This window comes from Macrosteles quadrilineatus, unplaced genomic scaffold (assembly GCF_028750875.1).
Source record: "Macrosteles quadrilineatus isolate MER2022 unplaced genomic scaffold, UCM_ALF_1.0 Scaffold_1__1_contigs__length_201487025, whole genome shotgun sequence".
In the NCBI taxonomy this organism is placed as follows: Eukaryota; Metazoa; Arthropoda; class Insecta; order Hemiptera; family Cicadellidae; genus Macrosteles; species Macrosteles quadrilineatus.
The window spans coordinates 63,241,616-63,313,704 of NW_026542594.1; the positions used below are offsets into that span (position 1 = coordinate 63,241,616).

The window sequence follows — 72,089 nt, forward strand, 5'->3', positions numbered from 1 at the left end:
ATTTTAAAATATAGAATATTTACAGTCACAAGAAAGTGTTCATTGTTAGCTGACATAAGTAAACTACCAATGACAACGAAAAGTTTAAAATTTAATTTAACCAAATGCAGAATAGTATGCAGGCCGTTGGACCTCTCAACTAATTACAAAATGGTCAACTTAAATTTTAAAATATAGAATATTTACAGTCACAAGAAAGTGTTCATTGTTAGCTGACATAAGTAAACTACCAATGACAACGAAAAGTTTAAAATTTAATTTAACCAAATGCAGAATAGTATGCAGGCCGTTGGACCTCTCAACTAATTACAAAATGGTCAACTTAAATTTTAAAATATAGAATATTTACAGTCACAAGAAAGTGTTCATTGTTAGCTGACATAAGTAAACTACCAATGACAACGAAAAGTTTAAAATTTAATTTAACCAAATGCAGAATAGTATGCAGGCCGTTGGACCTCTCAACTAATTACAATATGGTCAACTTAAATTTTAAAATATAGAATATTTACAGTCACAAGAAAGTGTTCATTGTTAGCTGACATAAGTAAACTACCAATGACAACAAAAGTTTAAAATTTAATTTAACCAAATGCAGAATAGTATGCAGGCCGTTGGACCTCTCAACTAATTACAAAATGGTCAACTTAAATTTTAAATATAGAATATTTACAGTCACAAAAGATTGTTCATTTTAATGGGGGACTTCTTTATCCTTTGTTAGCTGAAATATCACATGATTAGAAAAATACAACACTCTGCGCAATTCAAGTACTAAAGACACGATGCACTCCATAAAGTAAAACCATCTAAGATACAAGCTAAAAAAACAACATGCAGCACATGCTATTGACTAAAACATTAAGTTAGATTGGCCAAATCTAACGAAAGGTTTTAATCAAAAGTCAGTCAGTCTACACTCAACCAGTCAGCTGTGCCAGTTGGGTGAGACTGACTACAGTCCGTTCGCTGCCGCTACTTTTATCCGCGAGCCAGTTGGGAGGGGGTCGGTTGGGAGGTTTACCCTGCTTCGCGGGTAAATTTCCCTACTGTCGGGTAATTCTACCTACCAAGTAAGGAAGTCTCCAAACCTCCAACATCACATCATTCAGTGTCGAACCTTCAACGAAGACTGTTCACATATGCTAGCTCTGTTCTGATGTTAACTATGGATAAGCCAAGTACAATCACACAAGATAAACTAAAGAGAATAAAAGAAGATTTAAAGAAATCTACTACTACTAAAACTAGCAATTTTCGCAAGTCAATGTCACTACGTCTAAAGTTTCAGAAGCAAATTAAATTACCACTACATTGGAATGCATCAGGATCAAATTATTCTAATCAATTATCACCCGAAGCCATATGTCAAGAAATGAAGCTTCCTCAACTAGTAAGTCCAATAGAAACAGAAAAAGTAACATTTAAATATGTGTTACAAAACAAACATTATCAATTAGTAGAACAAAGACAAAACGAAAATGGTAAAACGTTTATTTTCTTTTATGACAACAAGTTTTTAGAGGTTTGCTTTCCGACACGATTAAATGTGCCAAAGCCTCCTGACGTTGAAGATGGCAAACTAATTTATTTGATTCGCACAAGTCAGGACACATGGAATTGGGTATAATTCACTTAAAAAAAAAAACAGTCTTTCTAAAGACTCCATTATATAAACATATTTTGACCACAAAGTCTGATCTGTCAAACTGTTTAACAAAATATAAACGATATTTAATTTTACTTAATTTTTTACGTCACGGTCTCCAGTACCCGTAATACACCACTACTTAAGGTTTTTTTTAAGACCAACAAATATTTACTAACATGGGGAAAATATATCTACTTTTTGGAACGTATTTCTGTATAAACATCTTTTAACCACAAACAGCTAACCTGCGACTATCTAACATAAGATATAAATTAAAATTGGTTTTTACAATACCTTGTGTTGTTGAGTCAATCGAGGTGTAGTATTACGATGGCATCAACGATGCAAACGATAGACCCAGGACCGTACAACACTCCGCCGCTATGTCCGAAAGCAAACTGTAGAACTGTGGATACAAATCCACATGGAGGTTGAGTAGGGGCATTTGACCTTGTTCCACTGCCCACTCACTTTCCCTTCGCGGCCTCAGCCTAATTCACGGCGGCCGGTGACACAACGACACAACCTTGCACCACGCCGCCGCGGGCACTAGTACAATACTGTAGGCTACTGTTAAATGTTACCGTCGACAATATGATTTTAACTCAATTTATTGTCTACATATAAGCTGTGTTTTGGTTTAAAACCTTGGTGTAGCTGTTGGTTGATATTCCCAATACATTTAAGACAATTGCAAACGAACAAGTATTAGCTATTTAAACACACTACTGTACAGACAGCTGTTTCATCCCCTATCCATTACCACCAGCTCCTACCACCTGTATCCTGTTACCATTACACATCACCTATGACGTCACAAAGTGACGTAGCACCGGAAGCAACCATTTCCGCCTGATGGGCTTTAAACTCAATTAATTCACCCCACCTGCCCTGACAGGTGGTGCGATAGGAGTGACCTTAGGCTACTACTACCCCTTACTCCGACTAAGGTCAACAACCAATTGAGTATGTGAAATAAAATCCGCTCCCAGGATGCAATCCACTCCCAATTTTTCAGAGACCAGAAAAGTCCATAGCCATGAAAATCCTTCTATTTTGACATTACAAAGAATCTGAGTTTTAATAGGTAATATTGCCTTTGAAGCCGTTAAACATTGTAGATTGATGGTCTCAGTTGATTTTATTTTATTTTGATTTAATAACTGATTATAAAGTTCCAGTGATAATAGACTTCGAGCGGATCCAGAGTCCAGAAGTGCTCCACAACGGTATTCACCAAAATTAACCAGAACATAAGGACAGTGACCAGGTGACACTCTAATACCTTGCTTAGCAAGTTGAGTAACGAAACAACTGCTTTTACTTTCTCCGAGGCTTTTGCGGAGGGCGGTTTTATTTCTCCTTCTCCCCCCCGCTCTGTTCGTTTTTTGAAACTTCACGGGGTTCCTGTCGAGGCTGCATAAACCTGCTGTTTTGAGTGGCTCTACAATATCTTCGGGTGTGACCCTTCCTGCCACATCCGTAACAAGTAAAAACAGTACGTGGCCTATCTGTATTGTGTGAAGGATTTGCTTCCATACTCATAAGTGGTAAACTTTTCAAATTTTCTCGGACCCGCATATCTGAACCGCCCGGGGCACAAGAACTTCTCAACCCGTCAGTATAGGCAACGTTTCGTGATGTGATGCTCAACTCATCCAGTTCAATGAAGGATGACGGTCGCCTCGAAAAAACCAAACGAGAACGTTCTTCGGCTGTTAAACCTCCCAGAATGACTTCAACTATTCCCGTCTCTCCCAATTTAACCCGAAGCAGTCGAGCAACATGTTTAAGATCAGCAGCAAAACTAGCCAGACTCTCCCTTGGACGTTGTAATCGGTAAAATTTCTCCTGTATCAATTGTTGAAGTAGCCTACCCGGCACAAAATAATCCAAAACTTCTTGGTGGAAATCATCAAACGATCGGGTAGCTTCGATACATGACAGTACTCTCTCAGTCAAAGGGCTGCGACAATAGGGGTACACCAGTTTTAGCAGTGTGGAGTCATCCACACCAGGGAATTCTCTCAGACGGAGTAGGGAACTAAGGAAATTCAACAGTTGCGGTACTTCGAGTCCATCGGTAACGGGGAGCTTCTCCATAACCTGGCTGACTGGGTTCGGAAGCCTAGAATATTGTGGCGCTATCATGGTTCCAGGGAGTTTGGAAGTAGCCTGCACAGTTTGTGATGATGGCTGTGAATTTCCAGATACAGCACTGTGAATTTTATTACAAGGACTGGAAGTATTAGTTACATTCGTAGCAGGAGTTTGCGACTCATCCTTCTCGTTAATCACTATTTCGTCTGGAGTCTGGATCTCCTGACTACCGCCACTAGCAACATTGACAGTAGGTTGTTCCAACTCCTTGTTCCCGGTGGCAGTTCTGGGCTTGGGATTTAATAAAAAGCACAAGTGCTCACGGACTTGTTGAAGCACAAGAGTTACAGTAACTTCGCTATCCTCTCCAACAGCCTGAACAGGATCTATTGCATTTAGCCGTCTTTCAAGATGTTCAAGACGAACTCTCAAGCGCTGAACAGCATTGGAACCCAGATCAGGATAATCGCCCAAGTCCTTCACACCTAAAGTTAATTCCTCAGCAAGCTCCTTACAAAATTCCCATTCTTCACCGGGATCATTCTTCACAGCAGAGGTAGGGGGCTTGTTGGCTTTTATGAGTCCCCTGAGTTGACGTCTCAAATCAGCTACCTTCAAAGCTGGGGTCTCACCTCGCAAGGCAACTTCAAACTGGAGTTCCTTTTTCAGCAGAAAATCGGGGTTTAAATTACTCATCTCGACAAAATTTGAATACAAACAACAAACACGACAGCAAATTTTTTTTTTTTTTTACAATTAACAATTCACCAAAAAACACCATTGCCAGGGCTCCTAACCAAAACGCGAACAAAACGGGACAATCAATGACGGGCCTACGTGAAAACAACTCGAAACATTTTTTTTTAATCTACACAAGGAAATACAAAACACAATGAAATGACAAAACAACAAATGAGACAAATTCCAACAAGTTTTTCATGTTGATACCCAGGAACACACAGTTCAGAAAATTTCAAAATCCAACGGCCATGACCTGAAAACAATTTGAATCACCTTCAGACCCCCAAGAACACAGAAATATTAAAATGCTAACAAACACTCTAAATTACTGAGCCATTTGAAAAAAAAAAACACCGCTCTGCTACCAAATGAAACATGACTGAGTTCCCAGACCCCAAAATGGTACGTGGAACTTTTACCAAGATTCTGTGCTCATGAGAGATCTGCAGGTGTTCAAAAAATACAACTGAAAAGTGATTAACATCTTTTATTACCAACTCAATTAAAATATTAACAAATATGCGCCCTTAAACAACAGCGAAATAATATATACAAATTGGTACAAGGCTTAGAATGTAAATCAATACCAGTGTTAGGCCTAAATCATTTACCAAAACATTTAAAACATTTATGTATATATAAACTTTACCAAAAGTTGAAGTTCAAGTTTAAGTTTAAGGACCAAGCTGGTAACTAGAAGAAAATCCTTACTTTAAGTTAGGTTAGGCCTACTCGGAAAAGGTTTAGGACAATGATAAATTTAAAAATATGAATCTTAAAAGGCAAGAAATTGAAAATATTACATAAAACAGACGTTGAATTGAAATGACCTTACAATGAAATCATTTAAAAATAGTATTTGACCAAAATATCAATAACAAGTTGCGTTTAAAGAAAAACGTTCGAACAACCTTACAGTTCAAAATTACACTCAACATTGACATGAAAATATTTAAATAGCAACATAAGACAATTATACACAAATATACACTAACATCAGAATAGAATTTTAATTTAAACAGTAAGAAATAGAATTTTTAAAATGGCAAAAATTGTGGGGAAGAATTTAGTACTGGCGTGAACCGAAATGAAATTTAGAACAATTGGGCCGAAAGTTTCCCCGTTAGAACAGAAATTTTTAGCCTATTACTAACATAACATGGTACATACACAAAATAATGAAATAACAAGGAAATGTGACACCCTACTAAATACATGAATTCTTGTAGCTTTTAAAAAAAAAACTCGTAGACCCGTGATATAAATAATGTATTCTTGTTGACTTTTGTTAGTTCCAGTTCCACAACTCAACTCGCAGCGATAGAGAAATAAAATCATTTAATTTGAAACAGTAAAAAACACAAGGGGATTTATAGTCTGTAGTTTAGTCCAGAAATAAGAAGTAGGCCTAGTTAGGGAAACACTAAGCTCAATTTGCTAGGCTACAGAGTTTAAGAAATTGAAACGGTAAAAGTTTAAATTGGGGAAAAACTTGATATAAATGAACTGTTCTTGAAGGTAGGCTGAATGCAAACGTTGGAATAATAATGATAACATGGAGTAGATAGCACCTGGTTTGTAGAGGTGAAGAAGGCCAAAGTTCTCGTAGAATGTTTCTGGGTGAAGTCCTTCCGCTGCGAGTTGGTTGTGGTTAGGCCTGGTTTAGTCCGGGGGCGAAGCCCTCGTCTTGCTCCGAACTAGGTCAGGATCAGGAGGCATGATGTGTCCGCTGCTGTCGGTCCAGTACAGGAGCCCTTTAAAATTACACAGGCCTACTTAAAAGTTGAAAATAATCAGTATTTCAGAATATTATCAAACCTAACCCTTTCAAGGAATATAGACTTGGTCTTTCGGGAGTTTACGGCAGAGCTAAATTTACATAACACTTTAAGTAAAAATTTAAATCTCTGTTAGTCATGGTTAAACAAATAATCTCTATTGCTTTTCTTGGCTTAACAAAACAATACATATTTTCATTCAGTTTTCTGTTACTAATACTAATACAATTTCCAGCCTAGGCCTAGCCTGTGGATTTTGTTAAAAGGAAAAACTAACTCTTTCACTTTACTTTAGTTTGGAAAACCTGTAAACACAAACAAATGACGACTCAGAACAACACAAATAATTAAAAACAACAAATTTACCAAAGTCGAACACGTGTGTCCTGAACACCAACATGAAATTTTCCTGTCTGTGACCAGACAAAAACTAACTTTAAGCACAAAATTTTTGACAACTACAATTTTAAACATTTGACAAAACAAGTTAAACAATTTAAACAACTTTAAAAGACCTTATAAACATCATTTTACACAAATATAGAGAAAAAGGACAAATCTCTTGTGAACGCTTTCAAGAACAGACAAAATGTTTGAGGGAAAAAATGGCTAAGTTTAAAAATGAAAAAACGGACAATTAATCTAATACAATGATTTGACATACCTGGCTTGGTGTCAAAAAACAAATTTAAAATTGCATTTTATGAAGGTCGAACAAAATGAACTTGGAAAATCTTCTTTCTTGAGTCTCCATAGTGCCGGTAAAATTTGGAACGTCAATCTTGGTGGACGATTTCAAAGAGAGAGAACGTCTCCAAGCAAATCGGAGAAGAAGGGGAGTAAAGACAAAGTGGACTCGCCCACGGCCTTTGGCGAGCGTCGGCGTACAGTGCTTCTGCCGCAATATGTACTATAAGAAATACTCTCCTTTCTCAAACTGAGCCGACTGACACGGCTCACACCACTCAAATTGTTGTCTATTTTTACTACCTGCATCCTGTCTTTGCAAAATGGCATAAGCCATTCCAAAGCTTTCCCACCTATACCATACTTGCTAAACTTATGAAATAAAATGTTAAGATCTAGAACATCAAATGTCCAAACAAATAATAAGTCCAAATACAGTGACAGTGTGTACTTATTTCTATCCATTGATTCGGTGATGCAGCTAATGTGCCTCTCTATAGCCAAGTCCGTTCCCTTGCCTGGTAAAATTCCATATTGATGATTCGAAAATAATGATTTTCTTTCAAAGTATTCAAATATTTTTTTCTTAATGAGAGATTCAAAGATTTTAGCTATTGTATTTATAACTGAGATTGGACGATATGAAACGATTTCAGAGGGGTCACCTGACTTGTAAATGGGGACAACAGTGGCTACTTTAAGTTTGTCAGGAAAAACACCCTGTGTCAACGACAACTGATAAATTTTACACAGGAGAGGGGCAAAAATATCTAAGTTTTCCTTGATTACAAAAATATTAATTCCATCAATAACTACACTAAACTTTTTTTTCATGCACTTAATAGTATTAACCACTCCTCATCTCTAAAAGTAAAATCACTAAGAAACACTTCATACTCATCTACATCTTCCATAAACGTATCATTCCCAAAGTTTTCCTGTTTTAACCTAGAGACAACATTAGCAAAAAATTTATTAAACTCATTTGCAATATTATCCTCATTTCCTTTACGCTGTAACAGCACATTGTTCACTCTTATGTTGTTAAAAGACTTTTTGCTTTTTTTAATAATTTTTCTGATAACTTTCCAATACTCTCTTGAGTCACCATTTGATCTCTCTATAAGATTTTAATAGTAATTCAATTTAGCTTGTTTGATGCGTTTCGTTACATTTTTCGAAAAAGCTTTATATTCTAACTTTAACTTACCATTGTCTCTATTCTTTGAGTACAATTTATACAGATTATTTTTACGGTTGTTGTTGGCTGTGCAGGTTGTTGTTTTGTGTCCATACAGTGCACACACAGTGCCGCCTTACACAGCTCACTAACCCCTGCCCCTGCTGTGCAGGTTGTTGTTTTGTGTCCATACAGAGCACACACAGTGCCGCCTTACACAACACACTAACCCCTGCCCCTGCTATGCAGGATGTTGTTTTGTGTCCATACAGTGCACACACAGTGCCACCTTACACAGCACACCAACCCCTGCCCCTGCTGTGCAGGTTGTTGTTTTGTGTCCATACAGTGCACACACAGTGCCGCCTTACACAGCACACTTACCCCTGCCCCTGCTGTGCAGGTTGTTGTTTTGTGTCCATACAGTGCACACACAGTGCCACCTTACACAGCACACTAACCCCTACCCTGCTGTGCAGGTTGTTGTTTTGTGTCCATACAGTGCACACACAGTGCCACCTTACACAGCACACTAACCCCTGCCCCTGCTGTGCAGGATGTTGTTTTGTGTCCATCAGTGCACCCACAGTGCCACCTTACACAGCACACTAACCCCTGCCCCTGCTGTGCAGGATGTTGTTTTGTGTCCATACAGTGCACACTTAGTGCCACCTTACATAGCACACTAACCCCTGCCCCTGCTGTGCAGGATGTTGTTTTGTGTCCATACAGTGCACACTATGTAAATCGTAAGTTTTAAATCAAAATAATTTCAAGTGTTAATCAAAATAATCATTATCACTGCTAATAACATAGCAAATATACTAACCAAGCAAACATTCCTTGCAATTAATATGATAAGTGTCATATTTAGGTGCACGAAAGTTTATCTGCAATAGAAAATAATAATATGATGGTTTTAGTGGTAATTAGTTGAAAAGTAAAACGATGACCACATTCGGACTATGTATAACAAGATTTGTGAAATAAGGGGCTGGATTTCAATAAAAAGTCCAATAACTCTATTCCCCCCTCCTCCCGTTTAGCACTGTTTGCAAAAAATGAAGTAATATGTTTGTGATATGTTTGAGACTGTATCTCCAGGATCCGGAAATGCCGGGAGGAGTGTCGCTGACAAGCCGCAATATTGGAGTTGTACTTGGTCTTAACATTGATCAATATTTCTAAAATAATAGTTATATAAATTGGATTACGAGCAACTTACATTTTCCTCATACATACATATTTTGATTACATCGACGAAAACTGAACAGTGGCAAATAATTTTTTGTATTAAACTCTTAATGGTTTACTGATAAAGATTTAACAATCTAATATAGGGATGTTTCTTGTTGTATTTTTACATGTTATTTAGTTATTTATGTAAATTAAGTAGTTTTTAAAATGTTTTAATTTACAGCACCCAGTACAATACTTAAAATGTCACATAATAGTGATGCTTGCATATATTATTACAAGGATATTTTATTTAGTGTATCTAAAGTCCAACCTATTTTTAATAACAAATTAAAATTACACCATTAAGGACAATTAACGGTACAGATTCAATACAATTTCTCACCAACCGTTTGTTGTTAAACGTAAAAAATAGTGTTAAGGTTTAACATATTCTCAAACATATTCTCAAGTTGACTTAAAAAATATTTTTACAATAATCATTATTATCAACACATTCTAGATCATTAATGAGAAAAAAATGTCGTACAACTCATATTAAATAGCCTGTATGATATGTTTAATCAAACCTAGTGCTTGATCAACGATTATTTGAGAAATATGTGCTTGTTATAATTACAACGTACTGTAGTAATATTGACGCATTTTATATGCTTTTTGTTTCATAAAAATCACTCTATATAATGCTCTATAACAGTATTTGGTAAAATGTTTGAAACAACAATATTGATTCAATATAATATAATGTTTGTGTAAATGTGAATGTGTACAAAACATGATACTATACTTGTGAAACACTAGTAACCAACAACTATTTTTAATCCCTTAAGAGTAGAGGAAGGGAGAGATGACGGCTAGATTACCTATGAGTGTTGTCTTTGAAGTTTTCTTAAAAGCATTTGTTTGTACTGCATACCACAATAGTTTGTTGTACATAGAAAAACTTAATATAAAATGAAACTCTTGTGTTTTACCCTTTTCAAAAAATTATTTTATGGTGAAAGAAAAACATGAATGTCTTACACATCCACTTTAGTCCTTTTAATGTGTATTTGAAACTGAATGTTCTGATTCCCTCACTAGTTACATTATCAAACAATGAGCTGTAATGGTGAATTGCATATGTGTCTCTCGTGTAACGAATGCCAGTTCCAAAGCCACGGATTACTGGATATTGCTGATTTATTAGATTTATATAGCTTATTTAATTGTTATTTTTATAAGATTAGCCTGTGTATATACATATATATTTTATATATTTCACCATTGTGTAACAGGTAGTAATTCACTTTAGAATCACTGAAACAATTTTTATCATTCTCAGGATCAAAAGGGCATCCTACTGCCTACCAAGTGGGGTCTGTATCCCACTCAACTACCTGGCTATCATGATTATGAAACAATGACATTGTTAGGATTTAAAATAATCTATAAGTTTTGGTTTGTTAGTCCGGTGGTAACCCTGTTGTCACTTCAACCAAACCCCCTATCTCATACAAAAGCCCTGGAGTAAATCAATTCCCATGGAAATCTACAAATTACTGATAACATGGTTAAACTGCCCTTCATAGTTTACACGGTTTAGCTTTTTACAATTGGAAGCTTTATCATTATATAACTTAAGAAAACTACGAACGTTAATCACTCATTTTATTTAAATTCTGTTCAAAGAAAGAAACGAATGTATCTTAGAAAATCCCAAAAAGATTTAACACCTGGTATTTAGCTATTAAAGTTTAAATAAGTGGTTCACAACTCTTTAGAGTTCGTGTGCTGCAATGTAAAGTTTAATAATAAACTTGTTTGTAAGTTTCCCTCCGCGTGTTATCACCAGCTGTGCCATGGGGAGGTAAAGACTTTCTGTTATATTCTAATAGGGAAATGTACAATAATTTTGATTATAACATTTAACAATTATATTTCAAGGAAATTAAGTTTTCTGTTTGACAAGTCTTTATTTTTAAAAGTATTCAAGAATCAGATGTGTTTGGATATTTTTCCAGAGCCTGAATAATCAGACATGTAAGTTCCTTAAATAGTTTGAGTAAGTGTCTTATAATAAGGACGTGTAGCTTGTAAAATACAGAAAGAAATCCTTTAGGAGGATGATGAGGATCAAGGGTTTTACCCAACTAAACCCAATGTCATATTTTTTCATATCAACGAAAAATAAAAAATTGTCATTAACAACATTAACCCCTGACTCCAAAGAATAAATAAATAAAACAAGAAACCCCATACGGTGTTTTAACCCAACTTTTGTGTAATTATTCTATAATTTGTGTTTTCGACATTTATGATTTTAATACCTGATATATCACTGTCTGTGGTGTCGATGAATGATACAAGGGAGATTTAGAATGACAAAATTACAGTTACATTATAGGCTCTACCGCGATATCTTAATTTCACTCTACTTATACATACACAGTATATACAGAGGTAGAATCTGTTCAATATGTAAGCGTAGCCTTATTGTGCCACATAATGACCCTATGCGCACAATGAACGTAAATAATGTAATATAAATTATGTACATTAATTTTCATAACACGTGTCTGACAACGCTCTACCCTCATATTGTTGTTTGCGACTGCAAGTTTGTTTTGCAAAGTAACTATTCCAAGATTGTTTTTACTGTTTAAACATGAACGTGAATACCAATATCCGGCTGTTTCTCGATACTGTGTGTGTTTTGGTGTGTGCGTGCGTGTGTGTGTGTGTGTGTGTGTGTGTGTGTGTGTGTGTGTGTGTGTGTGTGTGTGTGTGTGTGTGTGTGTGTGTGTGTGTGTGTGTGTGTGTGTGTGTGTGTTAGAGTTAACTTGTGAGTCTCGCTTTATACCGATACAGCATTTATCAGAAACTCATACAGAATAATATTACTGCAATAATATTACTGCACCTTCATTCATAACATTTGAAAAAAACACATCTAACTAAGGCAAAGTAAAACCTTTTCGACACATTCGCCACTCGAATACTAGAATAGTATACTAAAATGAATCACATTGCGAAGCATCAATTCCTTCAAATTCAGTAAAATATCCTTCATTACGCTTTTAGATAGAACAAATAATATATAATCGCCCTTTCGGTCTTTACATTATTTTGGTATGCAACATGAGGCAAAATCTACTACTATGAAGCAAACTTCACTCTTTTATGTGTCAGTAGTTTATTGTGATTTTTGAACTGTACTGAATTTATTTCCTAATTTATGTTGCTCCGTGGCTCAGAGTATGAGTGATTGGTCTTGGAACTTAACAAGAGGAATGACTTATTCATTATTCCAGCATTGTTTTCATAGTTACATTTTGCAGTGTATATAAACGCCTTAGAAAAACACCCTTGAATATATTTTCCGCGATGATAGAGTCTTCGATGATTTATTCTATTGCGGTTATTCATCACTAACTTATTAATTTCACCTACTTTCAAACTCTCTAGAGTTTCGCTTAAGTTAGCAAATGTGATAACACAATGTTAAAACCCTCTACATGCCTGATGTGGCGAATGACTCATTTGGTCTGTGGTCAATTCATTTTACATTGAGCAAAATTATTCTTCTCTCAGAGAACAGCTCCAGCTAAGGGAAGCCCATTTAAATGATTCTGTAGCCATATATTTATTTACTTCAACAAAGTAAACAAAAATATCTCATTTTAAATGTTTTACTGCAAGAAACAATTGATTCCTCCATTAATATAAAGCTACATTGAACATTCAAAGGATAAAGTGGCATCATGAGATCGAGCCTTATGTAAATCATGTAATCTCATTACGCGATCGCGGCTAAACGTTTGTTCGCCAAACCTACCAGGGTGATTTGGAAAAAAAAAAGTTGTTTTCAAACAAACTCTAATTTGAGAATGTCTACAATTTAAAATTAAAAATGTTTAATACTAGGCTTCCTTGTCGCTATGATGGTTACGCAGTGACAACGTAACTGTAGACGAAGAATCATAGCACATGTTTATAAACAAGCCAATATGTTACCTATATACAGTACAAAGGAAAACAGAAACATTCGAGTGAAGACCATCGATCAAAGATTACTTAGAAGGTATCATTAAATAGCATCGAAAAGGTATCATCAGGGTATTTGGCAACTGCCATTGATAATATTGCAGATTATCTTTATACAATCTAAATTTGAACTAAAACAAATAATTTAAATCGGCTGTTTCAGCTTGCAAGTAAACTATAGTCATCTTGTACAAAGTCATGAATAAGGAATAATTAGAATCACGTTGTTTTACCATTGACCGATGATACTTCCTCGTTTTGAAGTATGATTGATGTTAGAAACTATATTTTATAATTTTCAGGAACCGATCGTGTTATTAATTGTTTTATACAGATGTCTTGGGCTCATGTAGGGATTATTGTCTACTTGCAGCCACATAAAATTGTCCATGCAAAACACGGAGAAGGTAATATACAATCCTTGCTATAAACTGACCTTGAGATTTTTAGCAGTCAAAGCTAACTCTGGAATTACCGACAATTTATTACTTTGAATATAAAGTTACAACACTTTGTTCTATAGATTTAAATTTACTTTGGGTATCAGAGCTCATAGTTTACTTGAGGAAACAATCAACACCTTACGGTCTTTAATATTGTAATGTAACCGTTTCAAACTTAATCTAATCACGTTCCAATGTCGTAGCAGTTCACATAACCAATAGACAATATATGAAAACCGTACAAACTATTAAACATTCCGTTAGGTCTCAGTTCTCTTCCTTCTTGTCGCCTGATACGATATCACGATTTTACGATCAACATTCAGACCATTAACTAATGAAGTTTATATTACCAAAGACAAAATCCATACCTTGTCTCTGCTATTTCAGTATCTGTGTTATACATGTGTTATTATACAGGGTGAATTTTAAATGAGTTCCCCCCCTACTATTTTCTACATTTCTTAAGATATCAACTTCGGACCAGGTCAGATCATTGTAGTGTAGTAAGTACTTCATTTTGACAGGGTAAACATTTTGGCCGCCATCTTGGATCCGCCATATTGGATACAAAACTTTTTTTTTCAAATGTAAAGGTAGGGTTGTGACCCATTGTTTCAAACTAGAATTTCACGCTGATTAGTTTTTAAAAATCTTGATCCGTTCTAAAGTTATGAGGACATTTTATAACTTTATTTTTAGCCCATTTTAACATTGTGAATTTACAAACTAAGACCATTATCTCAAAATACTACTAGATAAGATTAGTATACACCACTATTTATTGTCGACCTATTTTCACTTGGTTATGATGGATGTATTTTTTCGGCCGCCATCTGGAATCTGCCATTATGAAATGTTACAAATTAATTTAAATATGAAGGTGGTGTTGTGACCCATCATTTTAGACTACTTTTTTGTGCTGAATTCAATGCCGCAATCCGTTTTGCATTTTCATATTTGTTTTTTGAAATATTGGAAATTTAAGTAAGATAATTTTAATATTTAATCAAGAAAGCCGGAGAGACAAAAACGGATTGCGGCATTGAGTTCAGCATGAAAAGGTAGTTCAATATGATGGGTCACAACACCACATTCATATTTAAATTAATGTATCACATTTCAAAATGGCAGATCTAAGATGGCGGCCGAAAAAAAATACATCCGTCATACATAACAAAGTGATAATAGGTCGACAATGAATGGTGGTGTATACTTATCTTTATCTAGCACTATTTTGAGATTATGGCCTTAGTTTGTAAATGCACAATGTAAAAATGGGCTAAAAATAAAGTTATAAAACGTCCTCATAACTTTAGAACGGATCAAGATTTTGAAAAACTAATTGCGGCATTGTAATCAGCGTGAAAGTCTAGTTTGGAACAATGGGTCACAACCCTACCTTTACATTTGAAATAAAAGTTTTGTATTTAATATGGCGGATCCAAGATGGCGGCCAAAATGTTTACCCTGTCAAAATGAAGTACTTACTACACTACAATGATCTGACGTGGTCCGAAGTTGATATCTTAAGAAATGTAGAAAAAAGTAGGGGGGGAACTCATTTAAAATTCACCCTGTATATGTGTTCTATTATATCCGTGTTATACTGAAGGCCGAGGTGTTTAAACGTCGCCCCAGGAATCTGCCAGAACTGAAAGAGGCAATACGCCAGGAAATTCTGCGAATACCTCAAGCCATGCTGGAGAGAGTATACGACAGCTTCAGAGTTCGTCTGCAGCAGTGTATCAACAGCCATGGTCACCATTTAACAGACATTCTTTTTAAAACTAAGTAAAAGTAAACTTCCCTTGTTAGAGAATAAGTAAAAAAAATAAAACTAATTAACGTAATTTTTATTTACGTTTAAAAATAGGAGGTGTTAAAAATAGGGAGGTTATTTTGCCGCACCCTTTAACAAGGCCCCACGCATTTGTCCCATCTTCATCTCGTTTTATAAAATTAGGATATAAAAGAAAATACCATTAGCTTTCATGTTCCTATTAGGAGTTAATTGTTTCATGAATTTAATACACTTTCAAATTGAAAAAGAAGGGCATATAACAGGCAATTTTGGTAAAAAACCATCAAATAGCAATACAACAAATTGAGCTCTCAAATTCTCAGGGTCCTTTACCTCTAAATAGCCTCCCAATTTCTTCCTCAAGTTTGACAAGCTTCCTCTTATATCTTTGAGTAAATCTTTTTACTGTTTAACCTAAGAGTAAGTTTGTATATGTGTTTATAAATCAGTAATTAGAAAAACATAATACGAATGAGAATGATATGCAAATGTTGAAACCCATCGAGTTAAAAATACACTATTAGCATAGCTATTTTATTAACATTTCATAAAACTAACATGGTAACCTTGAGGGTTTCTGAGGCGAAGCTTTTATGAAACACAGCTATAGGGTGAGCAGTTTATATTTATACTAATCACATAAAAACTGGTTACTAACTGTAGGAGAAGTTCTGTTCATAAAATAACCTCTTCGTTAATTGTGTATAAAATAAAAACCCCTAAAAACGTGTTGTGTTTGTATGTGGAGAAATGAAAAATGCCCGTGTTCTTAAATTGTATTACATGCTGTAAAAGTAACTCGTGGGTCATAAATAGGTTGTAAACCTTGTAAAAGGGTTCTAAAAGTACCCAAGGGCCTAAACATGTTGATGTTATTAGATAAAAATGTCTTGATTGTAATTTTCATTATGGCATTGCAATGTAATAATTACGGAATTTCTGTTTCTGCTTTATATTAAAAACATTCCTTGTAATTGACATTCCTCTCATTTAGGATTATTGTCATGTTTTAGTAAGAAAGATTCTTCTGCTTATTAAGCGACGTTTGGGATTGAGTGGCCGAGGCACTGTTTAAAAGATTAAGTTTCAAAGATCAGATTCATTAGTTATGTGTTTAAGTTTTGATTGATTATTCCTGTACACAAAATTAATACACTATTGTTCTGTATCAACTCCATTAGTTAAAATACTATTTCAAAAATATGTTTAACATTGTTGCTGTAAATATTATTTACTTGATTTGATAGTGCATGTTTTTGTAAAAATTCTTAAACAATTTTACATAAAACATTTCTCCCTTATCTACTTATCATTTCTCCTAGATCATGCATGACAAAAATGTCGTTACAAACCAACAGCTTTCATACGATTGGAAATGGAATACACAATTACGATAATTTCAGCCCGGTAATGAGCTAACCCTGCGTAATAAGGCTAATACCTAATGTATCTATGTATTTTTGTATCAATATCTATGTACTATTGTTTGGATAACTGTTTGACGTCTTCTGCATTTGTTATCTTAACTTATTGGTAATATTTTATAAAACTAAAGGGAAACTAGATTTAACACCTAAGGCATACCAATCGTAGAATAGCTAGTAAACATAATTGTATCTGGAAATACTTTCCTCTTTTAAAATGTTAGTCTTTACCAGTAAATCAAATTAAATAAGTAGTAAATGAACTCCGATTATAATGATAATAATTATTTTCGATAAATAATTTTTGATTTTAGTGCTGTGTATTGGGAACCTGACTTCCCAAAACATATGTCCGGCACTTTATTAGGCCAGCCTGGTCCTATAATATTTATAACAAACACTGACAATGATAACGAGATCCACAATTCTATGTCACGGCAGAATCCGATCATTCATTAAACTAATCACAGCTTACCACGAAAGCATCAATAATGATGTGGGTGGGCTGTTTTGTTAATAAATATTCCAGTTGTACTAACTTGACTTTAAATAAATATCTCAAAAATTCAAATTTTAATTGCATATCTATATATTTAAAAGTTGATGAACTACATCTACCAATACGTGAACAGATTAAAGATGAGATCCGTTATTCATGTTTGAAGATAAACAGTTGATATTGTCATTTATTACAAATATTTCATCAAATTACACCTTTCAAATGCCCTTGTAAATAATCCTTTTGTTGTTTATACAACGTTTCCAATATGATAAACTGTTTTAAGGACATATTAAAGGAATACAATAGTTAAGTTTTCTACTACGAGATACTACTATTTGATTGAAATTAATGTTACAAAACATATTTCAACGTATTTGTTTAGTATATTTTGGTATAAGCCATTTTAACACAAGCCTATAAGCCAACCTCGTTAACAACATTTTGCATTTTCTATATATTGCGGTAAAATACTAATTATTCCTTCCATTATTTTTTCTTAATGGCTTTAAAACGAATATACAGCTAAATTAATGTTTTGCAAAGTTATACTATGAAAATAAATGATTCTTCTCTCACAAAAAATTAAAGAAAGAAGATTGTATTAACAAAACAGACCTTAAAGAGTATTTATTAAACTTCCATTAGTTCTAACTGGAGGGGATAAAACTTATTAACAGTGAATCTTCTTTGTAAAATGTAATTGTTTTCACATTTTTCCAGCACTTGGAAACGGTAAGTTTATCATGTTACATAAACCATACTAAAGCTAAGATTTCAAATAACTCAGTATTGGGTTTTGAGATCTCAAAACTATTATTAAATATATACTTTCATGTATATTACAAGCTTTTATATTTATTAGTTACCCTAGTGAGCTTTGTTTGACAAAATATCAATCCACACGCTAACCATTGAGTAAAACAAAAACATAGTAACAGACATTTAATTCATTTTAGAAGCAAAAGTTAATTGCGTACACCTTAATTTGATTATATTCACCTTGGTTTTATTAAAATGGTATTCCAGAAAAAAACACATCCACTCCTTTTAGCGAATTTCCCCTACAGGGAATAAGCTATTACCGTAGCACTCATGGTAAGTCCTGGACCCGGGACCGATTTACTTTTTCGTTTTGAGGTCCCTAGAGACCAAAAATACTATCCGTCCAAATTCATACATACATATATATATATATATATATATATATATATATATATATATATTTATATATGTGTCCATTGGCACGATAACTCGAGCAAAAATCATCCGATGTTGATTAAATTTGGTACAACGTGTAAACCTACGTTTTTTCGAACGAGTTCGCGAACCAGCATGATCAGACTATGGGAACAGGGGTTTATGGGGGGTTTTGTGGGGTAAAAATTGTGCAATTTCTTTCCAAACCATTTTGTAGAGCTTAAAAAAACAAATAATTTAATATATTCAAGCGTTATTATGCGTCTAATGGTTACGGAGCAAATTTAAAAAATCTGTAAATTTAAAATTCCCATGTTATTCTTATGGAGAATAAGAAAAACAGATGTAGTTTGCTTGTTTATGAACATATTTTGATCAAATTTGGAAAATGCATTCATTTCATGCTAGACTATCACATTTTACAAAAAAAAATATATATCTTTTTACCCTCCATGTTGCAGCAAACCTAAGTACTCGTTAAAACAATCCTATCTATACTATTATATAAAAATCTAATGGTGTCTGTATGTGTATTACTAATAGGTGCAAAAACTACTGAACCAACTAAGCTTAAATTTTACAGAAATATAGCTAACATACCAAGGACCATTATAGGACTATTCACATTTCGACACTGACCGTAGGCTTTGCCCCTTTGGCTTTTACAGTTCTGAGGTGAGGATTTTAAAAGTAAATATTGATTGGTCTCCATGACTGCGATTAGAACACTAACAATGTTTGTTTACATTTGCTTCAATTCAATGTAAACAAGAAGAACTGCTAAATTGCATATTTCACAATTTCAGACAGCTGATACAAAGAAGTTAAATATAATATTTTCCATAACTATGAGGTAGTTTTATTTTAATCTAACCTTTTATCATGGATTATTTATTCTAAAACTGTCAATGATTATAGAAAAAAAAAATTTTATAACCGTTGCTGTATCAACTCCGGCTCTGCTTTGGATTTTTCGTCTCAGTTATGAAAATAATGTTATTGATATGTTTTCATGGAAACAGTATGAAAATTACAATCCTTATAGATGTTTTGTATGAATTTGGAGGCTATTTTAAATAAATTTGAACTGCTTAACATGTGTTAGATTAACTTAACATAACTTGCACATCACATTGTTTTTTATAAGTATATTTAGGTAAATTTAGTTATTGTGTTTTGCTAAAACTATGCTTAAATTAAACTAAAGAATATCATCAATAACAAAATTGTACGTCATTGATTTTGTGTTCTAAAATCTGTTGTATATGTGTAACTATATTAAATTATCAAATGGTAATAAAAAATACTCTTATTTATCTTAACATAGCTTTCAGTTCACATTAAATTTATTATTTGTGTTTTGCCACACCACTGATTAAATTAAACCAAGGAAAGTATCATAAAACTAAGCAGTACACAGTGTTCTTTTGTTTATAAAATCAATAAAATATTTGTTACTACCTATGTTTACTTAATGGTAAGTTTGAAAATTTAAAGGCAATGGATGATGGAACTGGTTAAAAGAACTGGTTTGTATATTAAGTTGTTTGTTGATATTTTTGTAGAGTAGAATCAGAGATGCAATGAAACATATACTGTATTTGCTATTACATTTTTAGTCCTCGACACTTTGATAATCATATTAGTTTTGTATGCTGTCTTTTGTGCTAAATTATTTGTTTAACATTTTTTATAGTAGGCCTATAGAAATAGTTTCTTTAATATTTCAAAAGACTGTATTTATAAGGCACAAGAATACTTCTAAAGTTTATAACAGCTGACTTAGTTTTGCTAATGATTTATTGTGATTGAAGAAATTGAAGATTGAAGGATTTGTTATTTAATATGAAGAAGAGTGAAATTTTAAAAAAATATCCATTTAAATTTAATAATAAGTATTTTTGCAACTTCAAAATTGAAAATTAAAATGCCAATTATAAATAAAAAGATATGTAATTAAGGGAGATGAAGGTAAATCGTATAGTTTAATTCGAAAATTTGGTCAGTTTTTCTCATATCAGCCTACACAAGATTCAAAATTAATCAAAACCAAAATGGTGGTATCCACTACTTACGAGATTTAAAAATCATAGCTTAAACCTTTCTATTAAGGCCATAAAAGTTTAATTTTGTTTCTAAAAGCTTTGGCGGATGTGTAATTACTGTACTATATGCAACTGATGTAAAGATTAAAATGTTTCTACTTTGTGTCCTCTTCCCGTTGCAAAGCACGGGTACAACAGCTAGTACTCTAATACGAGCAATGTTTGCTTGTATGTATGTATGTATGCTTGCTTGCTTGCTTGCTTGCAAAAAAGATCTCGAATACTGCTCCGACGATTTTCTTCAAATGTTGTAAATAGTTTATTTCTGGCCTAAAAACGAGTTTACTGCAGTTAGAACTGCCAACAAAAATCTAATTACGTAGGAAAATGAAACTGAAAATCACATTTTTTTAACATAAGTCTTATGGGTTGCTAGGTAACCATGTTGGCTGAATTAAATAACAAGGAAAAAGTAAACAAAAGACTTGAAGTTGTGGCATGTGTTCGTAATAAGCCAACTACCCACAGTATACTAGCAAATTATAAATACAGTACAAAAGGAAAAAAATCCCTTGTTAATATTTAGCAAAGATTATACTGAAGATTACTCGATATTATTGTAGTCAAGGGTAGCAGTGCGAAGTCTGGGATCTGTTTATGACGATTAGATTATGGTATCTGCAATCCTAAATTGCTATGGGAAGGGAAGGAAACAGGTCCGCGACGTAGGGAGAGGTGAAGGAAGTAGTAAAGGCAATCATAAAATGCTATGGAAATAGAGGGAAACAGGTCCGTGACGTAGGAAGTGATAAGGAAGTAATAAAGGCGAGCGGTCCGGAGTGTGGGGACTGTTTATGACGATAAGATTAGGGTATGGGCAATCCTAAAATGCTATTAGAAGGGAGGGAAAGAGGTCCGCGACGTAGGAAGTGGTGAAGGAAGTAGTCAAGGCGAGTAGTCCGGAGTGTGGGAACTGATTATGACGATTAGATTAAGGTATCTGCAATCCTAAAATGCTATTAGAAGGGAGGGAAACAGGTCCGCGACGTAGGAAGTGGTGAAGGAAGTAGTCAAGGCGAGTAGTCCGGAGTGTGGGAACTGTTTATGACGATAAGATTAAGGTGTCTGCAGTTCTGAAATGCTATGGGAAGGGAGGAAAACAGGTCTGCGACGTAGGAAGTGTTGAAGGAAGTAGTCAATGTGAGCTGCCTGGAGTGTGGGAACTGTTTATGACGATTAGATTAAGATATTTGCAATCCTAAAATGCTATGGGAAGGGAGGGAAACAGGTCCGCGACGTAGGAAGTGGTAAAGGAAGTAGTCAAGGCGAGTAGTCCGGAGTGTGGGAACTGATTATGACGATTAGATTATGGTATCTGCAATCTTTAAATATAATGGGAAGGGAGGGAAACAGGTTTGCGACGTAGGAAGTGGTGAAGGAAGTAGTCAAGGCGAGCTGTCCGGAGTGTGGGAACTGTTTATGACAATTAGATAAGGGTATGGACAATCCTAAAATGCTATGGGAAGGGAGGGAAACAGGTCCGCGACGTAGGAAGTGGTGAAGGAAGTAGTCAAGGCGAGCTGTCCGGAGTGTGGAAACTGTTTATGACGATTAGATTAAGGTATCTGCAATCCTAAAATGCTATGGGAATGAAGGAAAACAGGTCCGCGACGTAGGAAGTGGTGAAGGAAGTAGTAAAGGCGAGCTGTCCGTAATGTGGGAACCTTTTATGATGATTAGATAAGGGTAAGGGAAAACCTAAAATGCTATGGGAAGAGAGGGAAACAGGTCCGTGACGTAGGAAGTGGTGAAGGAAGTAGTCAAGGCGAGCTGTCCGGAGTGTGGGAACTGTTTTTGATGATTAGATTAAGGTATTTGCAATCCTAAAATGCTATGGAAAGGGAGGAAAACAGGTCCGCGACGTAGGAAGTGGTGATGGAAGTAGTCAAGGCGAGTGGTCCGGAGTGTGGGAACTGTTTATGACGATTAGATTAAGGTGTCTGCAATTCTGAAATGCTATGGGAAGGGAGGAAAACAGGTCCGCTATGTTGGAAGTGGTGAAGGAAGTAGTCAATGCGAGCTGTCCAGAGTGTGGGAACTGTTTATGACGATTAGATTAAGGTATTTGCAATCCTGAAATGCTATGGGAAGGGAGGAAAACAGGTCCGCGACGTAGGAAGTGGTGAAGAACGTAGTCAAGGCGAGCTGTCCGGAGTTTGGGAACTGTTTATGACGATTAGATTAAGGTATTTGCAATCCTAAAATTCTATGGGAAAGGAGGGAAACAAGGTCCGCGACTTAGGAAGTGGTGAAGGAAGTAGTCAAGGCGAGTAGTCCGGAGTGTGGGAACTGTTTATGACGATTAGATTATAAGGTATCTGCAATCTTTAAATGCAATGGGAAGGGAGGGAAACAGGTTTGCGACGTAGGAAGTGGTGAAGGAAGTTGTAAAGGCGAGTAGTATGGAGCGTGGGAACTGTTTATGACGATTAGATTAAGGTGTCTGCATTTCTGAAATGCTATGGGAAGGGAGGAAAACAGGTTCGCTACGTTGGAAGTGGTGAAGGAAGTAGTCAATGCGAGCTGTCCAGAGTGTGGGAACTGTTAATAACGATTAGATTAAGGTATCTACAATCCTAAAGTGCTATAGGAATGGAGGGAAACAGGTCCATGACGTAGGAAATGGTGTAGGACGTAGTAAAGGCGAGCCGTGTGGAGGTTGGGAATGGATTTATGTATCTCCAATACTAAGACTGCTTTCAGAGTGAACTAATGATTTTCCCCGAGCAAAGCTCGGTCCCCAGGTACTGTTATTTAAATAAGGAATAAAATTAATTCCCTATTTAAATAACATGGTTTTAACATTGTTTTTCTGGATTTACACTAAAATGTCTCCTTAAAAATATCACATTTAATGCGATATTTTTAAGGAGACATTTTAGTGTAAATCCAGTCAGGCAAATGGAAAGTCGCTTAGTCTGCAGGTTTGCTGCGGCGGGAGTATTTAATAAGTTAATGTGAAAACCTAGTTATGTTAAGTGAAATAAAACTATTTTACCATCATCCGGGTGTTTAATTTTATAAAAAGTAAAAAGTATTTTTTTAACATTCAAGTTGTTTCTCTTTATTTCATGACTGTTTACAATTCAATCTCATTGCTTAATTATTATTGACAACATCTGTTAAACAAATTATTTAAAACAAAGACTTGTTAGTTAATATGTAAGTAAGTAATATACAAACATCTCCCTTTTTTAGCCGTCTTGACTGTCCTTCTTTTTTAACATAGATTTAATTTTTCTTATATGGTGTGTGTTTCTTCTTAAAACAATATTACTTTCTAATTTTACCAAATAAGAACGAGGTTCCGGTAATTTTTAAAAAATCACACCAGGATTCCAAAATTAGGTTTTAATATCCCGTACTAAAACCTCTTCTCCCACTTAAAATTCATCTTCTTTCTTCAAGGCTGATCTGTTATACATTTGTTCTTGATACCTTTTGCTTTCATTTATGCTTTCATGTACCTCAAAAGAAACTGTTTTAGGCTGTAAATAACTGTTTGGTATAGGTAGTTTTGATCTTATGTGTCTGCTGTTTAAAAGCTGAGAAGGTGAATAATCCAATTTTGCAAAAGGTGAGTTTCTATAATTTAATAAGAAGAGTTCAAAATCGTGTTTACTTTCAGCACTCTTCCGTAACATTTGCTTTACAATTCCTACAGCCTTTTCTGCTAGTCCATTACTTTTTGGATAGTGAGGACTTGATGTGATTATTGTAAAATTCCACTTTATAGAAAACTGTTTCATTTCATAGCTATTAAATGGTTGATTATCAGCCACCAAATACATAGGGATCCCATTTCGACTAAATAGCTCTTTGAATTTACCAATTATTGTATTACTGTTTTTACTGTTCAACTGAAATACATCAATCCAACGTGAATAAAAGTCAACAGTTACAAGATAGTATTTACCTGCATATTCAGCAATATCAGCTCCAATCTTGATGAAGGGTATTTGAGGAACACTGTGAGCTTTTAAAGGTTCATTCAATTTTGAACGTTGGTGTTTCATACATATAGAACATTGAGATACTGTATTTCTTATGTCTGATGACATTCCTGGCCAGTAAAAAAATAAATTGGCAGTTTTCAATATTTTAGTTGTTCCCAGATGAGTCTCATGCAGGTGTGACAGCATAAATTTCCTCAGTTTACTTGGTATTATAAGTTTGTCATTCAAATAGAGTAATCCATCTTGATGAGTTACATCATTTCTCATATTGAAATAAGTCTTTAGATCACCATCATTAACAGATTTTGGCCATTGGGTTTTACTAAATTGTATAACTTTGTTTAAAACATCATAATATCTTGTTTCCTCTTTAAATTCCTCGGTTCTTCTATCACTGAACTTCACTTCAGAAGATTCAATACAATGCACAATACCATCTAAGGGTTCATGCCATTCAACCTCATCTTTAATACCATTCCGAGATAAAAAATGTGCAATATGCATGTTTTTTCCTGGCAAATATTTTAGTTTAAAACTGTATATCATTAATTTAAGTCTAAGTCTTCTTATTCTGTTATTGACAATTTTATATTACAAATTGACAAAAGAAGTAAATGGTCAGTAAAAATTGTTACATTTTCATTTCCATATATATAGTTGTGGTATTTCTTGCACGAAAAACAAATAGCTAATAATTCTTTTTCAATTTGAGCATAATTAACTTCTGCTGTGGTCAGACTTCTAGAAAAGTAGCTAACAGGCCTGCCATTTTGCATGCAACAACACCCTACAGAATCCTGTGAAGCATCACATTGTATTTCAATAGGAAGAGATGGATCAAAATTCCCTAAGACCTGATTACTACAGAGTGATTGTTTGATTTTTTCAAGAGCATTATTAGAATGATGTTCATACCATTGCCAGGGAACATTCTTTTTTAGTAAATCTCTAAGAGTTGATGCTATTGAAGCCAAATTAGGGACGAAATTTCTGATGTAATTTACCATACCTAAAAATCTTTGTAATTCTACCTTAGATGTAGGAGTTTTAAAATTCTTTATTGCTTCTATTTTTGAAGGATCCGGTTGCATCCCTTGTTCACTGAATATAGCACCAATATACTTTACCTTATTAACACAGTATTGCATTTTACTATAGTTAAATCTAATATTATACTGTTTTACTCTTTCCATTACCTGCTTTATAATTTTATAATTTTCCTCTTTAGTATCAGTAGCAATGCACAAATCATCGAAACAGATTGAAAGACCTTTAATATCTTTGAAATATTTGTGTACCAATCTTTGAAATATTTCAGGTACACAAGAGAGGCCAAAAGCTGCCCTCAAAAATCTGTAAGTTCCAAAGATTGTGCTGAATGAACACATTTTACTGGATTCTTCATCTAGTTTTATATGATAAAACCCGTCTTTCAAATATAAAATTGTAAAATACTTCTTATTACTTAAGTTTGGCGCCCAAGTCCTCTAGCAAAGGAATTGCATACCACTCTCTTATGATATATTTATTAAGTTGTGTAGGATCAATACAGATTCTTAAAGATCCATTTGGCTTTTCTAGTACTACAATATTGTTGACCCATTCAACCGGCTCTTCAACTAGCTTAATAATTTCATTGTCAATCAGCGAATTTAATGCCTTTTCAAATTTATCTTTAATTTTGTATGGTATTCTTCTAGCAGAACTTACTTGTGGTACTGCATCTTCCTTTAATTTTAACTTACAAATGTCAGGGAAACAACCCACACCATCAAACACATCTTTATAATTGTTATAAATTTTAAATTTTTCTTCATCTTCTATTACTGATAAACCTTTAGCAACAGTATCTACCTTCTTTATTAAATTTAAACTTAGACAAGATTTCAGCCCTAGGATTGGAGTACATTCTCCACTGACCACTACTAGCTTTACAACATCCATTTTATTTTCTGTCTCAATCTGTGCATCTATGTATCCTACTGGATTTATTTGAAACCCCCCGAATGAACTTAGTTTGCTTAGGTTTTTCTTCATCGTATTTTGTAGTTTATTTAGTTTTACAAAGGAATATGGGACAATGTCTACTTCAGACCCAGTATCAAGTTTCATTCTTACATTGAACCCTTCAACTTTAACACTTTTATACCAAGCTTTTTCTTGATTACCAATGGAATCAACTTCACAAACTGTGTTAATCTCATAGCCTTGGCAATTAGGCACAAAAGAACTACTACTTTGATCAGTTACTTCGTTACATTTCTCATTAGAAAGAATATTTAAGTTTGTCCCACACATACTTGCAAAATGATTTGACTTTTTGCATTTACTACAGATCTTACCCCAAGCTGGACATTGTTGTTTTCCATGACTACCACTACATCTGTAACATTTAAAACATCTTTTACCTGTTTGGTCCATTTGATTTCTCTCCTCCAACTTACGTGTTCCAGCAAAGGTTTTAGTTACTTGATGAACTTCTTTCTTCTCATCATGAATATTTGTAATTTGAAGTACTTCTTTCTTCTCATTGATTTCATTCATATTTTGTTCGGTTAACTCCATTGTTTTGCAGGTTTCTATTACCTTTTCCAATTTTAAATCTTCTCTCAAAAGTTTTTCTTGGACATTTTTTGAACTTAATCCCAGTATTATCTGAGCTCTCAACAGTTTTTCCTCCTGTTCTTCAAATTTACATGGTTTGACTAAATTTTTTAGGTCCGAATAGAATTTATTAAATGATTCATCTTGTTGCTGCTTTCTTTTGAAAAACTTATAAATATCCATGTTTTTATTCCTTCTTGGCGTGCAATACTTCTCTAGTGTCTCTAATATCGTTTTTACTGTTTTTGGTTCATTTTGTTTGAAATCTTTATAAATTTTCAATGCTTCCTTTCCTAGTAGGTTTTTAAGCCTTGCTGCTTGTATAGAGTTAGGTTTCTTTTCGGTTTCAGTGGCTATAAAATATATCTCCACTTCTTCTTTAAATGTCCTAAATTTTCCTCCAAGTTGCCTTCAAGGCTTAGGATATCCGGTTTGTTTAATTCCATTTCCGTGTATATTCTTCTGATATTATTCTCAATCAAATCTTTACCGACTGCGCCATGTTTAATTTTATAAAAAGTAAAAAGTATTTTTTTAACATTCAAGTTGTTTCTCTTTATTTCATGACTGTTGTATGAAACAATTCAATCTCATTGCGTAATTATTATTGACAACATATGTTAAACAAATTATTTAAAACAAAGACTTGTAAGTTAATATGTAAGTAAGTAATATACAAACACCGGGCACTCAAAAGTAACCACGCATGAAATAAAGCTTAAAAGGCTTTTAGATTATACTGTAGGATGCAAAGCGTAGACTCCAATAAATTTAAAAAGTTTGCAGTAACCTAAACGACAAGTAAAAAAAAATTAAAATAAGTAATTCAGAGGTGGTAAAATGTAAACTGTAATAATTAGGGGAAATTAGTTTAACGTATAAGAAAGTTAGACTTGCTATAACATAGATGGTACTAACTGATTGTTATGCTAGTTGTACTGTAATAAGTATGGTTACTAGGCTAGGCGTTGCATATACATTCTTTGTTTTATAATAATGGCTTATCTATTGAAACCATTTTAATGTTTTGTTGAAATTCTTGTAAACCAAAGTTGCCGACCTCACAGGTAGCAAAGGCCTGGCTGCAATTGATCATTTCTACAAGTACTTGAGGCGCTATGGCGTTTTAACACCGAAACATGTCCTAGCTTGACCAAATCTGTTGAGCCGTGACGGGATTACGTCAGTAATCTAGCCTTACATTATGTCCAACAGCTTCGGGACCACAAACTTTCATTTTTATTTTCTTTGTAGGTCACGTAAAGATAGCTACAAACCGAGGAGTGATATTTTTGATATCAGTGCCGTAGAATTGAGCGTACGGGTTCGGACAGATTGATTAGTAATTCAAAGATATTACGAATTGACTTCTGTGTATTTACTCTTTATTCGTTTAGAAATTTCTGTGGTATTGTTCATAGTATATTTTGGTGTTAATAAGAAACAGTTTAACATTAGTATAGAATATGCTCTAGGGATTACATTTCAATGGTACTATTCGTTACATTATTTTTGAATGCATATGTCACACAACATGTCTTGCTGTTCGTTATAGCTGGTAAACATTATTCTATTTTGTAATTAATTACTTAAAACCATTGCATTAATGATATGTTTCCAATTATTGTATAATATACCTTTTAACATATTTATGCAAACTTTTGTTAAATAGGCCTATATCGATTATTTGTTGACATGCCGTAATCATATACTTGGAACCTAAGGTAATATTGCACCATAACTATTAAACATTTTACTATGGAGTTTTATGGACAATAAAATGGTGATTAGCGTTTTTTTATATTTCATTTCGATCCAATGACCTTTCTTTTAGGGTTTATGACTCCAATTTGTAAATCTGATGTTAACTTAAAGGGTCAACAGAAAATTCGGATATTAACTAAAAGGGTCAACAAAATAAAATAATTAATACAATTAAATAAAACGCTAACAGAAATTCCCTTATACTACAAAGCGAGACGTGAATAAATTGATATGCGTTACTTACAATGCAGACTATCTAGCCTAGATAGCTGTGATAGTTGCAGACAGTCAGGCTATCACTTCTAAAGGATTTCATGGAATTTATTCCACTCAACACCCAAGATGGTTTTAACATTTGTAGGTTGCTCCCCTAAGACACTACATTTTAGTTGGGGGAGAAAGCTGGTCTAGTGGTTAGAGGGCGGGACTCCGGTTCCTGGGGTCCCGGGTTCAAATCCCGCCAAATCACCAATTTATTTGGCCGAATCATCAAGTGATAATGCCGTAACCCCTAGGTCTAGCCTGAAGTAATGCGGAAAAAATTCCGGCTCGTGCCTGGCGTCCTTGGGGAATATCTTGATAGGGGATTATATTGAAAGTTTATTTAATAATCACTTAAAACACCTTGTATTTTTCAAAAGATGGCATGTTTGTGCCTTTTTGAGCAGGTCGTAATACCATTTCAGTCTAACGTTTCCCTCTACTAAAATATTGTTATATTCATATCCTTAATGCATAATAGGTTTGATGTTTATGGATTTAGGGATTTCTCCATTTAACTACCTTAAGTACAGAAGAAGCTTAGTAACTATCGCTGGGGGGTTACAACACTTACCTGGGACCTCAGACATGGTCAAGACATGGACGTAATCCTCTGACAAGATACTCTCGCTACCTTTATTGGCAAAGATTATAAAAAAAAACTTTTGAAATAAAGTAAACGAATGTTTGTGCTCGTACACAATTATACAATAAATGAATGGTAAAACACGTACAGAACAGTTTTACCCAATAAGTTCAAAAGTGAGTCCCTTTAGGAGTTTATTATCAGAGCCAAACGTATACAAATTCTGGTCTTTCACATCCATAGTTGCTTGCATATTTAAATGTAACTAATTAACATAAGCTACCATGAGCTACAAGTGTAAGAGATATTTGCTAAATTTGTATTTTAACCAATAAAATAAAGTTGTCTTTTTGTAGTCTCAGTATCAGGTCTCAACCAAAACATTTACTAATAAATTTAGTTACTTTTAAATTATAAATTTAATAATCGTAATTACTCATTTGTTTCTTCAAACTATCTATCTATCTGCCTGTTTATATCCTTAATAAAAAAAGGGGTTTCCACAATATAAGGTGTTATATCCCTTTTTTAGCCCTCTTTCTTAACCTATTTCTACGATTGGTGTACAATTGTAAAACTTATAATCTAGATAATGGTAAATAAAAAGTGAGATTTACTTTAGAACTTCGCCCCCTAGCATTTGAATTTTTTCCCAATTTGTTCTCAAAGATTCAGCGATGCTGACCAACCTTCTAATAATTTAAATTTGACCTAATTTTATGTCAGTTGAATGTTTAACAACAGTCAAATTGTAATTAAGCAAAAGTTTTTTGAAAATGGATTTTAAAGAGGCAATTTTTGTTTACTGTAACCTGATTGAAGCAGGTAAGTGTTGTAGATCTAAAAGCACCAAATTTAATTGATTTATTATAAGTAGTTTTATTCACTCAATCTGTCTCCAACAAACATAATCATAGAGGTAAAAGGGTATTGCATTATGTTCTTGCCTTGGAATCCAACCAAATTAAAATGCTCAAACTGCGCACGGGTCTAATCGTTCGTTTATATTACTATTATCATTATCGATTGAGATGGAAACGCTCCCCAGGAGCGGATTTTAGCCTAAATACGAGTGAACGATGAGTGTGCAGTGTAGTGAGAGGCCTTGTGTAGGTGTGTTACGGACTAATACCAGATGTTTCATTAGCCAGGACCGTTTATCAATGATCAAGGACAGTTGGCTAAAATTTTGAACCGCCAAAAAGGCTCTAACTTTTCTCAGGATCGAACCAGAGGTGTTAATACATCCAAAAGTGCCCCTTGTCGTGGTAGATGGGAAGCGCTATTTAGCATACTTAATTAGTAATTATATTGTAATTTAAACTTTTGAACAGTGAAATTATATTTCTTCCGTTTCTAATTAATTTGTTGGAAGTAGCTTAACATTTTCTATTCTAATAACTGGGTATGTTTTACTGTGTATGAGATTTATAAATGAATAGGTAAAACAAATATGTAGATAATTGTGATGCATTCGACGGTTTCTTAGTATCGTAAGGGTTACTTAGGAATGTAATATTACATAGGGAATTATACACAAGACACCCATAAGGGCAAGCATTATAGGGGAGGGTTGGTCAAAATTACCATGTTACAGAGGCGGTCTGTTCCATTCATTACAAAACCAATAAATAATATATAGCCAAGGTATAGTACCTTTTAATTATATTATTTTAAAGTCATAATGTTTTAAATCCTAAGTACACTTACTATAGTTTGTTACTATACTCTAATTGTTATTATACTTTGTGCACTTACTATAGTTTTATACTTGGTAACGTGAAATGAAAACAATATTCAGACTTCTTAAAAACGTAAGCTGTTAATGTTTTTATGTACCAGGTTTCAGTTTTATATTACCGTTTCCATCCTCTGATAAACTCAAATTGGAGTTTGGTATCAACACTTCCTTGGGTAGGGAAAGTTGTAAATCCTTAGAAATAACGTGATCTTTTACAAAAGCCTAATCTTCAGCACACTGGTTCACAAACCCAGGTTCTGCAGCATGGACGAGGGGCAACGCCAATACACTCCACCTTTTGAAACATCTTCAAAACCTCTTAAATGCTCTTTACAAATAGACGTTTTCGTGTTAAATAATAGAATTGAACGTAATTTTGTGAAACGAATCAACTAGTAAACACATTAATTTATTAAAAGATGATGGAGCATTCCTTTTACGGACTTTTAAAATACTCCAAGATTATTTAGAGGGGAAATAAAATAGAAAACTTGCTAAACATATTAGAAACTTGTTAGTGGCATCTTTCTATCCAAACCATTTGAACGTTATGTGTTCATAATAATGAAATAGGTATAATCTGGAGTGGTTAAGATAGACAAAGGCAATTTTCTTTCAAATTTCCAAATTGAATTTTGTATGTTTAATTAACTAGCCTCGTTGGTTTCAAATGTAGCCCATAGCAGGGATGTAGACAGTCATAGGATGGGCTAAAGGTTAGGTTAAATCGAAACTTTGAACGAAACTGGACACGCTGCACCAGAAGATCGTAGTCGTAGTGTGTTGCCAACCTATTTCCAAGGGATTATGTGCATAATAAAAGCACACTGTTTTGTATTGTTTGGTTAGAATACTAATTGGCGTGCGACAAAGTAAAAACTGTGTGACAAAGTAAAAAGTGTGCGGCAAAGTAAGTACCCACAAAGTAAGTACCCCACTACATTTCACTATATTTGATCGTTGTATTTCGCATGTTGTAATAAAAATACAAATTTACGGATGTATTGTATGTCCATTTTAATGGTTGAGTTTGTTTATGTTTATATACTTTTTTTACTAACTGTTTTTATTGTGTTATATAAGTAGCCCATAGTAGCTAAACAATAGTAATTTTCTATTAGTTTTTGGCGGAGAGTACGTTTTAGACGGAAACTTTTCTGAAATGGTTTTCACATAAAATGATAATGTAATCGATTTTACTCAAAGTGGTTGCTTTTCCCTTTGATTCCATCTCACAAAATATAACTCAAAGACTGACAATATTTTACGTAAAAGCTCCAGACAGAATTTCGTTTGAAGTCGCTCCTTTATATAATCATAGAATCTGCATCGTCGTCTTCAATACGAGAACTGCATCTAGTTGTAAATCTTATATCAGTAAATTCAGAGGATAAATAATTTAGACCAATATTTAATACTTTCGTGCGAAAATACAGTGTACATTTCAAAATTTCAAAAACAACGAAAACATCAAATTGTTGGTTTACTTGGTAACATTTAAATATTTGAATCTGTAATTAAGGATCAGTTGTACAAATATTTCGAAGAGCACAATCTGCTCATGACCGGCCAGTGTGGCTTCAGGGCGGGTCTCTCGACCATAGATGCTCTGGATAAGCTTGAAGCAGTAGTACTGCATGGATTTGAGGCTGGAGGCTTTACTGGGGCCACCCTGTGTGATCTCAGTAAGGCTTTCGACACGGTCGACCATCGGATACTGCTGGATAAATTTAATTTTTATGGAGTAAAGGGCTCTGAACTCAGGCTCATGGAGTCATACCTGGCTGGGCGTGAGCAGAGGGTGCTCATAAATGGACATATCTCTAGCCCTTGTCAGATCACTCATGGTGTCCCACAGGGGTCTGTACTTGGCCCCCTTTTGTTCATTATCATGACCAATGACCTCATTCCAAATTTTGGAGGAAATGTCGTCTGCTATGCTGATGACACTACCCTTTTCAGTTTCTCTAAAGACCTGATAACTCTAAATGGTCAAATGTCTGAGTCCATGGGGATAGCATCAGCATGGTTCCGAGCTAACTTTTTTAAGTTAAATGAAAGTAAATCCCAAACCATTGTTTTCACTTTAAATCAGATGGATCATGAAGTTTCAAATGTTAAATTACTAGGCCTATATTTGGATCCAAAGTTAGACTGGCACTGTCATATTTCTCATGTCTGTGGTCGTTTGTCTAGGGTAATTTTTCTCCTGAGAAGACTTAGAGACTCTGTACCCAAGGAATGGTTAAAAACAGCCTATGTAGCATTTTTTCAGAGTGTACTTCTGTATGGTTTGCGCCTGTGGGGCTCCGCATCTGGGGTCGAGAGGGTCTTGCTTCTGCAAAAGAAAGCAATAAGGATTGTGAATGGTGCAGATTATCTGGACCATTGTAAACCAATCTTTGTTGCCGAGTCCTTGATGACAGTTTACAATCTCTTCATTTTGCAGTGTCTCATGTCATGTAAGAGGAAGCTTGGCACTCTCGAGCTCAGAGGAGGGGTCCACCACTACAACACTAGGAATAAGCAGGATCTAAACATACCTTATGTTAGACTAAAGAAAACCCAGGCTAGTAAGGAAATCTTAAGCTTGAAATTAATGAACAAATTGCCTTGTACAGTTCGGAACCTGCCAATCACTAAATTCCAAAAGAGGGTGAGGGAGTTCCTATTGGCTAACCCACTTTACTCAATCCATGAGTTTTTTGAACTTCCTGACAACTTGTAAGTATGTTTTTTTGTGAGTTTTGCAAGTGTGGTTTTATTTTCTATGCATGGAGTGTTGCAGGAACAAACAAATCATGTAATTTTTGCAATTTTTTAGTACTCTAACCTAGTATTAGTTTATTTGACTTTTTCCATACATGTATCATGTTCACGGAAATAAAGCATTTCATTTCATTTCATTTGGTAAGCTACATTTCCACGGCTGCAACCACATTCGTCTTCACAATTATAGCTTGAATAGTAATTTAATTAAAGGATTTGTATCTAATGAACCACAATCTTTCCAAGTTTATTTTATAACATCAAGGGTTTTATATGAGGGTTTAGGTAGTGACTTTTCAGCCACCCTGTATATTTGCAATACAAATTTTTTATTCATATATTTAACAATAATAAGACAACATATTTACATCAAAATAGAGGATTATGGTTTTTGTGTTAATACCAGCCATTTCTTAACTTTTCACAAAGGTGTCCTGTGGATAATGTTGAAAAAACCATGGATTTTATAACTTATAGTTTAGCCATAATTAAGCTACAGTTAATAGAGAACAAAACTACTGAAGTATGTTGTAAGTATGTTTTATAGTATGTTGAATTCAATACAAGAACCAGGTCCGAGAATGTCGCAGTCTTATCACTGGAATTTGCCAGTAATTAATTGTTGTTGTATACTACTTAACGTGATAAATGACGAACGTATAGTAGCCTGCGACATAACTGTCATAGCATTCGTTCAGTCATCCTCTCCTAAAAATAAATACCCTGGTGTATTGGCGTGGTATACATTTAGTCTAATCCAATATAATCACAGAGCGATGAATATGGTAATTCAATAACGTATTCACTCAATTCAGATCTTTTCTTTCCGAGAAACATTTTGAAGGTTTTTAAACGATAAAACAAATGAAGTAATTATTTTATCAATACATATAACGTATATGTCCACTCGTAATCATATTAAACCTAAATTAGTAAATTACTAAGTTCTACGGAGGTAAATATGCTCCAAGTCGTGGATATAACTAAGAAATATTACTTCCTATGAGTCAACAGAGGGTATATATCAAGTATGTAACTTTAGAGTTCATTAGAGTAAGTGAATACAAAAATATTAAATAGATAATTCATTTTAAGAGCAAAATACTTACAGACCAAAACCCTCATATCTCTACAGCAAACATTCCAACTTCCTTATAATACTTCATTGTTATTGCTCTTGCATGAACGATATAATATAGTTTTTCGTGTTTTCAAGGGATCTATACCCGCCTTTAATATTCTTTGAAACTAAAAATACAGTAACGCATATTTATAAATATATATATGTATGTATATGTATATTTTATTTATATACAGTATATATACATTCCTTGTTTCTTACATTTTCTAGCACGTGGTTATTTAAATTATATTATAACCCAACTTTTAACTGATAAATAACATTGAGAAACCCTATGTGAGAGATCCAACCAGCGTAGGCCAGGTAGGTTGGATTTGTAAGAAATATGATCCAACAAAAAACTTTATTTAACAAGTAAACTGAAAGCAGTTTATCCACAAAAACATTTTGAGACAATTCATAAACCCCAACTTTAAGTAAAATGTCGGTATTTTCATATTTTATCACGGCGGAGGGACACATTTACGTGTACTGGTGAAATTACCTGCTGTCAAGTGATCCTTTTGACCTTTAAAGGCGACCGGTTTCGATCCTCACGGGATCATCTTCACGTCGTCATCGTCTTTTCGTTCTTGCGAACACGTCGTTTTTAAAAAAAACATTGAGTAGACAGTTTTTAACATTTAAAACACAAAAACACAAAACACGAAAAATGGCCAATAACTTATTATGGTACCGATCGGTGGAGCGGCGGGTGACACGGAAGTTGAGTCTAGACTGACCGCTGCAAGCCGGTGTCATTGTTTACTTGTCCCCTCCCCTAATCTTTCTTATCAGGTGCACGCTTTTGTTTGTATCCATTTTCAACTATTTTTATTGCTGTGTCGAATATAATGTTAGATGCGAAAGAGAGCTTGTCGTTCAAAACATTTTGTGGGTCCTGTTTTACGGCTTTGTATATTTCGAACTCCTCAATTGTTGTCATAAATGGCCCTTTATTACATTTATGGAGTATTTCTAAATTATGTTCGATGTTACTGTAGCTGTGGTTGTAATCAATCAGATGGTTGGCATATGCTGAGGTGGATTTTTGTCTTGATTGCTTTGGCAGATGTTCCTTAAATCTGGTATTTAAGGAACATTTAAGGTATCTGTATACATGTATATATACAAGGACGTCAAAATAAAACTTTTAAAAACCATTGAGAACATTAATTTTAATAAGAAATGTCTAGAACAAGGTTTGGTACCAAATTATGTATCTGTAAAAGTAGGACAAAAGTCTCGAGTAGCCAAAAAAGCTAAAACAACTGCAGAAACCACTTGGATAAAAGGAGAAATTAAACGCCTTTATTCAAAGAAATGCATGCTAAATTAATTGCTATTCACTAAACACATTGATCTATTAAATTCGATACATTATTGTCAATTAAACATGGTCATAAATGAAATAGAGTCGCAAATAAGAAAGAAACTTGACAGTAAAAGAAAGATACAACACAAAAAACTCGAGAATCTAGCTAAGCGTCAGCTACACAATGAAATCATAAAATGCAACCATAAGTTCCATGCACGTGTAGTTAATAAAACTGACATAATATTCACAGACGACGAACTAGATCTTCTAAACAAAGGAATTAATTTCAATTTTCCAAACACGAAAAAATGTAACCTAATCTCAGAACTCTTACAGACTGAATCTACAATTAAATATATCCCAAATGAACAATCGAGAGACATTGCACGGGTTATGGTAGTCAACAAAGCTAACAAAACCTTGAAGAACCAATTCAATAAGCCCAAACAAAAGACCAAGTACCACACGCTAAAACAAGTAGCGACACACATAAGGAAAAAGCTAACTGATAACGAGGCCGTAATCACTAAAGCAGATAAGGGAAACGCCATCGTCATCCTCACGCTCAACGAATATTCAAATAAGGTTCGCAAATTCTTTGAGGAAAATGATATCCATAATATTGACAACGACCCTACTCAAAGGTTTGCTAAACAAATTAATAAAACCATCAATTCAAGCACACACTTACTTTTTAAAACGGAAATTAAATCAATGAAAGTAACAAACCCACAAGCTCCCATTTTCAGAGGATTACCTAAAATCCACAAACCTGAAACACCTATCCGCCCTCTAGTAAATTTTATCCCTTCACCTGCCTACAAAATAGCTAAAAAACTAGACAGACTAATAAGAAATAATGTGGTCTTAGAAAACAGTCACAATATAAAAAACACCATAGACCTTGTTGAGAACTTGACTTGACTTTCGTGGAAAGATAGACCACCTGGAAGAGAGCGTGCGCGATACCGCCGGGCACGTTGTCGTGGCGGGGGATTTCAATGCTAGGGCTGTCGAGTGGGGAATGACTCTCACTAATTCCCGGGGGAAGTACATCCTGGACTTTGCTGCCAGGGCTGGACTTGTTGTCATAAACGAGGGCAACACGCCAACTTTCCAGCGTCCCGGAATGAGGGGAACGATCCCAGACATCACGCTTGCATCTGAGTCCCTCTTGCCGAGGATACGAGCCTGGAGAGTCCTAGAGGATTATACGGCCAGTGACCACCAGTACATCATTTTTGATGTCATGGATAGTCATCAGAGACAAGCTACCGTGTCTCGGCAGGTGCCCGTTCGGTGGAACACCAAAAAGCTGGACGTGGCCAAATTCACCGAAGTCATACTACGGGGAGAGCCAGTGGTACCTGCTGCATCTGGCGTGGCTCACGCAGAGACATCAGTTACATCATTGATGAGGCTGATAGTCTCGGCCTGCGAAGAGTCAATGCCTCGCAGGAGATCCCGGTGCGATAAGCGACCTGTGTACTGGTGGACAACCGAGATCGCAGAACTACGACGGGCAGCATTGAGAGCCAGACGTCTTGCTACCAGGGCCAGAGAACCTGACGATAGACGTCTTAAGTCTGACGCTTACAAGGTGGCTAGGAAGTCTCTTCGCCGGGCCATTAACCGGAGCAAACGCAGTTGCTGGGAGAAATTAAGGGACGATGTCGATTCCGATCCGTGGGGCCTTGGTTACAAGATAGTAACCAAGAAGCTTGGCACCCGCTCTCCACCTTCCGTTATGGACGGGGCCTCTATGGAGAGGATCGTAAAGTCCCTTTTCCCGACTCACACACTGCGCCCATTGCGGGAGTTCGGAAGGGTGGACGACGTACCGCTTTTCAGTCTCGAGGAGTTGGAGGCGGCCGTTCTGTCCCTGAAGAACAACAAGGCTCCTGGACCGGATGGGGTACCTGGTGAGGCCCTGAAGAAAGTCTTTTCAATAAACCCACAAATCCTTTTGAGCACGTACAATGCCTGTCTGGCCGAGGGGAAGTTTCCCTTCTGCTGGAAAACAGCTAGGCTTGTGCTCGTGGGGAAGGGAAAAGGAAACCCAGACCTACCCTCCTCTTACAGACCTCTCTGTATGTTGGACACTGCTGGGAAAGTCTTGAAAAAGTTGATCCGTTCCCGACTGAATTCAGCCGTGGTTGCTGCAGGGAATCTATCCCCTCGTCAGTACGGTTTCAGGAAGGGACGGTCAACGGTTGACGCTATTGAGGAGGTAAAGCGAGCCGTAAAGAGAGCTGAGGAGTTTAACAACTATTCTCGTCGGGTTGTGCTGCTTGTAACACTTGATGTGCGAAACGCATTTAATTCCGCGAGGTGGTGCGATATGCTCGACGCACTGGAGAACACTTTCCACGTCCCGGCATACCTCATGCGCATGATAGAGGACTACCTCCGGTACCGCCTCATCATTTACGACACTAAAGAAGGCTCCAGGACGATGGATGTAACTTCTGGTGCTGCTCAAGGATCCATACTGGGCCCGGACCTCTGGAACGTCGCCTACGACAGCCTCTTGAGATCCGAGATGCCTGAGGAAACTGTCCTAGTTGGGTATGCAGATGACGTTGCGGCTTTAATAGCTGCACGTAGCATTGAGCTTGCCCAGCTGAAACTAAATCGAGTCATGCGAACCATTAACGCATGGATGGCAGAACATGGTCTCTCTGTGATTGTCATTCTGACTAAAAGGAGGATTGACATCATCGTTCCTTTGATGGTGGGGAACGTTGAAGTCCAAACCACTCGTGCCGCAAAGTACCTTGGGGTCATGGTGGACAGCAAGCTCAGCTGGCGAGACCAGATCACCCGTACGGCGGACAAGGCCGCTAAAATGGTTTCTTCCCTTAGTCGGTTTATGGCCAATTTCGGAGGTCCACGGTCCAGCCGCAGAAGGCTGTTGATGTCTGCGGTCCAGTCAGTGCTCCTGTACGGTGCGGAGGTCTGGGCAGACGCTCTCAATAAGGAGGTATATAGGATGCGGCTCGCCCGAGTGCAGCGTCAGGCAGCACTAAGGGTAGCATCTGCCTATCGAACAGTGTCCGAACCCGCCGTCCTGGTGGTTGCTGGAGTCATCCCCGTCAAACTTTTGGCGGCGGAGAGGAAGGCAATTTATCAGCGCCGTGGGGAGGACCAGGCAAGTATTGAGGAACGCACCCGGACCTTCCAGCTGTGGCAGGAGAGCTGGGAACAGGAGACAAGGGGGCTCTGGACCAGGCGACTGATACAACAGGTCCAACCTTGGGTTAATCGGCGGTGCGGAGAGGTGAACTTCTACCTCACCCAATTTCTGACGGGTCACGGCTTTTTCCGGTCGTACTTGTTCAGGATGGGCAAAGCCGTGTCACCCGATTGCATATACTGCCCAGGCATTCCCGATGACGTGGAACACACTTTCTTCCACTGCCAGCATTGGGAAAGGCCCCGCCTAGAGGCTCAACAGTTCGTAGGACTGCTGTCGGTGGACACGGTCATACCGATGATGATGGAGGGTGAGGACAATTGGACCTGTGTGTCACTTTACATCCAGGGTGTTCTCCGCGCCAAGAAGCTTGACCTCGACCGGGATGCGGTGTAGGTCAAAAAATAAATAATGCCAGAAACGGTGCGAGCCCTGTGGGCTTAGGTCACATGTTGGCCTGACTTGAAGTAATGTGACAAACAATTCCAGGTCTGTGTCCAACAGAGTAGAGGGGGTTTTTTAGTGAGTAGTCTGTGATAAACTCAGGAGTCTCACACTACAGGCTGGCTACCTGTGTGCGTAAAAGCATTTTCCCTCCTCAACCTAAAAAAAAAAAAAAAAAAAAAAAATTCTTTAGGCATGCGTCCACGTTTATAAATATTATCACGAATATTGATGAGAAAAATAATTACTTTAATAATGTTTTGGAAATAAAGAAGTAATGCAATTTCGAATTAGTTGAATTAATAGGATTTAATCACTGGTCACATATCTAATTCTCTAATAGTACATAGATATTATTAATAAGGTCTTACACAACGTAAAAAATGATGACACATTTGAAACTTTAACAATATTTTATTTTACAATCCCAAAAACAAGTTATCAAAAAATGTCGCAAGCTAAGACTTGATTTATTGGCAGAAAATGAAATGTAAATCAGGGATTATATAAACCCTGCTCAAGAACGAGATGGTTAAATAATCTTCAATACGATAACCACTATACTGGAAGCAGAATAAGACCCATCATTGCAATGAGACAAGTAACAAGTCCTGATGTATATCTCGTATGTAGGAAGATAATTGAATCAGCAAAGCACGACTTGTGGGTGACGTGATGTGCTGAGGAAGAGTTACCTAGCGTCAGACAAGGGCAGCATTGAGAATGTGTATACAGTGACAACTCCTGATGTATATCTCGTATGTAGGAAGATAATTGAATCAGCAAAGCACGACTTGTGGGTGACGTGATGTGCTGAGGAAGAGTTACCTAACGTCAGACAAGGGTGGCATTGAGAATGTTTATACAGTGACAACTCCTGATGTATATCTCGTATGTAGGAAGATAATTGAATCAGCAAAGCACGACTTGTGGCTGACTTGATGTGCTGAGGAAGAGTTACCTAGCGTCAGACAAGGGCAGTATTGAGAATGTGTATTCAGTGACAACTCCTGATGTATATCTCGTATGTAGGAAGATAATTGAATCAGCAAAGCACGACTTGTGGCTGACTTGATGTGCTGAGGAAGAGTTACCTAGCGTCAGACAAGGGCAGCATTGAGAATGTGTATAGAGTGACAACTCCTTATGTATATCTCGTATGTAGGAAGATAATTGAATCAGCAAAGCACGACTTGTGGGTGACGTGATGTGCTGAGGAAGAGTTACCTAGCGTCAGACAAGGGCAGCATTGAGAATGTGTATACAGTGACAACTCCTGATGTATATCTCGTATGTAGGAAGATAATTGAATCAGCAAAGCACGACTTGTGGCTGACGTGATGTGCTGAGGAAGAGTTACCTAGCGTCAGACAAGGGCAGCATTGAGAATGTGTATACAGTGACAACTCCTGATGTATATCTTGTATGTAGGAAGATAATTGAATCAGCAAAGCACGACTTGTAGCTGACGTGATGTGCTGAGGAAGAGTTACCTAGCGTCAGACAAGGGCAGCAGTGAGAATGTGTATACAGTGACAACTCCTGATGTATATCTCGTATGTAGGAAGATAATTGAATCAGCAAAGCACGACTTGTGGCTGACGTGATGTGCTGAGGAAGAGTTACCTAGCGTCAGACTAGGGCAGCATTGAGAATGTGTATACAGTGACAACTCCTGATGTATATCTCGTATTAGGAAGATAATTGAATCAGCAAAACACGACTTGTGGGTGACTTGATATGCTGAGGAAGAGTTACCTAGCGTCAGACAAGGGCAGCATTGAGAATGTGTATACAGTGACAACTCCTGATGTATATCTCGTATGTAGGAAGATAATTGAATCAGCAAAGCACGACTTGTGGGTGACGTGATGTGCTGAGGAAGAGTTACCTAGCGTCAGACAAGGGCAGCATTGAGAATGTGTATACAGTGACAACTCCTGATGTATATCTCGTATGTAGGAAGATAATTGAATCAGCAAAGCACGACTTGTGGGTGACGTGATGTGCTGAGGAAGAGTTACCTAGCGTCAGACAAGGGCAGCATTGAGAATGTGTATACAGTGACAACTCCTGATGTATATCTCGTATGTAGGAAGATAATTGAATCAGCAAAGCACGACTTGTGGGTGACGTGATGTGCTGCGGAAGAGTTACCTAGCGTCAGACAAGGGCAGCATTGAGAATGTGTTTACAGTGACAACTCCTGATGTATATCTCGTATGTAGGAAGATAATTGAATCAGCAAAGCACGACTTGTGGGTGACGTGATGTGCTGAGGAAGAGTTACCTAGCGTCAGACTAGGGCAGCATTGAGAATGTGTATACAGTGACAACTCCTGATGTATATCTCGTATGTAGGAAGATAATTGAATCAGCAAAGCACGACTTGTGGGTGACTTGATATGCTGAGGAAGAGTTACCTAGCGTCAGACAAGGGCAGCATTGAGAATGTGTATACAGTGACAACTCCTGATGTATATCTCGTATGTAGGAAGATAATTGAATCAGCAAAGCACGACTTGTGGGTGACGTGATGTGCTGAGGAAGAGTTACCTAGCGTCAGACAAGGGCAGCATTGAGAATGTGTATACAGTGACAACTCCTGATGTATATCTCGTATGTAGGAAGATAATTGAATCAGCAAAGCACGACTTGTGGCTGACGTGATGTGCTGAGGAAGAGTTACCTAGCGTCAGACAAGGGCAGCATTGAGAATGTGTATACAGTGACAACTCCTGATGTATATCTCGTATGTAGGAAGATAATTGAATCAGCAAAGCACGACTTGTGGGTGACGTGATGTGCTGAGGAAGAGTTACCTAGCGTCAGACAAGGGCAGCATTGAGAATGTGTATACAGTGACAACTCCTGATGTTTATCTCGTATGTAGGAAGATAATTGAATCAGCAAAGCACGACTTGTGGGTGACGTGATGTGCTGAGGAAGAGTTACCTAGCGTCAGACAAGGGCAGCATTGAGAATGTGTATACAGTGACAACTCCTGATGTATATCTCGTATGTAGGAAGATAATTGAATCAGCAAAGCACGACTTGTGGCTGACGTGATGTGCTGAGGAAGAGTTACCTAGCGTCAGACAAGGGCAGCATTGAGAATGTGTATACAGTGACAACTCCTGATGTATATCTCGTATGTAGGAAGATAATTGAATCAGCAAAGCACGATTTGTGGCTGACGTGATGTGCTGAGGAAGAGTTGTCTGACGCTAGCAAGGGCAGCAAACAACATGGGACGTTAGGTAAACTCGTCACCCTTGGTACAGCCAATCATCTCTTACATCCTTCCCTGATAATGGACTACGATGAAAACATCTTTGTTTGTAAAAGCAATAGTTTATTTCAACTATTATAATTAACTGTTTAAATAATGTATGTAAAAATACATAAATTAGTTTTATGAATTCATTGAGATTACTTAAGTTAAAAGAAGTGGCTGTAAGATCCATATTCACTGAATAAGGATGTTGTTTCAAAACAGACATGGCAGTTATAACTTCATTTAACTGTATCCTTTAAACCAAATTTTTTTTATAATTCATTTTTTAGTCAGCTGCTTTAAAATAGTATACTATGCAACTCTAAATGTTTGTCTTTAAAATAACAATACACAAAAGAACGTGAAACCACAGATAAAAGACCATTTATTTAGGGGTGTTCTATTGTGTGTAGTGAAACAAAGATAATTGTAGTGAATATTGCTCACTTATTATCATACACACGTGATGAAAGTCATATAACCGTGGAAAATTCAAAGATATCATCGTATTTTCAAACTTTTTGTGGCCAGCTGGTCGTAAGAAAATCAAACGTAATAATGTCGATATGCACATTAAATTAAAGATACCTAATGGTAGAATACAATACCACTAAACATTAGTATTATTAACATTTTTGTCAACATTATTAGCATTTTTATCATTATCATCATGAGCATTGTTATCATCTATATTATTAAATTATTTGTTGGATTTTTGTGCAGCAAATTGACCGCTAAATATTTTGTTTTATAGGAATATTGGGTATCAATTTAAAGTTCATATCCTCTAGATCTGCCTTTTGCGGGTTTAAATGATATCCCGTGAAAGCCCTCCGGTCTAGATGCTTTTAAAGTATTAGAGTTTGTGCTGAATTCTGCTGTCAATCATTCGATCTTTTTCAAGTTTACATTTGTTTACATAAAAACAGATAATCATGAAACAACTAGAGAACCCGTGCGGCTCAATGAGCCGCATAGTATGAAACATGACACCAAGGAAAATGTATGCTTAAATTCAAGTAATTCTAGTTACATCTTAGAGCTGTTTAAACACTTGTTAGAAACTAATTTTAAATATCTATATTTGCGTTGTCAAGGCTCACCTACATTATTTATGCTCTCAGTTTTAACTGATAACTTCTAATGAATGCTAAACGATCTGCTTCAATTCGAGTTAACATGTTGCAACAAAGTTTTTTAGCATTGAGAATTAAAGAAAACTGTTACCTTACTGATAACCTGTGTTAAGTCATTTAAGCTGGATCATTTTATTTCTTTGATTTGAGACATCCCCCTAATCAAACAAATTTTCTCCGTAGAGAATCCTGAAAAGTGGGGTGATATCAACCATTTCATATGCTCCATTTTTTACCCAAAAACTCTAGGTTACCAACTGGACAGCCATAATCTGCTTTGAATAGGCTAAAGAAGCAACACCCTTAAAAGTTGGTTAACGTATCTTAACGTGTTGTCTGTCAGTCACAGTATATGCCCCGCATCAGAAAATTCTCACGTTGTTTAGTGGAGTTTCTCTTAATACCTGTCCCAAAGTTTGAAAGTATGGATTCATTTGTCCAAATAGGTTGGATAACTCTTCTAGCTATAAGATTTGGATAGCAATTTTCATTTTCTCTTTTTGAACATCGTATATTTGACCCTCCTGAATCATAAAAATAAACTTGACCGTAACCACTCGATCGTTGAATACATAAACCCTAATTCCTTCACTTATGTTAGGTCTAATATTGCCACTAAAACTTTCAATAGTAAATGAGTTTTTGAAACTTCTTATTTTTGACTTCAAATGTCTGGATTGTGTTGGTGAATTCAGTCAAAAACTTTGTATAAGTTTGTCAGAGCAACTGGCAACATAACCTAGAAGTAAACAATCCATTTGCGTTTTTTCTCAATTGAAGTAGAGCGAGCAATACAAAAGTTTACAATAAAAACATAAGGTCCGCCAAGATTTGGTATAATCTTACTACTTCAACTTATCATAGTCAAGGCATTAATAAAGTTTGTACTAAATGTTTTGAAATGTCTCGATCTGTCAGTGTCAGAAGTAAACATTTCTCGTATATGCATTCGTTTGATCTGAAATTAGGCAAGTTTACTTTACAGCTGTGACAACACTATGTGCTTCGATTATTTTTTCAATTCAAAAGTAAGTTGGCTGCAGAACTGGCAAATATTATTCATGTCACCTAGTGAATGTGTATCTGGATGGGTATCTGTTAAACCAGACCTCTCTTTTTCTACTCTCCTCATACGCATAAGATATCTTATTATTAATTGTCTCCTCCTCCCGTTTTCAACATTTCTTCTTTGAACTTGAGCATTTTCTGTTCTTCCAACAAAACTGATTAACTGTTTGACTTGGTCTTAACCTACTGAATATTACAAACATTAATATTTACTCTCAAAAAGCTAATGAGTTTCTTTTTATAAACAGCTGTTTTTTGTTTTTAAATTTGTTCTATGTATTTCTTATGGGGAAAACCCGACCTTTGAGAAGGTCTCACGCCCTTAAGAGTAGAAATTTTAAAATTCTAAAACCTTATTGCAAAACTACATATTGAGACGAATCTTTTGACACCCTAAACGTTAAAATTGGTCTAAAAATAAGGGAGGAGTTGCGTTAACAAAAAACGGCTTCAAGTATTATATATATAGATTTGGGTTACGTCCATACGAAAATGGGGTTATTGTTACAATTGGTGAAGTTTTAGTGAATTCAAGTAAATATCGTAATGTTATTTGTATGAAATTAGTTAAAAAGATTAACAGGGTACTTTGTAAGGTCAGTGATATTTAGTAAATTAATATTTTTTTTATGTTAAAATAGTTTAGAGGTTTTGATATTTTATTTAATATATTTAGATATTTTTTGTGAATTTTGTGTATCATTTTGTCAAGTTACTGTTACTTTAGAGAATGTGGGGAGCAAGATGGTCTATATTATAATAACTTATATTATAATTGTAATGTATGGTAACTTTGTGGCTTTCCGATAGCTCTTGGGAACCATACAATATATTTTATGTATAATTAATAGCAATTTCATATTTTTATAATTTAAGCATGCTTGCTGCACTATACTACCTAATTTTCAAAGCATACATCAGGCAACATTAAGCGGTTAATTCATTTTATATTTCATTATATCTTCTGTCTATAATCAGAATGTATTTGTAAATTTAAAAACGTACTCTTTTTTACATGCAGAGCTAACAAATGCTCTGTTTCAGATAAAAAAAAAACCAATGCAATGATTACCTCATGGACAATTCAGTAAATCCTCCTATTTTTGAACTTGAACTAATGAATGAAGTAGGCTATGCAGTGTTGTGATGCTTTATATTTTAGACGTGAAAGAAACAGCTACATGTGTTTTTAGCAATGTTGCCATAACGGAAAAGCAAGATTGACAATCCCAAAAACATCTAACCAAATCATGGCACTTTTAACTGAACAAGACCGAACTTAAAAAACCCATTTGGTCTCATAATGCAGCTACGGACATGGTGAGTGATTAATTTCCGGATTGAAGGTTGTTATTAAAGTTGCAAAAGGGCAGTGTGTTACTTGTGACCAAGAAATAATTAGACCTACTAACAATGTTGTCTGGCCAGAAGTTCTGTGAATTTCTTTACAATCATCTGAGTGAATTATTTTGGAAGGAAATTAAGAACTTTGGCTGAAATAACGTACTTACTTAAAGAAGTTTTTTTTAAATTAAATTTCGTTTCACTTTTTTATACGTGATTTCATATTGTATTTGAAAAAAATAATTACAAAGCTATGTTCAGGGTTTGCTTAAAAAATTACATGTTAATTATTATCATGTTAGAAATAGATAATTATCAACTTAACTCAAAGCAATATGAGATGTTTGTAAATTAATTCGAATATATCACGGATTATGAAGTCACGAAGTGACGCTGATTCCTAACTAACATTATTTTTTATATAACGACATACTAAGATTTAAGTATAAAAACATCAGAAATCTAGCAAATACAATCACTCCAAGACTACTAGACAAGACTTGTTGTCCTCTCTCATTCTGTTTGTCAAATGCTTGTTATTGTTCTTTATTGTACTCGTTGTTTTTTTTTTATTCTAACTGTTATTGTTATTACTGTTGTTGTTATTATTGTTGATATTAAATCATTATTGAAGCCAAAAGTTACATTTATGAAATTTGTATTTATGATCTTGTTATGTAATGGTTTGTCCGTCAAAAAAATAAATACCACAAATGTAAGATCAAAATAACAACCGAGTAAAAAATGGCAGCCATTTAAAGATGCAAAATTGAAGATTCGAGAAATCTTTGAACGGCTCCCATTATTGACTCGGTCGTCTTCTGAGTTCAAATTTGCGTTATCGTATTTTAATTGTTACCTTTTTTTATATGGATACTGACCGATGCTTACATTTAAGGTTTTCTAATGACTCCTGGTGGCCTTCTTTTCGAGGAAGTAGCTTATCACTGAATAATGTGTTAACACAACTTTGTACCAAGTTTTGATGCTCTATCTTTATATTTTTTTGAAATATTCAACTGGCCCAGTCTTCCTGCTCTCTGTATATATATGTTAAATATTTAGAGTCTATATGTATGTATATATGTATATATCTATACAGGGTGGTAAAACAGTCCCAGGACAGTTAAATATTTTAAAATATAATGCAGCTAGAGCTATAATACTTGGTACAAAGTTACAGGGCATAAAACTCTATTTTAACACATATTCAGTGATCCAATAACTCTTCAGGGGGACGGCCCACAAGGAGTCGGAAGAAAATCTTAAATGGAAGCATAGGTCAATATGCACATGAAATTAAACGTATTTTCAGTAGAATACAATGCCGCAAACCGTACTTCAAAAGGTTGATCCTGCGCAAAATGGCAGATGTTCAAAGATTTCTTGAATCCGCCATTTTGAATCTTTGAACGACTGCCATTTTTTACTCAGGCATTCTTTTGAGCTTGAATTTTCGACATCGTAATCTACTAGTGAAGACCTTTAATTTGATGAGCATATCGACCTATGCTTACGTTAACAATTTTCTTCTGATTCCTAGGGCTGTGCCCCCTGAGGAGTAAGCGTATAATAGCGATGTAAATTAAATGAATCTTTGAACAACTGTCATGCTGTCATGCTTGAACAACTATGCTTCCTTTTAAGATTTTCTTCCGACTCCTTGTGGGCCGTCCCCCTGAAGAGTTACTGGATCACTGAATATGTGTTAAAATAGAGTTTTATGCCCTGTAACTTTGTACCAAGTATTGTAGCTCTATCTACATTATTTATTAAAATATTTAACTGTTTAGGGACTTTTTTACCACCCTGTATATGTTTATATGTATATTTGTATGTATAGATATAAATGATGCTAGATATTTAGCAAAGGGGAATTTGTATCGCGAAAAACAAATTCTTTTCTATAAGAATTATGTTATAGTTTGTTTATGTCAGTTGAAACTTCTACTCAAGTGCATATCTAAAAATTTCAATCCTTGAAGATAGTTATTATATCCATGTCCTAAAGAAAATAAGTTTTTAAGAAATAATCTTTTGCATAAGCTTGAGTATCACCTTTTTAGGATTCCACTATATTATACCACAAAAAAGTGAATGTGTGGCAAAACAAAATAATACAGATCCGATCACCGTAACTAAGCTGTAATCATTTTTATAAACCCGGATCTTCTCCCACTGTCAGCGCCGCTCTCAAATACAGTACAGGTTTCTGTCTTATGCAACTACACTTATATCATGCCGAACTAAAAGCAGAACTTACAGTGAGATATAGCACTTGGTAACTCATTCTTACAAATAATTGCAAAAACCTCTATTTTGTCATATTGATGGACAAATAGTTATAAATATTTTTTGTTTCTTTACCTTGTTAGGTATATTTTCTTTGTCTTACAAGACACTGTCAAAATGTCATAATTGATCCTGGTTTAACTAGTAATAAAACTAACGTACTAATTGCAACTAATATATAATTTACATTTAGTTTGATTTGAAGGGGAATTACTTTCGGTTTATCTAAAAAGGGCAATGACTATGACATTGAATAATATAGCAGGTTTGGTTGAACAGTAGTACTTATTTAAAAACTAGAGGAATAACATTAAAAGATAAGCCGTTAAGATATGAAAAATAAGGTTATTAGTAACTTACAAGTAAATAGTGCTGAAACTTGTATAGTTGCAGCGTTGTTCAAGAGAATTTCACATTTGTAAATAACAACCGTTTAAATGCACAATTAAACATAAGTTTTATTTTGGTTTAGTTTTTATATAATAATAAAGGCTACATAAATTATTATTAAATAATATTATAATACAAAAATATAAAAAAATAATAAAAGAAAATAAACTAATCTATAACAGTAAATATACCGGATATTTTGGCTAAGATGTCTGTACACATATCATTTACAATTCCCTTTTAAAATATACTCTCCTACTTTAATTACAATTTCCAGTTGTTTTCAAATGCCAGAAAATTGATAAATCATCACATTTTGACCAGTTTTTTAGAACAGTTGCTTGTGCAGTGCGACGGGTCACTTTCCATACTCAACATGGAAGAAATGGGTTGGCGTTGATGGTGATAAAATTCCACATCTCCTGTAACCCTACATCGCTTTCAGTGGGATGATATTTTTAATCCTGAATAATATGATGACAATATGGTCTTATGCACTGTGAGGTCGACCTTGAATAATCAATAGTATCTTATAGTGATGAATAGTATCTTGATCTCCAAATCAAAAAGTCCAACATGTGCCGAGGCCTTTATAACGTAGAATTATATATGATCCTAATCATAATTTAGAGTACTGCAGGCTTGGCGACAAATGCCCTTCTGTCTCCCGACGACCTGCAGTATACAAAACGTGACAGGTCAATCTGAAATAGTCAACATAAAATAAGAATACATGACTACTGTGAAGTTATCTCCTTCTTCAACTTTCATTGGTAGTAAACTGATACATACTAGGACTGCTTTCAGAGCGGTGAAAATCAGTTTAGCGGAGCAATTACGATTTAAGATACTAATTTATTTACCTATATGAGTAGGGAAATAACAATTTTAAATTCAAACTTAATACTGTTTTATTCGACAAAATTATTAATTTGACTCTGAACTATTGATATACATAACGAGTATTTTAGTTTATATGAAAGAAATAGGAGGGAATTTTACATTTAAATTTAACTGTGGACTGTGGACAATTTTTAACCGAAACATTTTACATTATTTTAACACTTGCATACGTAGAACTCACCTAAATTTACAGGAAATAATTGATTGTTTGTACCGACTAGTCTAGATTTAGAAAACGGCTCTTGATAAGGTAACTTCGGTTGGTCTAAGTGAAAAGTATAATATATTATACATATATATATGCATGATGTTAACCATCGATGTATACGGAAGTAGCGGATTACTGATTACGTGATGAATAGTTATTTGTGTAACTAGTGAGCAAAGGCCTTTTGCACTCGTGTTACACATTATATTTTTCCTACAGTCACTATAAAGCATAATTAGTCTTTCAAAGACTATACAACACGTTTTTTAGGTTAGGTTAAACCCAAGCCATGAACGGAATGGGAAATACTGCACCAGCTGATTGTAGTCGTAGTACCTTTAAGTGTTACTTATTTTCAAGAGTACAGGTATAAACAGTAATAATCAGTATAAAAACACATAATAAACAAGTAGATTGTTCTTTAAAATATGCCAATCAAACATTTTCTGACAGTTTTGTAATTTTCTTACTTACGCACTAAGAGGAAAAGAGTTCGTATGCTAATTCATTTTCTTTCTTAATTTTTGAGGTAATAGGTTTAATGAAACATGTTTTCAGTTTCTGCTATTTCTTGTCTACAATTATATTCACAATCATTTTCACCGAGTTCATTATTTTTAAACATATTAGGCCCACTTATATAATTCATCTTTCAAATACTTTACTTCAGGTTATGTTCAAACCAAGCGTTGAACGAAAATATAATATAAAATATAAACACGAAATTACAGGTTTAAATTGTAGTTATAATAGTCAATCAGCTGATCATAGTATTATTATCTTTAAGTGTTGCCAACCTATTTCCAAGGGTACACGGATTACGTGCATTATAAAACCACGCTGTTTTGTAATGTTTGGTTGGCATCCTGATGTGCGCCAGAGTATAAACCGTACAACAAAGTAAACCGTGCGACAAAGTAAGTAAATTAGCAATTAGCATCTCTTTCTGTAGTATAAACAGTGCAAGGAAGCCAACTTTGTCGCGTGACTGTAGGAAAATAGATGTTTATGTCTAGTTCTATTTTAAATATTTAGAAAAATATCCAACAGCCTGGGATTTTGGCGCACCCACATGTGGTACATCAATGATTTCAACAACACACTTGTTCAACATGCCTTGACTTAGGTGGACGCTGATCAAGGTAGTCTGTGAGTTAGAGTATGGAATATACAAATGCTGATAGAAAATAAGCAACAAAATGCATCAGCCAATAAGGCAGATAATTTTAACCACATATTTAAGAGTCTTAAGTTAAAGTTTTACCACGATTTTTGTCTGTTTTCAATAATTAAATAAAAAAATAATTAAATTATGTTACCTTATATTTTAACATTCGTTAGGTAAAAAAATAACAATTAGACTGTGTATTATTTATCAATACTAGAGGTCGTCCAGTGTTCGAAAAATCGACCAAAAAAAACTACAGTTTACAGACTTCTCTATTTTCACCCCGCGATGTAAATAAAACTTATAATTAGAATTTCTTCAATTTGTTTTGACTTTCTGTATATATTTGGTTGTTATTTCGTCACCATCATGGCAACCTATAAGGCCCGTGATAATGTTTTTATTTAAAAGCTAATTTTTTGTGCTTATTTTTTACCTATTTCAATTTATAAAGGGATTCTGCACATCTGCAGAAAAATGTCTTTCTAACAGTATCGTTTAAATTTGTAAGAGTTTATTTTCGACAATATAATATCCCAATGCATCCTCAGTAAAATTATACTATATCAAACCGAATACAACAGTATATAATTGTTTATTTACTACAATAATTGTAGAATCATTAGAAGGAGTTAGCTAAACATTTACGTTAATTAAATAGAGATTCACCAGCTCTTAAACTTTAATTGTCTTTGTGTGCGCTGCCAAAGTTTTAATTATGTTCTGTTTCAATGTTGTAAATGTTTGTGGCTCTTTTAGCATTTTATTATTTAAAACGAAATAATTTTAAGCAGTTTATCTCATGTTATACAGTGAAGATGGGTTAAAAACCGAGTTTCAAAGCTATATCTATTAATAGAAAATATACGTTTCTCCAAATAAAGTGATCATATTTACATAATGGAAGTTGGGAAATATACAAACGCTTTTACTAATATGAAAACAAATTATTAGTTATGAGATTTCCAACTACAGTAAATGCTATGTTAGTTAAATGCATTACCTTTAAGTCGATTTAACGTGTGATTCATATACCATGCATCTTTGGCTTGTGATTGACGGATCGTGTTAACTGTTTGGTCATGAGATTACCAATTGGTTTTGGGATTACTGTCAATCACAAAACAAGCTCCAACCTCCCTTCTCTACATGGCAAGTAAAGACTAGTGTCTTTACATCTCATCTCATATATTGTGACGTAATACGTGACGTAAATCATAAAATGATTAAATGAATTATCTTAGGACTTACGGTCAGTATTACGTCACAATATATGATATGAGAAATAAAGACAGTAGACTTTACTTGCTATGTAGAGGGGGAGGCATTTAATCAACATTTATTAAATTGTTAAGTAAACTACTTTTTAAGCTGCGAGTATCAACTTAAGTAAACAAAAATTTGGAAACCTTCAAGTATCCAGTTGTCTCGCCTGTTTCGACTTTATGATTGTAATACTCTGTATATTTCTTATGCCGTATGATGATGGTTCATCGCAGGCGAAGCCGCGGGTACAAGGTAGTTCTATATAATATCGAACCAATTTAAATGTTGCTCTGAAAAGGGTTGAATGTATTTATTGAATTGCATTCAGTTGTTAATCAAACATATGTATTATATTTGAAGTGCGTATGAAATTAACCAAAAAGTAAGACTCTCTGAAGGGTTTATAATGGTGGTGGAGGTTGAGTTAAAACCCAGGATTTTATTGTTGAAATAGCCACAGAGTGTCATTAGGGATATGTTTACTCACTTCACGTTTAATCCATTATGAGTATTAGAGCATGTTTATTCTTACTCACTTACGTTTAATCCATTGTGAGTATTAGAGCCATTGCGGTGAAAAATGCTCAACAACCAATTCCACCTGTGTTCATAGTATATGCAAGTGAGCGTGTTTGTGTAGGGACGCAGTTGAGTATTAATCAGGTGCAATATGTACAGTAGATTGTGTGTAGAAGAAATGATGTACACAGTCAAAGCTGTAGGCCCCAACATGATCGTTTGAACCAATGTCACAAGACCGTTTTTTTAATGCAAAGCTTGGCTGATTTGTATTTAAATATTGAGAAAGAATAGGTTTAGGCTTTTTGCACCTACTCATGCAAATCGTGTAATTTTATGAGCTCGGGGTTATTTGGAGCAATGGTTGTTCCAGACATTTAGGTCTGGTCGGAAAAAGTGTTTATCGAAAAATCTGAATAGAAGAAAAGATTTTTTAGTTAATTTTAATGAACCTTAACGCTTATTTTATGGTACTCATATTTAACTATATAATGTCTAGTATAAGATGTGCACAATACACAGTATCGTAATAACAAAAATAGAACGCAATTAATAACTGTCTCATTTCAACTAAAATTATTTCAGTCGCTCCCGTGTGTGGATTTAACCAACGCAACTTCAATCGTCACAAAGCAGTTGGTTAACTTAAGTTTGGTTCAGTCTTCCCGTGTATCGAGTGCCCTCCGTTAGTTGCATCTCACAACTACAAAACCCTACTCCCACCCCTAACTGCTGTGACTCACACTAAGCACATGTACATGCTCCCTCCCTAGCCTATGTACGGTTGGAGATACTATTCCCTATCTAGAGCAGTTTCATTGTCTCCGTTTTCATTAATTTGACAATTACGTTTCGGAAGCGAGCAGACTTTATTCTCCAGGCTACACAGATTATACTCTTAGGCCTACTGGGTTAAATCCAACCGAGGAAACGCTTGCCTAAGTTGTGCATCGTAGTATAGTTCATAACTTGTTTCCGAGGCAAAGCTAATAAAATAATATGCTTACCCTCAAAGATAATTTTTGTTTAAGACAGTTATTAAGTCAATAAAACTACTAATATACAATGCATTGAATTTCTTGGCATTCTATTTACTGTGACCCCCTTTACTTGATCACAGGTTATAAAATGACACATTAATCATAAAAATTGGTTAAGGAAAACTGCTGAAAAAGGAGTGATACAGATAAAGAGTGTTATCTGTATCTAATGTATTTAATGTATATGTAAATGTACAGACAGTTAAAATTGTATATTGGTTTAACATTTTAAGGATCCAATAAAACAATTTTAATACACAGTATAGTAAGGAGCAATTTCATAATTTAAAATGAATTACTGAAGGATGACTCTTAGGAAGAAATTATAGCAACTAAAAAATATCGATGCGTACTTACTTTTTGTTTTATTATTTATGAACATTTTGCCCTAGAAACATGAATGTATAAAATTGGTTCATGTATTGATTTGTATTATATATATATACAGGGTGTCCCGGAACTCTCTACCAATATTTTAGGGCATTGCACCTAGTTAAGAAACATACCTAAATATCATATTTAAATTGTCCGAAAGTCCTTAGTAATTCACACTGCCGCCATTTTGTTTTTTTCAGTTATTAATTTTTTTCTAAAGAATGGTTTAACATACGAAATGGAAACTTTGCACAAACATTTATGTCAACTAGACAAAGCTACCAAAAAATTATGAAGATATTTTAAATTCATAAAACAAAATGGCGGCTATTTAAAATTTTTGTAAAATCAATGGTTTTCAAGTTATTTAAGAAACAAAATTTTAAATAGCCGCCATTTTGTTTTATGAATTTGAAAAATCTTCATAGTTTTTTAGTAGCTTTATCTAGTTGATATAAATGTTTGTGCAAAGTTTCCATTTCGTATGTTTAACCATTCTTTAGAAAAAAAATAATAACTGAAAAAAAACAAAATGGCGGCTGTGTGAGTTACTAAGGACTTTCGGACAATTTAAATATTATATTTAGGTATGTTTCTTACCCAGGAGCAATTCCCTAAAATATTGGTAGAGAGTTCCGGGACACCCTGTATATATATATATATATATATATAACTTATATCAGCCTTACTACTTTGGATCAATTATAGTTTCTCCTCTATCCTCAACTATTTTTGGTCCGTCATTGCTTGTTGCTTTTCCTTACAACTTGGCTCATGGACAAATTTGTTTTCCGAAGGTTTCCATTCAACAATGTTATAAGTAGCTGAGCATTCCCCATTCTCCTTTCTATTCATGTTACCACAATTCACCTGCAAAACCAATCAGAATTTCTTTACATAAGCTTCCCATGTTTACTAATTACATAGTTTTTAATATCTTTTTAATAAGTATTTTGAGCTATTTAAGCCTAAATTACCCAACTCAATTACAAAATAATATTAGGTAGGCACACTACAATGTAAAACATATATATATTTCATTGGAACGTGGGTCATAATAGGTTGAAGGATGATAATATTATTTTCCAATTCACCATTGCTCATCGTAACAAATGTGTATCATTCTTCATTCATTTTGTAAAGGGATAAACATTACCAAACAACATTCATTGCAAGGGTGTGATACTAACCTCTGATATCTAGCCTGAAGGGTGTGATACTAACCTCTGATATCTAGCCTGTAAGGGTGTGATACTAGCCTATGATATCTAGCCTGTAAGGGTGTGATACTAGCCTGTGATATCTAGCCTGCAAGGGTGTGATACTAGCCTGTGATATCTACCCTGCAAGGGGGTGATACTAGCCTGTGATATCTAGCCTGAAGGGTGTGATACTAACCTCTGATATCTAGCCTGTAAGGGTGTGATACTAGCCTGTGATATCTAGCCTGTAAGGGTGTGATACTAGCCTGTGATATCTAGCCTGCAAGGGTGTGATACTAGCCTGTGATATCTACCCTGCAAGGGGGTGATACTAGCCTGTGATATCTAGCCTGTAAGGGTGTGATACTAGCCTGTGATATCTAGCCTGCAAGGGTGTGATACTAGCCTGTGATATCTACCCTGCAAGGGGGTGATACTAGCCTGTGATATCTAGCCTGCAAGGGTGTGATACTAGCCTAGTGGTTAGCGTACTCCAGCAGAGGGTCGGATTCAGCCCAGTGTTTCCATGAAGAATTGGAGGAGTCAGGCCAATTTCTTAAAATAATACTTATGGTCCTTTTAATAATACTAGCCTAGTGCTACGCTAAATCAGTTCAGTACTTTTGTAGTATGTTTTTGATTTATTATAACTCTTTAAAATGATATTAGTTAATTACATGTATTCTACCTCAAACTAAGGCTTGAACTAAACTAGTTTTCATTTAAACTTTTATGCCGTATAAGATAAACGTAGTTTGATTTATCCTCCAACAACGTTTGCTGCTGTCAGTTACTGTTTTAATCTATATACAAAAGTTGTAAATAAGCTAACCGTGATAAGCGTATTTTTCAAACCTCAAGGATGAAATATAATTTTGACAGTAGATCAATATACAGGGTGTTTTTTTTTTAACTTGCATCTTTATTTATGTAAAAACCGCAATATATAGAAATATTCAGTTTGCAGGAATCATCTATTGACGTAGGGGGCACAACGTGTTTGAATTCAATGTTACATTCACATTCCCCCCCTTTCCCCCCTGTCACCAACTTATTTTTTTTAAATAGCAAGGTACCCCTTGTGACATATCAAATGAAAGAACATGAAAAAAGAAAATGTTTGATGAAAAAAATTGAAAATCGGTTCATAAACTTGTGAGATATCCCCCCCTCCCCAACCGGAACCTATTTTTTTTTAATAGCAAGGTACCCCTTGTGACATATCAAATGAAAGAGCATGAAAAGATAAAATGTTTGGTGAAAAAATTGAAAATCGGCTCACGAATTTGTGAGATAACCCTCCCCCCCTTTCCCCTACCCATAACTTTTTTAAATAGCAAGAAACCCCCCCCCCCTTGTGACATATCAAATGAAAAATAAATTTCACCAAAAATTTTCTTTTTTCATGCTCTTTCATTTGATATGTTACAAGGGGTACCTTGCGATTAAAAAAAAATTAAGTTCCGGGGAGGGGGGAGGGATATATCTCGCAAATTTATGAACAGATTTTTAATTTTTTTTCATCGAAAATTTTCTTTTTTCATTGTCTTTTATTTAATATGTCACAAGGGGTACCTTGCTACTTAAAACAATTTAGTTGGGGGAAGGGGGGGGAATGTGAATGTAACGTTGAATTCAAAAGAATTGGGCCCCCTACGTAAATAAATGATTCCCGCAAACTGCATATTTCTATCTATTACGGTTTTTACATTAATAAAGATGCAAGTTTAAAAAAATAACACCCTGTATATGCATGTATGCAGTAGTAGCATGTTTTTAATGTTCTATTTCATTAAAAACCTGGCTACAGCTGGTCCATATATTTGTTTTATAATCAATGAGCTGTCCATACTCAGGAGTCGAAAGTCCATAGTTATAGAAATTACTAATACATTTCAGTGAGGTGGAACCAGTTATGGTAACAATTTAATGTAAAACAGTTAAAGCATAATATAACGTAAGATGTACTAAACAGCTTTACTAAAAATGCTTGTGTTAGTATATTGTTGTTGGTTGAACGTTGTATCAACATTGTGGTGCTAATAATCTAGGCATTATAAAGAAACAATGTGTTTTTCAAATTTATTAACAATACAATTTATATGACTTTTCTTTTTTTTTGATATTATATAAATGGTAGATCTACTCCCGCCAAATCTTAAGTACCTAAGTAATGAATACCACAGCTACTGGTATCCGATTCCTATCATTGCTACTGAATTGTAAAATGCCAATTAAACTTGGTATTATGATTATACATCAAGACCAGAGGGTACTATTAATTGTTAAATTAATGTAAGATATAACTTTGCATAGTATCTGAATATATTTACATCACAAAAGGCTACCGTGAGGTATAAATACTTTTCTTAGACCTATAATGCTTTTAGTAAAATTCCTCTCGTCGGGACACCTGGAGACTAGGCCCTTGTCTGAACTATACTAAACTAAATAATGAACTAAAATGAATGAATAGCTAATAACGGAAAACCCTGAATTAAAACCATACATTGTGTGCAGTAAATGAGTAAAACCTACAAAAAAACTGTAAAAATTCATTTTTATAATACCGTATGGACCGAACTTACCAAACAGCAGTGAAAGATTATGTTCTGACTGGGACGTTTGTGTGGTTAGGTGAATCATACGCAGGTGGCTGTCTAAACCATCTGAAGTTCAAACTAAATAATAAGTACCATTAAAACCTAAGAAAAGAAGACTTTATTACCTCATTAAAATCCACATTGAAGCCGGTCCATTTGAAAATGTAGTTTGTTCCTCTCACAAGCTAAACAACGCACAACAGAAACTTTACAATCAGTTTAATAACAGACATAGTGATAAGATATTTTGTAATATTAACATATAAAAAAGTCCAATCATGAGGAAAATGATTGGAAAAAAAATAATATCTATAGTCTCTATAATATCTATGGTCTATAGTCTAAAACCCTTTTATATAGTATTATAAGATTTTGTTCTAGAAAGTGTACAGCTCTCTTCTTTATTAGTCGTAGTATTTTTAAACCAAAACAGGACCTTGTTAATAGTATTTATTTACCTAAAAAATCTCAGTTTTCTCACAAATTGATGCCTACTTGATCAAAGTGATCAGTTAAAGATGTTTCAGTCGTAATTTTAATGAGAATAAGAGTTAATGGTTTTGGAATTTAGCATTTTTCTTTTTAAAAATTCTTTATACACCACATAAATTTGTGAAAATGTTCATTGACTAGACATACACCCTTAAGATAAAAACGAAAACTTTGGCTTTAGCACATATTTTTTAGATAGAGAAGGGAAAATGTCTATATCCCACACATGTGACTACTGCATTGTGAGACTACCAAACAGACTATTTATTGAATCAGTAGTCTACTCTAGGCTACTCAGTTAAACACAGACCTTGTTTGTTCATCACAGTACTTCAGGTCTGGCCAACTAACGGCATCTGACATACAGATTGTATCAAGCTAGTTTGAACGCAATTTCGGCCCTCTTCACTTACATTGGTGGTTTATGAACATGAACTTCGATAGTCTTAGATAATTTCACAGCAACAGTAAATAACAGACCAACATATAAGAACGTTGCTTTTGGTTGACTGAAACTTGTCTACATTCTGCCTAACATAAGTTAAAACACCATAATTTTTTTATGTCAAAAATCTTCTGCAAGTTTATATCCACAAAGTCCCACATTTTTTTAACTCCATCTCTTGGATATGGGTTTCTATGTTTGTGAACAAATGCACATAGTCCATGAATTGGTGTCTTAAAGCCCTTTAAAATTAACTTTCAGCCGTATGAATACCAAAGCATTAAAACTACATTTTAACATTAAATTGGACCTATAAAAATGAATCCATATGGAATATATTTAATCTATGGAACCACCTAGAGGTTGAAACTTGCATTATATGCTACGACTGCAAACAATATCTTCAAATAAATATGGAAATGCGTAGCTTATAGAATTGCTCGTTGCAATGATTACCTGTTTTTGGACGTAAATGTTGTCCGGAAGTTTCACATTAGGCACACAGTTAGAATGACGTTCCCGTTCTTTCTTCTCAAGAAACTCGATGATTTTCCTTTTCACCTCCATCTCATTACCATTTGATTGACCCAGAACACTATCCTTTCCCCCATTAGAGCTTCCGGAACTGAGTTGATAAACGTTGCCAGGTGCACCAAGCGAGGGTGCTACAGTTTCCTGTTGTTTAGATGTGTATGGACATGAAACCAAAGATTAGGTATTAAAATTTGAAGTGGAATAATAGTTTTGCTATTGATTCTTAATTTCCGTCTCGTAAAGTTTACTTTGTATTGTATGGTATGTTCATGATTTTTTATCAAACTTCACAAGGGATAAAAAAAAAATTTAAGACATAACAAGTAAGTTAAAATAATGAAGAAAGGTTTAATCAATTAACTAATAAAAGAGAAAGCTATTGTATGCAGGACCAATGACAAAAATGTATCTTATGTAATACTCTATATTTTTGCTCGATATCCACTTTAATATTTTATTACTCTTTTGATATTCACTAGTGGTACAGGTAATGCCATTGGGGTGTTTATAACGTATTTTTTTCATGTCAGGCATATGGTTTCCGATGATTGTACTATCAAAACTGTAATAAGATTTTACGTTCACAAATAAGGTATTTAAAACGTATAGTTAAGTGAAAAAACAGTAACAAACCTTTTGAAATAAAATAATTGTAGTTAAAGAGCAATAATTTCATTATTCACAAGAAAATAGCTCATCGTTAGTTTTGTTAGTGTTAACTTTTTAATTTGAACATGTAAACTGGTGCCAGTGTACAGTTTCTTGACTGCATGGAATTACCTTGATCTGGAGAAAAACAGCTGATAAGACGATAGGAATCATCCATGAATGCATCATTCCGGAGAATATTAGACCCAGCTTCTACAATCCTGAACATGAACATTACATGAAATATCACTGTGCAAACTTTACTATTGTTAATTATTGTTTGACTATTAACTAATTATCACGTTTAATTGAAATGGATGTACTCCTACCCATCCAAAATATATAAAAATATTCGTATCTGGTTCATTCAGTTCCAGTCATATAGACTAAATGAGGCAGTTTCAAGTTGTACCCACCTTGCTCTAGCTCATTAAATGCGGTACTTAATCTACAACAATTTTATTAGTCTAGGACAAAACATAAACGAATGAATAACCTTGTCCTATTACAAATATTACACACGAAACTTTGATTTTTGAATTGGTCATTGAGATGATAAATCCCTTTCAAATGCACAATTATTTACTAACCATATGTTAGTTTAAATAAAAAACTTTTGATGAGGATTTAAACGTACTACTAGATGATTTACTCATACTTAAAAAAGCGAGATGAGAACATGCTCTTAACACAATAGTGTTTAAATAATACTACGGATAAGTATACCTTTCTACATCAATATAATCTGAAACAACTTACCGTGCTCAAAATTATACAAACATGAAGATTTATACCTAAAAAACGGGAGATTAGTTTATCTTTAATTATAACTTCAGCACTGTTGGATTTACTTTCCATAGTCAATGATAAATGCGTAATTTTTTCTAGATAAGAGTTTAAAAAATACGTTCTCATCTCGTTGTAAAGTATAGGTAAAGCATCTAATGATATACGTCCAAACACTTATAAACGTGTGTTATGTCTACTAAGATTTATCTGAAATAAGTTTACTTTGCTTAAACTTTGCAATATAATATATCGCAATATAACATATTCAACCTAATATTGAAGAATCGATCATTCTATAACCACTGATGGAAAAATGTTTTAAGTCAAGCAGTTTACAAAACTGGAAATAAATTCATTCTTAAAAGAGACATTTGAATATAAAGAGTTACTCACACAATAAATATTCAAGTCGACTAGTCGGGTGCTACAGAAGAAATGACATAAGGTAACACATGTGGAAAGTCAATTAACATGAGCCAGTCGCACATGTACGTACAACCAATAATACTGATACTAATGTAGATTATTCCAAAATGTATAATTTTAGTAAATTTCCCTAGGTGCCATGGTGAGACCTAGACCTGAGACCGATTTTCTCGTTTATTTTGATATCCCCAGAGGCCAAAATCTGTATTCGTTAAGCTTTGTTGTATGTATGTATATATGAAGTATATATGATATATATATTCACATATGCTATATAACTACTGGAGTAATTTTGGTGCGATTTTGATGACATTTGGCTTTGAAGGTGTAGTAGGCTGCGATGAAGCAGCAAGATTGGTCCACAAAAACAAAGAATAATGAAGTTTTGATTGTTTCTGTTGTACAGTGAACGGTCAAAAGAAAAAAAAAATCTTAAAACTTATTACGTTATTCTTGATTGTTTATATTTTTATGTTGATAAAATTTTTTTAAATTTATTTATTTCATTCTAGACTATTAATATTTTGTAAAAAGACACACTTTTTACCTTCCCCTTTGTAGCAAAACCTAACTCCTAGTTAAATCTAATGTTATTTGAATGACGAATAAATTCGACAGTAAAATCACTAGTCACACACATAAATCATCTGTAAATCAATGGTTGTTCACTGAACTAACATTTTGTATTTTTCTAAATAATTTTTTTCCAATAACCGTGATTCTTCGATATTTTAAATTTTGCAATAATCTCAATATACTTGTGTCTCATACTTATCATACTCAACCTTGATGTTCCAATTTAAATATTCAAAATACAAAATTTTTAAAATTTTTTGAAAACTTTTAATTTATTACAAGCAGTATGTTTGATCTGCCCAACGTAAAGTAATATGTATCAATTTATTTTAACGCTCAGCCAGTTGTCAACCTACTGTGATGTCTAAGGGTTCTGATCACGTTCCACTAACATGTTTCATTATGACGACAGTAGTAATCTCTAGAGAACCAAGTTAGGTCACTGACCCTCACTACAGGCAGTTTTGTTAATGTACCAAAGCTAAAAATTTTCAAGCAAACAGTTTTGTATCTTTTATATGTGTAATTACAGATTCTGTTAAACTATTTGGTCATTGTTGTAGTTAATGTTAAGCCACATGTTTTACACAATACCTATTCAGGTTCCTACACATGTTAAATTGGAACTTCTGTAAAACTCACATTTAACCATGTCGTTTAAAAATATAATTAATTTGATCATTAATGGTATAAAATAAGAGAAGAAAAATTGTAAATCCTTAAAAGAGCATGAACAAATTTTAATAGCGAATTTCTACAAGACACCCGATACTTCTTATAGAACCAATTTTAAGCGTAATGGTAAATTTTTTTAAGTTCAAACAATAATTGTTGAATTATTATACTTTGTGTTTTTATGAAAACACATAAACATTTTTATTTGCCAGAATACAAATAATGAGACTAATCAAATAATTGCACGTTAAATAAAATTATTGTGGTTTTTCATAACTGGAGACATGAAAAACCTTTCCTCTGCGATATTTTCTCTGAGTGTACAAGTAGATATAATACCAGAAAGATACCCCACTTTCGGCGTTTTAGAGGCACTTTTAGGGCACTTTTTATAGGGGGAAAATGAGAAAAAATGGAAGAGCTTTTTTTGGCCACTTTTTTTAAAGACCCAGCTCTCGACCTATACACCCCCATATAAATTTTCTACTTTTTTAATACTAAAAATCACGTCTGGAAATGGTGAGCTTTTTTTGGCCACTTTTTTAAAGACCTGGATCTCGTCCAATACAAGCCTATATAAATGTTCAAACTCCATTAAAATTTCAAATCCACATCCATTCCCATGTATATTTTCAAAATCATGTGAGGTTTGTGCGTGAACTCGGGCACGCTTATGGCTATGCGTAAACTATGCCTGACTCAAATGAATGACTGTGAGTGTAACCTAATGACCCCAATCAAAACCAATTGTCAACATTCTCTGCCTGTCTGGCGCCAGTCTGTCTGGGGCAGGTTTAGACAATTACCAAATATGTTTGATTGATTGACCTCAATTATTCAATTGTTCAATTTCAGTTTGTTCAATTTCCATTGTTAAGTTCTAAATTAATTTAGACAATTTTGTGGTATATAAGGGGGACATTCTACGGAATCATCACTAACTCTTCCACCTGAATCTTCTTGTTTTGGTAAGTCTTTGACATCTAAGCTAGACTATTGTAATATGTTGTCGCGTGTCGGGTCATGGGATCAATTGGTGACGTAATTGATGCTTGTACTCATACTCTGTATTTCTTTTAACTTAGGAGTGTAGCTAATTTCCCGAGTCCATTTTTAAAAACTTAGCCGAATTGAGTCACTAAGGAACTTGTAAAAAATGTATATAAGTCTATTTTTAAACACTTAGAGTATTTTGAACAGTCACCAAGGAACTTAAAATGTATATAAATCTATTTTTAAACACTTAGAGTATTTTGAACAGTCACTAAGGAACTTAAAATGTATATATGTCTATTTTAAAAAACTTAGCCAAATTCACTCATGAGGGGGACTTTGAGTCAAAAGTTTGCACAAGTTATTATTTAAAAACTTAGCCAAACTTCACGCACTGGGGGACTTTGAGTCAAAAGTGTGTACAAGTTATTATTTAAAAACTTAGCCGAATTATACTCACTATATAATTTTGTCGAGTTCCTTTTAACATAGGTAACATAGTCTTCTCTATAACTAACACTCACTCTGTATATATGTAGACTCAGCAATCTGAATTGCTAAAAAGTATTTTTATTTAAGATTTTGGATTTAGTTTTGATTTAAAAAATTACAATTGCCAAATTTTATTGTATGAAAATGTTTTGAATATTAAAATTTAAAATTCTGATTTAAATTATTATTTCCCATTAATTGAAATTGTCTAAAATGTAATTTCCACCATATAGAAGATGCTAACATTTTTTTTAGTTACATGTCAACTGTGTGCTGCTTCTCTATCCAAAAAAGTAACTTATTTTGTTATTACTATTTTTAAGTGAGTCAAAAATATATACAAGTTATTATTTAAAAACTTAGCCAAACTTCATGCACTGGGGGACTTTGAGTTAAAAGTGTGTACAAGTTATTATTTAAAAACTTAGCCAAGTTCACTCACGGGGGGACTTTGAGTCAAAAGTGTGCACAAGTTATTATTTAAAAACTTAGCCAAACTTCATGCACCGGGGGACTTTGAGTTAAAAGTGTGTACAAGTTATTATTTAAAAACAGCCAAATTCACTCACGGGGGGACTTTGAGTCAAAAGTGTGCACAAGTTATTATTTAAAAACTTAGCCGAATTATACTCACTATATAATTTTGTCAAGTCCCCTTTAAAATAGGTAACACTCACTCTGTATATATGTAGACTCAGCAATCTGAATTGCTAAAAAGTATTTTTTATTTAAGATTTTGGATTTAGTTTTGATTTAGAAAATTACAATTGCTAAATCTTATTGTATGAAATTGTTTTGAATATTAAAATATAAAATTCTGATTCAAATTATTATTTCTCATTAATTGAAATTGTCAAAATGTAATTTCTATTATATAGAAGATGCCAACCTAGTTTTTTAGTTACATATATAAAAATGAAGACTACATGTCAACATTGTTTCGCATCACTCTCCAAAAAAAGCAATCTGATTCGCCACTACAAATTTATACACCAAATGAAGGTAAAACTGTGCAAAGTTTGTAATTTAATCTGTGATAGTAACATAGCTCTAAAATCTCATATATTACAAAGTCACAAGACTTGTAATTTCTGTAAAAGAAATGTTGTTGGTCATTTTAAAAGACACGTAAATTCTTGTAACAAATGTCCATATACAATGATAAAATTTGTTGGTGAATCGATTAAAACTGAACTTAAAAATACTTTTCAGTCTTGTCCTCTACTAATAAAATGGACTTTAGTAAGGAGAATCAAATTTATAAAATATACAATAGATCAAAATGGAAAATTAGTTAATGAGAAAGAATGTATTGCAGATTTCAGAAGCCTTACTATACTAACCATTGAGAAGAGAGATTTAAAGCCTCAAATTGAAAATGCTCTTTTAAAGATTGACGCTTCCATACACAAATATCAAGCCGAAGGTAGTGGATGGATATATGACCACACTAAATATTGGCAGTTGCACGTTTACAAGTATAAGCCCCTAACTCCAAAGTCATACATTCCCACCCCAAAAAGTATTCAATCAAAACATGCAGTTTTAAATATAAAGAATGTTGATAATAAATGCTTACTTTGGTCAATTTTAGCAGCTTTATATCCAAGGAATGCTAAACATGCTAATAGAGTCTCTAGCTATGCACCCTATGAAAATCAGTTAAATATGACAAACATAAAGTATCCTGTTAAAATATCTGATATAGATAAATTTGAAAGACAAAATAATATAAGTGTTAATGTATTTTGAGTTGAAGACCGAAAATTTATATATCCATTAAGAAGAACCAAACTGAATAGTAACACTCATATAGATCTATTATTATTACAACAAGGTCGTAAATCACATTACTGTTTAATTCGTGATTTTAATAGGTTAATGCTACGGTCAACAAAAGATAACCATAAAAAGCATTTTTGCAAGTTTTGTTTACAACATTTTTACACCAAAGATAAATTGGAACGTCATATAACATATTGTAAGAACTTTGATGCACAAAGAGTGGAAATGTCTAAACAAAATACATTACAATTTAAAAATTATAAATATCAACTTAAAACCCCATTTGTAATTTATGCAGATTTTGAATGTTTTATAAACTCTAACAACCATACTCCATCTGGATTTTCATTTGTTGTAGTGAGAGATTCTAAGATTATTTCTGAAGAGTTATATAGTGGCGAAAATGTTATGTATGTGTTTTTCGAAAGATTATTTGAGACTTATGATTTTATTAAAAGTCAAATGGCGATATATATTCCTCTTGTAATGACTCCTGAGCAAGAGGCATCTTTCCAAAACTCAACACATTGTCACATTTGCGAAAAGCCCCTATATTTTGATAGGGTACGAGAACATTGTCATTTAAATGGCCAATACCGTGGAGCTGCCCACAATGATTGTAATTTAAACTATAAAGTAACAAAGAAAATACCAGTATTCTTCCATAACTTGAAAAACTATGATGGACATTTAATAATGCAACACTTGGGAAAATATAATCGTAAATTAAATTGCATAGCCAAAGATATGGAAAAGTACATTTCATTCTCTGTTGATGATTTAGTATTTTTAGATTCCTATAACTTTGTATCCCTTCCATTATACAAATTAGCTTCCAATTTAAATACATTTAGATTTATAGACAATCCACTACTACAACGCAAAGGTGTATTTCCCTATGAATATATGACAGGACCAGATAAGTTTGCAGAGTCTCTACCTCCAATTGAAAAATTTTACAGTACTTTAACTAAAGAACATATCTCTCCCATCGAATATGAACATGCTAAAAATGTCCGGACCCATTTTAATATAGACAATTTACAAGAATATCATGATTTATATCTTAAAACAGATGTATTGCTACTGGCTGATGTCTTTGAGACATTAAGAGACCTGTGTTTAAAAGATTATAAACTCGACCCCGTACATATGTATTCACTTCCAGGACTAACATGGGAAGCCTGTCTTAGAATGACTGGTATAAAATTACAATTATTTCAAGATATTGACATGCATTTGTTCATAGAAAGTGCAATCAGAGGAGGAGTCAGTATGATTTCTACACGTTACGCTAAAGCCAATAATAGATATATGGGCGAACATTATGATCCCAATCAAGAAAGTGTGTATTTAATATATTTAGATTGTAACTCGCTATACTCCACAGCTATGTGTGAGACACTACCCGTGGATGGATTTTGTTGGACGAATGAGATAGACTACAAATACAATCAAAATGATGAGTTTGGATACATTTTAGAAGTTGATTTAAAATATGATAAAAGCTTACATGATTTACATAATGACTATCCATTAGCACCTGAGAAAATGAATGGCAAATTAATACCTAATTTAAATGACAAAACTAAATGTATTTTACATTATAAAGCATTACAAAAATATGAGGAATTGGGTTTGGTTGCTACAAAATACCATAGAATTTTAAAATTTAGACAGTCCAAATGGCTTGCACCCTATATTAATTTTAATATTGAAAAACGCAAATGTGCTAAAAATGATTTCGAAAAAGACTTTTACAAATTGTTAAATAATAGTCTCTTTGGTCGAACAATTATGAATCAACGCAAGTTTCGTGATATATATCTCAAAGATGAGTCACTATTAACAAAATATGTCACTAATCCAAGGTTTGATTGTAGCAAAAAGTTTGATAACAATTTACATGCTATACATTTAAATAAATTAGTTGTAAAGTTTAATAAACCAATATATTTGGGAATGACCATTTTAGATATTAGTAAAGTAATAATGTATGATTTTCACTATAATTATATGTCAAAATTTAAGAACAAAAGATTTCTTATGACAGATACAGATTCTTTAATGTATTCTATAGTTACAGAGGACTTTTACAAGGAAATAGAATGTGACTTGCACTATTTTGATACCTCTGGATATAGTAAAGACCATTTCTTATACTCTGATAAAAATTAAAAAGTCACTGGCAAGTTTAAAGACGAATTAGATGGTCATATTATGTATGAATATTGTGGTTTAAGACCAAAGTTATATTCTTATGTTCCTCTAAAATGGTTATATGAAGAAGACAAGCAAGCTCTAGAGGTCAAAAAAGCTAAAGGAGCTGATGGTGCTACAGTTAAACATCTCCTCAGACATCAACATTATTTAAACTGTCTTATAACTGGACAAAATTACTATGAGAATGTGACAAGAATTAAATCTACAAATCATCACCTTCAAACCTTAACTATGAATAAGAAAGTACTATCGTTTGACGATGACAAGAGGTTTATTCTGGAAGATGGCATCAATACTCTTGCACTTGGTCATTATAAAATTGATCAAACATAAATCTATATTTGCCATTATTTTTTGACCTTTCTTTGTCTATTACAAAAAAGCCATATTTAGTTTTATCCCAACATTGATGACAGAGATTTCTAAATTGGTTAAATGAAAAATCATTACCAACATGATTGTTATATACATGTTTTAAATTCAAATCATCTTGTTTAAATAATATTAGGAAATTTACATTATCACGTAAATGTTTGTGTACTTTGCTGTAAGATTGACACAGGTAAAAACAGTTAATATTTTTATGTCGACCCATTGAGAAAAATTGTGTAATATTTGGACTATTTATGTCATCAAATACAACAACTGACTGTGATTCGACATCATTTGGTGTGATTTCACAGTCAGTAAACGTGTGTAATTTCACTTCGTCACACAAACTAAATATTTCAATTATTTTTTTATATTTTTCTTGTTCTAAAGATTTTGATATTAAATATAAGTTTGTAAATTTTAATCCTTCCTTTTTCACAATTAAATTGTAAATTACAACCGTCTTCCCACTTTCACTTGGACCACAAATAACACATCGAATATTGGTAGGAAATAGACCCAACTTCTTTGGTATATTTTCCTCAGTATGTACTATTTTAAATTTATGTTTTTGTTGAATAAAAGACATTTTTTTATATAATAAAAGTGGTAAAAAATGATAATAAGAAAACATGTAAAAAAGGCAAAGGTTTATTCTTAAAGCCTTACAGGGGTCGAGGGTTATTGAATACTCTTATAAATAACCTTCCATTTAATTTGAAAATACTAACATATCAATACTGTGGACCTGGAACGAATATTCGTGAGAATTTAGCTAAAAATGTACCTCCAAAAAATAAGTTAGACTCTTATTGTAAAGAGCATGACATATTCTACATGAATAATCCCGATACCGCTGCTCGGAACAAAGCAGACATGAGATTAGCAGACTTAGCTTGGACTAGAGTAACGGCGAATGACGCAAATCTTGCTGAAAGAGCTGCAGCTTATGCGGTGTCAAATTTGATGAAGGCAAAAGCAAAAATGGGAATGGGATTAAAATTTAATAAAAAAGATGGACAACTACCAGCTGTTAGAGGCCGCAAAAGACGTGCCTCACTTCCGGGGGGTGTACCTAAAAAACGAGCTAAAAAATCTAACACCAAAAGTAAAAGAGTGCGGAATAGTTAATTTAGACAGTTCATCTGGCACACATTGGACAGCATATATCGTAAAAATAAAGATATTGTAATTTATTTTGACCCATTTGGAATCCAACCTCCAAAAGAAGTAATTAAATATTTTGAGGGACATAAAATATTCTATATAACCGATCAAATACAAGATTTAAATAGTTCTATTTGTGGAATTTTATGTTTATCATTCATAAAAAATTTTTGTTTATAAAAATGGATTCATTTACTATAACATTTTCGGGTACAGAGCCAGAGCTAAAGTCAGTGTTCTTTCCTCCCATAGAATTAAATGATGATTATGTAATTGGATTAGTAGATTTTCAAAGTTATAATTCTATATTTAATGTAAAAAAACCACTTAATACTTTAACATATTACAAAGTAGAGAAAAAAAACATTACCAAAGGGAGAGATCTTAGTTGATGATTTAAACCAATTATTAGATGGTAAACTTAAAGTTATAATACATAAGAATGGAGAAGCATTAATTAATACTAAAGTCAAACTTTTATTCAAATGGCTTATTCCAAAATTAAATCAACTTAAAGGCAACAAATTAACCATTGGAGAAAGTGATGATGTTTTCTATTATGACCACAAAGCTCCAGTTACAATAGAAATTTCTGAAGGAACATATGAGGTGGTTGAGCTTGCAAAGGAAATTCAAAAGCAAATCCCAGACTTTTTCCTTACAGCTAATAATAAAACTATGAAAGCGACATTACTTTCTAGCCACGTGTATGATTTTACAAAACCATTTTTAGGGTCTGTTTTATTGGGATTTAAAGGTGTTTCTACTCCTGGTGTTCAGTTTGAATCTACAAATAAAATTAACATTAATAATGTAAATGTGATTAGAGTAAAATGTAATATTGCAAACGGGTCCTATTTAAATGGAAACAAATCACACACCATACATAGCTTTTATCCAGAAGCTCCTCCTGACTACAAAATTATTAAAGTTCCAAGAAATATTATATATTTTCCTGTAAATAAGAGAAGTTTAGATGTTGTCAGTATTACATTTGCCGATCAGCATGACAAGGCAATTGACTTTAATGGAGAAGAAACTACAATTACTTGTCATATAAAAAAGATATGAGAATTTATAAAAATTT

The 72,089-nt window shown here is 34.2% G+C and overlaps 2 protein-coding genes across 2 annotated transcripts; one reads left to right on the top strand and one right to left on the bottom strand.

Annotated features, from left to right (window-relative positions):
• The first annotated feature begins 4,867 nt into the window (after window positions 1-4,867).
• LOC128997664 (uncharacterized) lies at window positions 4,868-34,141 on the top strand. Its single transcript, XM_054423306.1, has 4 exons — window positions 4,868-4,894; window positions 15,419-15,563; window positions 33,295-33,537; window positions 34,023-34,141. Exons 1-4 carry the CDS (start codon window positions 4,868-4,870, stop codon window positions 34,139-34,141), a joined length of 534 nt encoding a protein of 177 aa, XP_054279281.1.
• Window positions 34,142-56,209: 22,068 nt separating this feature from the next.
• LOC128983260 (uncharacterized) lies at window positions 56,210-62,745 on the bottom strand. Its single transcript, XM_054402496.1, has 5 exons — window positions 62,687-62,745; window positions 61,637-61,725; window positions 60,779-60,997; window positions 59,511-59,570; window positions 56,210-56,450 (listed from the first exon to the last, which is right to left on the bottom strand). Exons 2-5 carry the CDS (start codon window positions 61,691-61,693, stop codon window positions 56,307-56,309), a joined length of 480 nt encoding a protein of 159 aa, XP_054258471.1. The 5' UTR covers window positions 61,694-61,725; window positions 62,687-62,745; the 3' UTR covers window positions 56,210-56,306.
• Window positions 62,746-72,089: the final 9,344 nt, after the last annotated feature.

Bases quoted from the DNA above. Each gene is read 5' to 3' on its own strand.
- LOC128997664 (XM_054423306.1), top strand. From the start codon at position 4,868: ATGACTGAGTTCCCAGACCCCAAAATG. The intron at 4,895-15,418 runs GTACGTGGAACT...GTTATACTGAAG, and splicing joins AGTTCCCAGACCCCAAAATG to GCCGAGGTGTTTAAACGTCG. The intron at 15,564-33,294 runs GTCACCATTTAA...AATATTTCGAAG, and splicing joins GCAGTGTATCAACAGCCATG to AGCACAATCTGCTCATGACC.
- LOC128983260 (XM_054402496.1), bottom strand. From the start codon at position 61,693: ATGATGCATTCATGGATGATTCCTATCGTCTTATCAGCTGTTTTTCTC. The intron at 59,571-60,778 runs GTAATCATTGCA...TGCGTTGTTTAG, and splicing joins ACATTTACGTCCAAAAACAG to CTTGTGAGAGGAACAAACTA. The intron at 56,451-59,510 runs GTAATAAAGTCT...TTGGTTTTGCAG, and splicing joins TCAATGTGGATTTTAATGAG to GTGAATTGTGGTAACATGAA.